Genomic DNA, 72089 nt, shown 5'->3' with positions numbered 1-72089 from the left:
CTCATCTCAGCTGAAGGCTTTGCCTCATTTTTCAAGGAGAAGATTGATAACATCAGAGACAGTCTTGGTCAACAACCACCAGTGCCCTTCCTCCCAACTGCCCTGCCCTCCTCCAAAATCAACTTCTCTACCATTACAGAAGATCGACTCTCCACTCTACTTTCAAGATCACATCTCAATACCTGTGCGCTTGACCCGATCCCATCCCACTTCATCCCAAACCTCACCATAGTCTTCATCCCAACCCTAACCCACCTCTTCAACCTGTCACTAACAACTGGTGTTTTCCCCTCAAGCTTTAAACATGCATCAATCACACCTATCCTCAAAAAGCCCTCTCTTGACCCATCCATTGTATCTAGCTATCGCCCTATATCACTTCTCCCATATGCCTCAAAACTACTGGAACAACACGTCCATCTTGAACTGTCCTCCCACCTCTCTTCTTGCTCCCTCCTTGACCGATTACAATCTGGCCAAACCACTCCACTGAAACTGCCCTAACTAAGGTCACCAATGACCTACTGGCCGCCAAGGCCAAGCGACACTACTCTGTCCTCCTCCTCCTGGACCTGTCCTCTGCCTTTGACCATTCCCTATTACTACAGACCCTCTCAACTCTTGGTATCACAGACTTGACCCTAGCTTGGATTGCGTCATACCTAACAGATCGGACAAGGTTCAGTCCTAGGGCCTCTGCTCTTCTCCATTTACACCTTTGGCCTCGGACAGCTCATACAATCTCATGGCTTTCAGTATCACCTCTATGCTAGTGACACACAGATCTACATCTCTGGACCAGATATCACTTCCCTACTAAACAGAATCCCTCAATGTCTGTCTGCTATTTCATCCTTCTTCTCCGCTAGATTTCTAAAACTTAATATGGACAGAACAGAATTAATCATCTTTCGCCCATCTCAGTGACCCCCCCAACGGACCTATCCATTAAAGTAAATGGCTGCCCACTCTCTCCAGTCCCACAAGCTCGCTGCCTCGGGGTTATGCTTGACACTGATCTCTCATTCAAACCACATATCCAAGCCCTTTCCGCTTCCTGCCGACTTCAACTCAAAAATATTTAACGGATCCATACATTCCTCAACCAAGAATCTGCAAAAACCCTAGTCCATGCCCTCAACATCTCCCGCCTTGACTACTGCAACCACCTGCTCTGTGGCCTCCCCTCTAACACTCTTGCACCCCTCCAATCTATTCTAAACTCTGCTGCCCGACTAATCCACCTGTCCCCCGCTATTCCCTGGCCTCTCCCCTCTGTCAATCCCTGCACTGGCTCTCCATTACCTAAAGACTCCAGTTGAAAACCCTAACCATGACATACAAAGCCATCCACAACCTGAGTCCTCCATACATCTGTGACCTCATCTCCCGGTATTTACCTGCACAAAACCTCCGATCCTCACAAGATCTCCTTCTGTACCCCCCTCTTATCTCCTCTTCCCACAATCGCATACAAGATTTCTCCCGCGCATCCCCCCTACTCTGGAACTCTCTACCACAACATATCAGACTCTCACCTACCATGGAAACCTTCAAAAAGAACCTGAAGACCTATCTCTTCTGACAAGCCTACAACCCGCAGTAACCACCGATCCACCAAACTGCTGCACGACCAGCTCTACCCTTGCCTACTGTATCCTCATCCATCCCTTGTAGATTGTGAGCCCTCTGGGGCAGGGTCCTCTCTCATCCTGTACCAGTCATGACTTGTATTGCTTAAGATTACTGTACTTGTATGTATTATGTATACCCCTTCTCACATGTAAAGTGCCATGGAATAAATGGGACTATAATAATAAACAATAATAATATTTATAGTTATTTATATAGCACAAACATATTTACAGTTTAACAGTTTCAAACACAACAGTTCTAAGTAACAATGAGAACAATAATACAATAATTAAACCAAAATAAAACTACCCTGCTTGTGACAGCTTACAATCTACACTAAGTAATGACGATAACAATAATTTAACCCAAAAAAACAATCCTGCTTGTGACAACTTATAATCTACAATGAGGTGGGGAGATAAACACTACAGGGGTGTATTTACAATAATGTATTTACAATGATGTTTTTACGATGATATTACTGATGTTAGTCGAAAGTCATGGAGGCCTGTGGACAAGGAGGAGGAGGAGAGCATGGTCAGTCATCCTCTTCATGAGGACACAGAAATATTGACTGTTAGCAGTCTTGCATGCATGGCTGAGTTTATGTTACGCTGCCTTTCCCATCACCTTCACATTCTCAAAACTTTGGGTGATGGGCAAAACTGATTGGTGACACTTCTAGACCCACGCTACAAGGAGAACTCTATATCTCTTATTCCAGAGGCAGACAGGTGTACTAAAATGTTGGAGGACCAGAGGGCCCTTCTTGAAGAATTATTAAAAATATTCCCATATGAAAACGCTGGCAGCAGAGGTCACAGTTCATTGTCCAAGCAAGGAGTACAGATGAGAGAGACATAATTCCAATCCAACAGAGGCAGTGGAACACTGGCAAAGTTCAGGAGAGTTTTCTCAGACCCTCCCTTTGCCATGTCCCTGAGGCACAGGGGACTCTCACATGGAGTGCAATTTTTTGAAAATGCTGAGGGAGTACCTTGCTGACCGTACCAGCGTCCTCTGTCATTCTTCTGTACTTTCTAATTATTGGTTATCCATGCTGAACACATGGCATGAACTGGCTCTCTCTACTGTGTACGTACGCTGTGCTGACGGTCAAGGAGCAAATTGCGCCTCGCTCTATGGCAGTTACTGGCCAAACGGCGCCTTGGTAAATGCCAGTACCACTTTCAGTGGCGGGAGACATTGGGAACTGTCCTTTGCAGCACCACTGCTGTAAGGATGGAGCACACTATTCAGCCTCCTATGTACTGCTTGTCCACCCCAAAAATCTTTAATGTTTTGCCCCATTTATCTTAATCTGGCCCCATGCCTCTAGGTCACTGGGTCTGTCTGCTGCATTTTGCCACAGCATGGGAGCTTTGTGTGCAAAGTGCACTGCCTCCCTTCATCTCTTTTCAGCCTCCAGGTCAAAAAGGTAGCACATCAGTCAAAACGCCACAATGCTGAATAGTTGTTAACAGCTATGAAACAGCAGGTATATCAGTGGATGAGACCTGTGAACCCACAGTCAGGCATGTTTGTGTGTGACAATGGGTGGAACCTGGTGGCTGCTCTTTGGCGAGGAGAGCTCACACACGTGCCATGCATGGCTCATGCGCTTATCCAAATTGGTCAATGTTTTTTGAAAAGCGACACGGAGCTGGCAGATCTGCTGGTAAAAATACAACGCTCTAAATACCAATTTTAGAAAGTCAGCTACAGCTTCATCTGCCCTTGCCATGATTCAGCAGCTCTTGCTGCTTCCTGCTCACTGACTGGTGTTTGCACAAGAAGTGCAATGTTTGGGAAGATGCTGAGGGAGTACCTTGCAGATCATCCAAATGTCCTCTGGGATTCCTCTGTGCCTTTTAATTATTGGGTATCCAAGCTGGACATGTGTCATTAATGTGCTCTATATGCCTTGGAGGTCCTGGCCTGCCCTGCTGCTAGTGTTCTGTCAGAGCAATTTTTTAGTGCCGCTGGTGGAGTTATAACAGATAAGTGCATCCGCTTGTCAACTGACAATGCTGACAGGCTGACTTTTATAAAAATGAACATGGGCTGGATTGAGAAATACTTCTATACAGCACTGAATGAAAACAGCAAAACCTAACCTCAAATGCATTGTCTTTTTTTGGGGAGGTGTACTCTCATGCACCTCTTCACAACCACACATGGGTATCTGCTTCATGATTTGGTCTGTTTGGTGTTATCCTCCTCCTTATCCTCATCCTCATCATCCACAACCAGTAGAACACCAGGGTGAATGTATTCCATGATGTAAAAGTCACTCAATTTTTGTGCAAGAGAGTTTTTATGATGACAGTTACTAATTTGAAACTAAAATAAATGTTAGTCCCCCAGGGGAAACTGTCATAAAAATGAGATGTAATGTACCTATATTCTTTCCATTTACTCTTATATTTTCCTGTTTTACTATCTCTGGACCATCCTGTTAGGATCTAGAGTATACCTCTGCAATAGAAAAAGCTTGAAATACTATTATATTATATTTTCATTTAGTTGGACACATTCTGGCTTCATATCTATGAACCTGTGTTCACTCCACCCTTTTTTTTTCTTTTATAGGTGGATTCACATTTTTTTTATTGATTTGTTTGATTTCAGTATGATTTATCATTATGTCTCCTCATTGTCCACCACTAAATCACCAGGGTTAACGTGTTCTGTGCTGCTACAGGCAGTCCAATTTTTGACAAGGGTGTCTATGAAGCCCATAGTATGTTTTTTAAAAAATTACTACCCATGGGGAAATGTTTGTCAGCCCAGTCACTGTGTGTATATAACGAGAGGGACAGACTGCCCAAAAAAAGGGAATTTAGGCCTACAATACCTCAATTTCTGGAACACAGATGTATGAGGTGTGTCAGAGATAGACCCCACTGTTAAATGTGGCCTGTTTTTTAACATAATGCAATATAGTGATGTATATAAATTGAGTACCAGACAGGAAATCACTGGCATATGAGGCTTGACACAGACATACCACACTGTTAAATATGCTTCTTTGTTTTTTGGTGTATGCAAAAGGCTGCTGGATATAACGTGAGTGACAGACTGCACAAAAAAGGGAATTTAGGCCTAAAATGCCTCAATTTTTGGCACACGGATCTATGAGGCGTGTCACAGATAGACCCCACTGTAAAATGTGGCCTGCTTTTTTAAATAATGCAATATAGTGCTGTATATAAGTACAGTTTCATCCAGGAAAAATAAGGAAAAGCGCCGTAAAATGGCCAAACTTGGAGCACACACACAAATATGAGCTGACACGGAGATACCACTACGACAAATGTGTGCCATTTTTTTTTATTTTTGGCCTAACTAGTGCTGTGTATAAGTACAGTTTCACCCAGGAAAAATAATGAAAAGCGCCGTAAACTGGCAAAACTTTGAGCACACACAGATATGAGCTGCCATGGAGATACCACTACAATAAATGTGTGGCCTGTATTTTTTTGGGGGGGGGCTAAATACTGCTGTATTTAACCAAAAGTGACAGCCAGCCCAAAAAAATGAAACAGCTGTAAACTGGCCAAAGTTTGAGCACGCACAGATATGAGCTGGCACCGAGATACCACTACGACAAATGTGTGGCCTGTATTCCAATTGCACCTGGGGCTAGCTATATACGGCTAATATATCCCACAGGTAGCAGCAGCACCAGAACACAGGAAGGGAATGGACCCTCTTGATGTATGCAATGCTCTATATACACACATACAGTGCCTGCAGGCCTTGCACTGATGTGTATACAGCGACGTACACTACCCTGCCTAACACTGGAACCTATATACTCCAGAATTAGTCCTTAGAAGGCCTGTTGGTTTAGCTGAATGTGAGTATTTAGGATGGCAGACCCCACACTACCTAATAAATCGCCAATTCTAACCCTATCAAGGCAGCTGCTGTCCCTACACTCTCTCAATCAGGAGCTGAATGCGCTGAGCAGGGTGGCGTCCGGTCTCTTATACCCCTGATCACTAACTGCACAACCACAGCAAAGATGGCTGCAGCATTTCATAGCTTGGCAGACAATCCCTGCAGCATGATTTGATCCCTAATGCCTGTCAAAAAAGCTGGGTGGAGACCCGATTTCCCACCGAGTAATCCCAGAAATGCTCGGTGCTTTCCGAGTACACCGAGTACGGTGATACTTGGGTGAGTACCGACGAGCATGTTCACTCATCACTAGTTGTTAGCTGCTTGTTGGGATCTTCCTACAGCACGGAATAGATGTCATGCCTTATCTGCCTCTGTGGTCCCCCATTCGGGTCCGGCTGCTCGGATTGCTGCTCAGTACAGATGTCAGTCCAAGCACCTCTTCAGCTCTGAAGTCTAAGTCCAGAGATCACTTTACTGAGCATGTCCATGATGTAGCATCTTCTCATTGGTGGCCGGACTTCATCTGCTCAGGTGTTGTGGCAGCTCTGGATTAGCCTGCGAGCGATGTCACGGCCGGCTGGGCGTGAGTGTTTGGGGTGGAGCCTGTTGTATAAAAGGCTCTCTGAGGTGCATGCCGGGGCACTAGTATCATTTTGTGATGATGTTCGTGAGTGGAAACGCTACCACTCTGTTTGCACGAGTGAGTGTTCTGCACTGTTACCAGTGACTGTGTGTCTGGCAGGTATTGTAGGGTTGGAAAATCCCGCTTTGCTTAGCATCTGTTTCTGTCGTGTGTGCGGATAGCACAGCTAAGTTACAGAACAAGTCTAACCATTAGTCTAGACTTCCCTGCGAGAGCTATACGGTTCCACACCTGGTGTCCTATTTTCTTCACCCCTGTGACGTTTAACAGGGTTTAGTACTTTGCTTTCTGTCTGCTGTTCCACTTGGTGAAGTAACTGAGCTGAGAACTCTGAGTACAGTTTTCACTGTGTGGCATTTTACAAAGTGCGTTTAAAGCGATCACTCGACGCTTTGTTCCGCCATTATACACTGGCAGTAGTTTTCCATCTCTGCATGGTGGACCCCAGGTTGTGGTTGCACTTTATCATTTATTTTTTTCAGTGCAATCCGAAAACCGATGGTTTGAAATTTTTAATTAGCTTGTTCCAGGCAACCACTTTTTTTGGTACAAAAATTGATTATCATCCATACAGTTTAACTTTCTTTACTTGAAATGATGGTGGTTTGACATTTTGAAAAGTCATCTTGCTTTCCAGGTGACCCAATTATTTTGTTCCAAAAATTAATAATGTCATCCATACACTTTATTGTGCTTTGTGCGAAATTATGGTGATTTGAACTTTTTAAAAACTGCTTGGTCTGCTGGAGGTGAGCCAATTTTTTTTTTCCAAAAATTGACTATTTTCATGATAAAATTTAACATGCTTTGTCTGAAATTACAATGGTTTGAAATTTTTAAAAACCGCTTTGCCTACTCCAGGTGACTAAAGATTTTTGTTCCAAAAATTGATTATTGTCATCCATACAGTTTAACATGCTTTCTGTGAAAATACAGTGGTTTGAAATTGTTAAAAACCACTTTGCCTGCTACAGGTAACAATTTTTTTTTGTTCAAAAAATTGCCTTTTATGATCCATACAGCTTTTTGTAAAATCATGGTGGACTGAAATTTTTAAAAAATGTTTTACCCGCTGCAGGTGACTCAATTATTTTGTGCCAGAAATTGACTTTTGTCATCCATACAGTTACAAATTCTTTTGTAAAATTACGGTGGTTTAAAATTTGTAAAAACTTCTTGGCCTGCTACGAGTGACCACACTTTTTTTTTTAATTGAAAAAAATTAGTTTCAGTTAATTAAGGAAACTTGCAATTACAAAATGCATAAGACGTGCGGTAAGGGCAGGAAACAGGAAGTCCTGATGATGGTGTATGCAGACTGTGAGGATGCAGCACAATCAACACTCCAATTCACAAATTCACAACACATAAATTCCTGTCCCACGTTGCAGGAAGACATGGGACAGCGCTTCTGAAGCCATAGGAATGCAACAGGTGGTCGATTGGATAGCAGATAATGCTTCCAGCATGCTTGTCAGCAACCTCCAAGTCTTCCACATGGTCCAGTCTCCCCACCCAAGAATCTGGATTACTTAATACTCATCCTGATCCTCCTTCCGCCCACCATGCAGTCATAGAGTCATAGAATGATAGAGTTGGAAAGGACGTCAAGAGTCATCGTGTCCAAACCCATGCTCAATGCAATATTCACTAAACCATCTCAGACAGATGTCTGTCCAGCCTCTGTTTCAGGACTTCCATTGAAGGAGAACTCACCACCTCTCATGGCAGCCTGTTCCACTCATTGATCACCTTTACTGTCAAAAAAGTATTTTCTAATATCCAATCTGTATCTTCTCCCTTTCAGTTTCATTCCATTGCTTCTCGTGTTTCCATGTGTAAATGAGAATAAGGATGATCCCTCTACCTTGTGACTTCCCTTCGGATATTTATAGACAGCTATTAAGTCTCCTCTCAGTCTTCTTTTTTGTAAGCTAAACATTCCCAGATCCTTTAACCTTTCCTCATAGGACATCATTTGCATCCTGGTAGCTCTTTTCTGAACTTGCTTCAGTTTTTCAATGGCTTTTTTAAAATGTGGTGCCCATAACTGAACTGAACACAGTATGCCATATGAGGCCTGACTAAGGAGGAGTAGAGGTGGATAATTACTTTACGTGATCTAGACTTTATGCTTCTCTTTATACACCTTAGAACTATGCCTTTTTTGCTGCTACAGCACACTGTTGACTCATGTGCAGTCTGTGATCTACTGTATTAGTGTACCCAAGTCTTTTTCACATGTGCTGTTACTTTGTCTATTCCTCCCATTCTATAGATGTAATTTTCTTTTTCTTGCCCAGATGTAGAATCTTAAATTTCTCCCTGTTAAATACCATTCTATTAGTCGCTGCCCATTGTTCTAGCATATCTAGATTCTTCTGAATCGTTTCTCTGTTTTCTCTAGTGTAATATATCCCTCCTAGCTTTGCACCGTCTGCAAATTTGATTTATTTACCTTCGGTTCCCTTATCTAGATCATTTATAAAAATGTTGAACACTGGGGCCAGGACAAAGCCTTGTGGTACACCACTTGAAACATTTTTCCAATTGGATGTGCAACCATTTATTACCACTCTTTGAGTACAATCACTGAGAATTTTATGAATCCACCTAACTGTAGCCTTGTCAATCGCATACTTGTTCATTTTTTCAGTAAGGATAGTATGAGACACTTTATCAAATGCTTTTCTGAAGTTGAGATATACTATATCTACTGCATTTCCCTGATCCACCAAGTCAGTGATTCCATCATAGAAGGAAATTAGATTAGTCTAGAATGACTTGTTTGCTAAAAACCCATGCTGGCTCTGGTTAATTACTGTATTCTTATCCAAGTACTTACATACATGCTGTTTAATAATTTGTTCAAAGATCTATTTCTGGTATAAAAAAATTTTCTGACTAGTGTTTGCTTATATTTAGTGTTAGGGACTCACAATATCTGGGGACCCTTGACGTTGGGTTGTGAGCTTATCTGCTTTGGCCAAAATAGTAACCAATACACCATATCTATTTATCTTTTTTGCACTTTTTAGCAGGATACAGCTAGAAGCCTCTATATTTGGCTTGGTTCTTTGTGTGTTGCATGTATCTATAGTGCAGAGCAGTCCGCCTGCTAATACTATGGGCGTGATCAATAGGCTGCTCAGACACTTTTGCATCACATTTATCAGTGTGACTTATGCCTTGTGCAAGCCTCATCTGTGTGCATTTCCACTGGGCAGCCGGACCACAGATGGTTACTGGCTGTCCTGATCAGTGGAGTGCACCTGTGCTGCCTAAACCTTTATCTATGGGGTTCTGCTGCGTCCTGCCAGTGCATAGTAACCAATACCCCATATCTATTTATCTTTTTTGCACTTTTCAGCAGGACGCAGCCAGAGCCCTTTATATTTGGCTTGGTTCCTTGTGTGATGCATGTATTTATAGTGCAGAGCGGCCCGCCTGCTAATACTATGGGCGTGATCAATAGGCTGCTCAGACACTTTTGCATCACATTTATCAGTGTGACTTATGCCTTATGCAAGCCTCATCTGTGTGCATTTCCACTGGGCAGCCGGACCACAAATGGTTACTGGCTGTCCTGATCAGTGGAATGCACCTGTGCTGCCTAAACCTTTATCAATGGGGTTCTGCTGCGTCCTGCCAGTGCATCAGTCAGGGTTTGGTGAGTTACCTTTCAAATGATTTTTTATAAAAGTAAGGCTCACAAGTCTGTAATTTCCTGGCTCCATCTTCTTTCCTTTTCTGAAGATAGGGACAACATTTGCCCTTCTCCAATCTTCTGGTACTTATCCTGTTTCCCATGATTTTTTAAAGATTCTGGCTAGTGGTTCTGCAATTTTTTCTGCTAACTCTTTCAATACCCTACGATATAATTCATCTTGACCATTAGATTTCAATTCATTTAAATTAGCTAAGTGTTCCTTGACCATCTCTCTTTTCATGAATATTGTGGATTCTTGTATTCCTTCGATGGCACCGTGAAGATCAATTGATGTGTTTGCTTTCTTAGAGAACACAAATGCAAAATGGGAAATTAAAAGTTCGGCCTTTTCAACATCATTTTTGACCACTTTGCCCTTTTCATCCTGTGAAAATCTTGTAGCATCTTTGACTTTTCTTTTGATTTTGACATACCCCGAAAATCCTTTTTTGCTACTTTTGGTCTCCCTTGCAATCTTCCCTTTATTAGTGGCTTTAGCTCTTCTAACTTTTACCCTGCAATCCCTGCAAATAGTATTATATTTTTCTTTAGGTGTGGTGCCCTCTTTCCATTTGATATACATTTATTTTTTCCTTTTAACAAGTGATTAAGTTCTGTGTTCATCTACACTGGTCTCTTTAAATGCTTCCAATTCTTCCTTTTCAGAATTGTTACAGATTGTGTGGTGAGAATATCATTTAGCAAAATATCCCATCCTTCTTGGACATTTCTGTCCTTTAGAACATCCAGCCATTGGACCTTTTAGGGTATGTGCACACGCTGCGGATTCTGCTGCGTTTCCGCAGCGTTTTTGGCTCTGCAGAAACGCAGCAGATTCTGCTGCGTTGTACAGTACCTTTATTTCCTATGGAAATTAAAAAAAGCTGTGCACATGCTGCGTTTTTTTCCGCGCGGTTTTGCTGCGGTTTACAATCCGCAGCATGTCAATTGTTTGGTGCAGAAACGCTGCGGTTTTACACCTCATCCATTATGAGGTGTAAAACCGCAGGGCAAAACCGCAGAAAAAACGCAGATAATCCGCAGATAAACCGCAGAAAAACCGCAGCACTTTGTCCTGCAGATTTCCTGTGGTTTTCTCTACAAAATCCGCAGAGACTAAAAACTACGTGTGCACATACCCTTATACCCTCTTTCTGAGTCCATTGAAGTCTGCCTTTTTGAAGTCTAAGTTTAAAGTCTGAGTCCTCACTGGTTTTCTTCCTCTTGTAATCCAAATATCGAAGATAGCATGATCGCTGCCTTGTAAATTCCCAGCCACCTTTACTTCCTCAACCATTTCCTCCCTGTTGGTAAGAACTAGGTCCAAGATTGCAGATCCTCTTGTTTTGTCTTCCACCTTTTGAAAGATAAAGTTGTCAGCAAGGAGAGAGCTCCCAGGAGACCAGTGATCGCACACTAGGAAACTGCGAGGAGCTCTTTACAACATAATTTTTTGATTGTTGCCTGTCATCCTGCATGCTTCAAGAAGGACAGGGGGACATACTGTTTAGTGATGCACAAAACTTAGAGCAGTCACGGTCACAAAAAGATGATGGTGGGAAATCCCAAATTTTTTTCTCAGGAAGTTGATGAATATTTGACACAGTTGACGAAAAAAACAGGTTATTGTTAAGTCTGCAAGTCACTAGGCCGAGGATGGGGAGGTGGAAAACAAGGTGGTGGATGACAAAGTCACTGAATCAACCTGGGAAGCTGGTATGCAGAGGAAGGCCAGGAGAGCTGAAGGGGAGGGATCAACAGCACTAAAACAGTCAGATAGATGCAGTGGGGTGACCAGGGGAGAGATCGGGCAACTGTTCCTCATAGAACTGACACTCATGAATTTCTCTGTCAAAGAATTAGGTATTCCCCAGTCTGGGACTTTTTTAAAGACAGGTCTGAGACAAAAAATTGGTCATTTGCAACATGTGCCATGCCAGGATCAGTAGGGACCTGACCACTAAGAGCTCAACCATCAACCAGCATAATCAGGCACATGTCATCTATGCAGTAGACTTTGTGAGCCCAATGCCTCTGGCCACAATTGGTTCCAGCGTTTGACACTACTGCATATTCCCCCTGCATTAGGTGTTTGCCAATCCCTTGTCCATGTCACTAGCACAGATGCATCCCACCATGCACCAGTCCTTGCACATTCTGAGTTAACAACACCAGGCACTTCCAAATCCTTTTCCTTCACAGCATTCAGCTGTCCTTACTTCATGCCTTAGAATGAAAAAGAAAGTTCCAAGCTTCCCACCAACAGGCCCAAACGCTAAACGGGCACATTTCCAGGCTGCTTGTGGTGAAAATGTTGCTGTTTAGATTTGTGTAGATGGAGGATTGTTGCAGTACTCTGTCCCCAGCCGCTACTATTTCTTCCGGTGTGTCATCTCCGCCTTGTACTAGAACTTGTCCAGGAACATCACCCGTGCCCTTACCAATGCAGTTTCTAGGATTGTGCACTTAACTATCGACATGTGGACAAGCTTTTGTGGTCAGGGATGCTACATTTCTATGAAGGCAAACTGGGTGAACTTTGTGGACTCCATGGCTGTGTCCCACCCTAGCACAGAACATGTGCTACCGAGGCTGAGGGTTGCTGGCACTCCTATTAGGGTTTCCTACACCTCCCACACCAGTTCCTGCACCCCCTCATGCTCTTTCTCATCCTCCATCTCCGATTTGGTATCGCAGAGCATGTCATCCACATTAGCCAGAATCTGGAAGCTGTGCAGCACTCAGCAAAGAGGCAACAGGCTCTGCTGAAGCTAGTTATCTGGGACAAACCATACACCACTGCATAGTTATTGAAAGGAATAACAGGCCAATGAAATCTGTGTCTCTCATCACTGAACTTTCAACCAGGCATAGTCATGTGTGATAATGACAATAACATGGTGGCTGTGAAACTTGCAAGCTCCCACATGTAACAGGTCTGGCCCACTTGCTTAACTTGGCAGTGCATACAAGTGCCAGCTCACCTACTATTCTGTGCAGCATCACCACTGCACATGATGGCAAGGCTTTGTAAGCTGCAGAGGCCAGTTGTTTAATACCAGCTCCAACACACCTCTCAGCATTCAGGGCAGTCTCCACATATAAAATATGAAGAGGGAGCGTGGATATCTGACATTTGTGCGATTCTCCAAGACTTTGAGGAATCCAGAAAGGTTGTGAGTGGCGTAATCGAAGCAACGATCCTGCGTCTGTGCCGACTTTAACAGTCACTGTTCAGAATTAAGCAAACAGGTGGAGACGAAGGAAGACATGAGACAGGGAGATACTACCCAGCCCATCCTCATCTCATCTACTCAGTGCAGATTGGGTAACAATCAGGAGATACATGAGACAAGGAGATACTACCCAGCCCATCCTCATCTCATCTACTCAGTGCAGATTGGGTAACAATCAGGAGATACATGAGACAAGGAGATACTACCCAGCCCATCCTCATCTCATCTACTCAGTGCAGATTGGGTAACAATCAGGAGATACATGAGACAAGGAGATACTACCCAGCCCATCCTCATCTCATCTACTCAGTGCAGATTGGGTAACAATCAGGAGATACATGAGACAAGGAGATACTACCCAGCCCATCCTCATCTCATCTACTCAGTGCAGATTGGGTAACAATCAGGAGATACATGAGACAAGGAGATACTACCCAGCCCATCCTCATCTCATCTACTCAGTGCAGATTGGGTAACAATCAGGAGATACATGAGACAAGGAGATACTACCCAGCCCATCCTCATCTCATCTACTCAGTGCAGATTGGGTAACAATCAGGAGATACATGAGACAAGGAGATGCTACCCAGCCCATCCTCATCTCATCTACTCAGTGCAGATTGGGTAACAATCAGGAGATACATGAGACAAGGAGATACTACCCAGCCCATCCTCATCTCATCTACTCAGTGCAGATTGGGTAACAATCAGGAGATACATGAGACAAGGAGATACTACCCAGCCCATCCTCATCTCATCTACTCAGTGCAGATTGGGTAACAATCAGGAGATAGAGACTCCTTCAGGGCTGAGGAGGGGAATGAGGAGGAAGAGATGAAGGAGGTGGAGATGGAGTGTAGTCATTATGGTGAAGACAGGGAAGTGTTCTCGCTAGGGAGCTTGGCATATATGGCTATATGGCTGACTATATGTACCGCTGTCTTTCCATGACCTTTGACTTACATTCACCTTGGCCAAAAAAGAGTACTGGTTGTTCACCCTTTAGACCCACATGACAAGGAGAACCTTGCATCTCTTCTTCCTGATATGGAGAGGTCTACTAAAATGGTGCTAAACCATAAGGCAATTGTGGAAAATATGTTGAAAATATTCCCGTCAGACAACCCTAGCAGCAGGGAGCAAGCTTCTTTTCCCAGCCAAGTAGGAAAGATGAAGGAGTCACACATCAGGTACAGCAGATGCCTGTGTACACTGTCAAAGGCCTAGGCCAATTAAATGACACCCTCACAGTGTCCATGCTCTGATAATCAGATATTTTTGACAATGAGGGAAAAGTTCCTCTGTGAACTTAAGATATTAGGTCTCAAAGCTGGACATCTGGCATGAGCTATCCCTCTGTACCTTGGAGTTGTTGTGCTGCTCTGGTGCTAGAGTTTTGTGTGAGCAGGTTTTTAGTGCTGCTGGGGGAGGTTCATATCAGACAGGTGCTTTCACCTGTCAACAGAAAATGCTGAAAGGCTCACTCTTATAAAAATGTACAAAGCCTGGATTGCTTTCAACACCACCAGATGATAAGAGCACATAAAGTATTTTTGATCTTCAATATTTGAATGAGTCCCTACATTTGTTGCCTTCAAGGGTCTTCAGAAGACTGCATGACTCAACTTATACTTTTATCCTTTCTTTGCACTTTGTGAAGAGCCTTTATTAGTGTCATAGTAAATGAACAACATTTTCTTAATATTTTAATGAAGCCCTCCTGTTGTTTCCTGCAAAGGTCTATGGGTGTCAGGATGACCCTCTTTATATTTTTTCCTGGCCTTGCACTTTATGAAAAATCTTTATGAGTGTGTTTGTACATCTACTACACTTTCTTAATATTTTAATGAGGCTCTCAGTTGTTGCCTTCAAGTGTCTATGGATGACCCTACTTAAATGTTTTTCCTGGCTTTGCACTTTGTGAAGAGCCTTTATGTCAGGATTTGAACCCAGCAGCTCTTGGGCACTAGGCGGCAGCTCTTCGCTCTGAAATATTCAGCTCGCTGGACAGTTCATTGCTAAATAAGTCACTAGTACCTGTGTTGTAAAATTACCACTGGGTAAATCTGACATGGAGAAGGATTTGGGGATCCTAGTTAATAATAAACTTACCTGGAGCAGCCAGTGCCAGTCAGCAGCTGCCAATGCCAGGCAGCAGCTGCCAAGACAAACAAGATCATGGGGTGCATTAAAAGAGGTCTGGATACACATGATGAGAGCATTATACTGCCTCTGTACAAATCCCTGGTTAGACCTCACATGGAGTACTGTTATGAATGGGTCACCAAGGAGGAAAACAAGACCAAGTCAAGTCACAGAAAACCAGAGAGGTTGGTAACTATGCAGATTGCAGACCCCTGATCCTAACCACACAACTAACAGCAGCCGTGGAGCGTACCTACGATGATTCTAAACGCCTCGTCACAGCCGGAGGACTAAATAAGCCTAAAGCAAGAAAAGGGGAAATCTAAAACTGCCCCAGAGCAGACCCCAAAGGAATAGACAGCCCCCACACATGTATTGACGGTGAGACAAGATGAAAACACGAACACAGGTCGGAAAATAGGCTGAGCAAACGATGGGGCCCACACTAGCTAGAAAGGACAGGAAAGGAAAGATACTGTCTGCAATCACGCCAAAAAACCCTGCAAAAATGTCCAACACTTCTGATAGCAAAAAATACCCTGAAGTCACTAGACTTCTCCCACTATATCAGCACTCTGGCATATTCTGAGAACAGAGCAAAAAGAGGCCAATCTAATAAGGTACAAAAAGCAAACTGGCACATACAGTGACATAAGAGTGGAAATTCAGCACAGCCCTAGCTGGGGCTGGCTGACCACACAAAAAACTGAATAGACCAAACCAAATCAAATGTGAACATTAGCAAAGACAACTTAGCTTGAGAAGGCAGGAACTGAGCTGGAAACTAAGACCTCAGGAGGCAGGAAAAAAATCACAGGCATGGGAATAGGGAGTCGGCTGTATTAAATCCAGTCTGAGACTCCAGATGTCCAATCCTCTTCCTCATTATCAGGTGGCAGGTCTCTGTTAATCAGATCAGCTTCACTACCTCCTGCCACCACCAGAGGGTGCCCGGAAAGAGAACTCACAACTCCTCTGTCAGCACAACCAGCTCCCTCACCAGAAACCAGAGGCAGACCAGAAAATGAGTTCACAACAGAGTACTGTGTACAGTTTTGGGCACCAGAGCTCAGATAGGAAATAATGGAATTAGGGCAAGTACAAAGAAGGACAATATAATTAATAAAGGGGATGGGGGAACTACAATACCCAGAGAGATTAGCAAAGTTAGGATTATTTAGTTTAGAAAAAAGATGACTGAGGGGCGAACTGATGACCATGTATAAGTATATAAGGTGACAATACAAATTTCTCTCCGAGAATCTGTTTATACCAAAGAAGGTGACAGTTACAAGGGGGCATTCTCTGCGTCTGGAGGAGAGAAGGTTTTTCCAACAATATAGAAGAGGATTCTTTACTGTTAGGGCAGTGAGAATCTGGAATTCCTTGCCTGAGGAGGTGGTGATGGCAAACTCAGTTGAGGGGTTCAAGAGAGGCCTGGATGTCTTCCTGGAGCGTAACAAAATTATATCTTACACTTATTAGGTTCTTCAGAAGGACATAGATCTGAGGATTTATTCTGACGGAATAGGCTGAACAAATGTCTTTTTTTGGCATTGCTAACTATGTTGCTCCTTATGTCTCCAACCTGAGTTTCTGATGTCTTCACCCCAATTTTCTGATTGGCTCAACCTGTGATCTCCTGATTGAGCAACCTACTTGAACCTGGCACTGCACTTCCTTCATTGTGAGATTATTGAACTCCCAGCCTTTTGTCTAGCTTATTCCTGTTAGGCGTCGGATTCCTGGCACTGCACAGCGGGAATCCAGAGCCAGACATCCTGCGGTCTCCCATTCTCCTCCGACCGCTCAGACTCCTGCTCAGCAATCACGGCGAGCCAGGCTTGCTGCTCAGACTCACTCTGACAGCCTGGATGTTGCTGCCACCTCTGGTGCAGCAATAGCAGCGCAACCTGCTCTGCAGGGAACTGCTCCTGAGGCTAAGTCCTCATGCCGTGCTACTGGACATGCCCGCAACTTGACCTCTCACTGGAGAGCAGGGGTCACATGCTCAGGTCCTATGTCGGATCTGATTGGTCCTTCCCAAGCTAATGGAAGGTCCCGGAAGCGCATCGCTATAAAAAGCCCGCATGGCGGCTCGGCGATGCGCTAGTGTAGCATATTATTCTGTGTGTGTATGGTGATGGATGTATGGACTGGTGTCGGACTCATTTGAAACCCCTACCCTCTGATATTACGAGTGGTGACCAAGTGTGAATAGTCAGCTCCAGGGTTGTGGCAAGCTACACGCCACTTGCTCCACACCTACACTAGCGTCCGCCGGCGCCCGGTCCTCGGCGCCGACGCTTGCGGCTTTTCTCTGCCGCTGTGCTGTAGCAACAGCAACTATTGGTGCTCGCGGCTGCGACGCCACACGCAGGTCTCTGTGACGCTAACAGGGCCTGTGCCTTTGCTTTAGCATTTGGGTGACGTTAACCCGAGCGCAGTCCTGCACCTATTAGGTGCATCTGCCATTGTTCAGCAGCGGTCTTGTCATCTACCACACGGTGGACCCCGGGCGGCGAACGCACCTACTATTATTTATATTTGGTGCGTTCCGCCGACCCTAACAATTCCCACCTGCTGCTAATCCTTAATATCCTACTGCTGCTCCGTGTACCTCTGGCTATAGTCTGACTACGTTACCTGCTTATCCTCCCAACTATACTGCTGCTCCTTGTACTGACCTCTGGCTATATCCTGATTACGATTTCCACATATCCTCAAGATCCTACTGCTGCTCTGTGTACCGACCTCTGGCTATGTCCTGACTATGATTCCTTCTTATCCTTCCAAATACACTGATGCTATTTGTACTGACCTCTGGGTATATCCTGATGACGCTACCTGCAGGCGCTGCCTCTAGAGGTTGCAATATCGCTATTACAACTCAGGTTGGTATTTAAAACTTTGAGTGAAAGAATATATCAACAATGCTTTCTTGAAATTTTAATGAGGTTGTTGCTTTCAGGTTTTCTATGGATGACTGGATGGCCCTCTTTATAATTTTTTCCTGGCTTTGCACTTTGTGCACAGCTTTTATGAGTGTAGGAGTACCACAACTACACTTTGTTCACATTATTTGTATTAGGTACCACAGTTAATGCCTTTCATGGGTGTATGGATGATCCTGCTTGTAGCCTTTAGCAAGCTTAGCACTGTGTGCAGAACTTTTATGAGTGTAGGAGTACCACAAATACACTTTGTTCACAATATTTGAATGAGGAACTAGAGTTGGTGCCTTCATTGGTGTGTGGATAACCCTGCTTGTAATTTTTGGCAGACTTTGCACTGATTGCATAGCATTTCTGAGTCCAGGAGTTTCACTACATGACAAGTAGAAAAGACTGTGTAGGAGGCCCTCCTTTATGTCTAATACAGGGTGTATCTGAGTCCCTCTTACATCAAATTTTTGGCAATTCTTGCTTCCTTCATAAACAACACTGAAATTTCCAATTATTTTATACAAATTTCCTCTAAACTCCAATTTCTTGTTGACTTTGAATGTTGTATTGTCAGTCCTTAGAATGGAGAAAAAGTGTGACACCATTGTTCTCAGCAACGATCTGGGAGTAAGAGATTCTTCCAAGGGTCTTCCAGAGCATTTCTCATTCTACCCAGAGCTATTTCCATCCATTTCAACATTTTCACTGTCCACCCGACCTCCTTGTATAGTCTGCTGGAAATATTCTTGGATTTCCCATTGATTCCCATTATACTTGTTACTCGAAATGATCATCCGTGCATTAGAAGTTGCTTGATTCAAGTAACGAGCAGCCAACCATTTAGTGCTCACTCATCCCTAATGTTGACATTTATTATTTGCTACCATTTTTTTTAATTTATTCAGTTTAAAACATTTGAAAAAAAAAGTATTTCAAAACTCCTCTTTTAAGATTTAATATCTGTCCTTTTTCATGATATTAACTTTGGAGTTTAAATTTGGTCTGAACAATATGATAAAACATTTGGGTAGAAACATGCAGATCACCAACGCCCAACTAGAGGCCAAAATGGCAAAGGTTTCCATAGCAACTGTGTACTTGCCCTGTGCACTGAGTGAGGCTGGGATATAAGATATCCAGACACTGAGGAAAGATAACATGCTGAATGTGATGTATTGTGCTTCATTGAAGCTATCAGGAAGTCTTCGAGACATGAAGGCAACAATGAAGCTGATGGTGGCAAGAAGGAAGAGATAACCCAACATGGTCCAGAAGGCGATGGAAGAACCTTCATTGCACTCAGCTATGATAACCATAGATTGAGTATGGGTGCTGTACTGTGGGAATGGAGGTGCAAGGAGCAACCAAGATAGACACATTACAAACTGTAACAGGAATCCGAAAGAAACTATCATGTAGGAAACTTGAGGTGTTGCCCACTTCCGTAGACTGCTATCTGGTTTGGTGGCCATAAATGCAAAAACAACCATAACTGTTTTAGCTAAGATGCAGGAGATACAAAAGGCAAAGACCATACCAAATGTGGATTGACGGAGCAAGCATTTTTCTGGTTGGGGATAACCGATGAAAGCCAATGAAGAGAGAAAACAGAAGGACAAGGATATTAAAAGTAGACAACTAAGAGAATAATTGTTGGCTTTAACCACTGGACTCGATTTATGTTGAAAAAATAGTCTCAAAATAAAATCTGGGGCAAGAGAAGATAACACACTGATAGCAGTTAAAGATGTTCCAAGTGGATCTTCAAAAGAGAGGTATTCTATAGACTTGGGAAGGCAGGCGGATTTTTCATTATTCGGCCATTGATCAATCGGACACTTAATGCAATCAATGGAATCTGTAAGGTAAGATAATCAACAATATCTGTAAGTGATATGAAAATATTATCTAATTTGATAAAACAACTGTAGCTTGTGTTAATAATATTAATTAATAGTAGTAGACAATGTGGTTAGTGAAATTAGTATTTTCTATGAAGATATGGAAAAAACAATTTATGCTAGATTCATTTTTATAGACTGCTCTCCACTGGGCCGTATATTGGGGTTTCTGCTGCAATCATTGAAAAGATTAATTTTGGACGGGAATCCCGAAAGAGCTCCAATGTAACCAGACAGTGTGGCCAGACAGTGACTTTGTCAGCTTCTTTCGATGGCTCCAATCCAAATTTGAGGGATTATGTCAGAAACCACAATGTAGTACTCTAAGGAAAACACTGTATTAGTGTGAACGGAGCCTTACCAAGTGTAAGACTTTCAGTGAATTTGAGACATTTTCATTTTGGCCAACCAATTTGTCAAGATTCTGTAATATAGTTGTTTTTTGCCTAGACCAGGAGAACAATGTAGCTAATTACTTACCTGTTTTATTAGTGATTGCTCCATGAGGGCAAGGGACACACTCAAAGCAGCATGCAGGTTCTCCACTTCTAGCTGCTTTCCAAAACCCGTAGGGACAGCTCTGGCTACATACTGATGAAGGGGCCTAGAAAATACATAGAGATACAAAGATAAATAGATAGTATAGATGGATCCTGAACTAACTATCATTTCTCTTACCTGATGATCCTCAGTCGCCCACTGCAACAAACTTGTGTTAATGGTGAAAAACCGATTAGTGGATGCTGCAGTGTCATAGCTTCCAACCTTGACCTGTTGTATGGAGCCTTCTGGACTCAGCTGCCAGTTCACAATGTCATAGACAGCAGGAGGATCTCCATTCTCATCAAAATATAGTTCTCTTCCACCACTTAGTTTGACCCTCACCTTCTTCATATAGTAAAGGAGCTTCAATAGGCAGAAAAAAAGGAAAATTTTCAATACTGTAAGATAGATATTGCGGTACTTACATAGCTACATAATTATATAGTTACCAGTATCAAGAGTAAATCTATATGGATGCAGAGGTTGCTGGTTCTCATGATACCTGGTCTGAGGAGGCCCATAGGTCATTTTTTCATATAAGATAACAGAAGTATTATAAATGATGATTGATGAAGGGAAGAAATTAGCAAATCTGCAAAAATTGTAATTCAGCAGAATGCTCAAAATTGACAGGGAAATTTGATCTGCATCAAAATTATTTAATGGAAATTGAATGTTCCTTATTATGTTCTAAGGTTTCTCTACATGCTAGAGCATAATAATTATAGGATAAAAAAAATATTCATTTTACGACTTACCAGCTGCCACCTTGATATCCTGTGTCTCATAGTCTCACATCTTCTTTGGCAATCTTGACTTGGCACAGAGTGGGTAGGCCTCAAATGTACTGATGACATGACCTCATGACTTTATGAAATGTGTCACGCTAGGTCTGGTAAGTACCTTGCACAACACGTGTCATGACAAGTGAGGCATGCTTTAATCACCAAGTTAAAATAATAGAAGACATGGGAGCATTGGGTGGCAGGTTACAGTGGAACAAGACATGAGGTGAGTACTTTTTCCCCAATATTTTACTTTCTACAGCACAATTAACATAAACTCAAAAGGACTGAGTTACAAAAAATAATTCTGGAGAATTTGTTTTTTTGTAACATTCTGTCATGATCCAGGACGGGGTTTCGCTTTGGCCCGTCCTGATCTGACTAGGGGTTAATTGTGCTGCCTCTCTCTGGCAGAGGGCAGCTATTTAATGCTCACTGGACCTAGGTCCGGTGTCAGTTATACTCCTGCCCTCGGCTGAGTTAGTTGACCTTGTGCGTACGTGTGCCTTGTGCCTGATATCTTGCTTGCTTGTTCGGTTTTGATTCGGTTCTGTCCCTGTTATGAGTTCTGCCTGTCCCTCTTGTACTGCACTACCTCTCTTTTTGCTAAATGTCTCATTTTTGAATACAGATTGAAACCTATGTGTGTTTTCACACTTCTTGTATTACGTTCTGACCACAAGCAGCGCTGGCTTCTCCCCCTCTTTTTTCTTGATATTGGTTTTGTGGCTGACCACCACTGTAGCCGTGCGCGCTGGGTCATGTACGCCATTCTTTCTGTTTTCTCAGTGATTGATCTAGGCTGCTGTTCACATTAAACGGCAGCCCTGCCCTGCCCTAGGCTTTATTTGATTACGCACCTGTATCTGGGCCTGGATCGTCCTTTATCATGTGGTGCTGGACAGGCAGTGTGGAGGTTGGACCTGAAATGTCTGCATGGACCTGGCTAATCTTTATCTGCGCTTGTCCTCTCTGGTGCCATAGGAGCGATTCTGAAATGCTTGAGGTACAGTGTGCATGTAATGAGGTCTTGCTTTTATACATTTAGGAGGCCGTAATGGCACAGCGAATATAAAAAACGTAGAGTAGGACTCCCCATACGAGACTGCCTTGACGTGGCGGGGTAGCTCAAACAATTGATCAATTTTTTGCTAAATGTCTCATTTTTGAATACAGATTGAAACCTATGTGTGTTTTCACACTTCTTGTATTACGTTCTGACCACAAGCAGCGCTGGCTTCTCCCCCTCTTTTTTCTTGCACTACCTCTCGTGTATGACCCTCTGCTTGTGACCCGACTTCTCTCTGTTTGTCCCCTTGGTACCACGTCGCCCTCTTGTGTATGACCTTTGGCTTTGTCTGACCACCCGTCTGTTTGTCCCTCTCCTGTGCCTCGTTTGCCCGGACTGTTTGTGTCCTCCGTTTTGCTGACTCTGAGTTGTGGTATGGTGTCCTGTCAACTCTGTAAGCAGGATGCTAAGCCCCGCCCCTTGCAGTCACATGACCATAGGTCCTGTGCCAGCTTGCTAACTTCAGCACTCTCAGGTCCTGTGGATCTTTACTTTCCGGCGCTGACAGTATCCTGACACCGATAGTCTGAAGCACGCATTGTCACCTCTGCAGCCCTGCTCCACAGGTATCTTTTAGCACAGTTTCTGTACTCAGGACAGGCGCACTGGCTCAGTGAGCGAGTGTAGTGCGGTGTTCCTGACACATTCAAGGTGAGTTAAATTTACTTCAAACAAATTTGCTCATGTCCGGTGGAGGTGAGTTTCAATATTTTCACTGTTTCCCAAGAGCATCAAGTTACACCTCTAGCCAGAACAGAAGGTCAACAAGGCTTGGAGATGTGTACACTATGAGAATTACCTGCCAAGGGTGCAGTAGATGAATATCTGGACATATGTGTTGTGACAGTGGACCTTGCATCAGTCCACAGTTATTCAGATCTTCCAATGCTTTTGCAACAACATGGACTGCTGTGTAGACATTGTATGTTGTTCGTAAGTTGGAGACATCAGTAAAGCTACTCTTGATGTTTTGCAGGTTCTCTTGACCTGTGCAATCATTTAAAATGGTGTTGGAAACATTAGTCATGGTCCTTCCAAGCGGAAACTTGCAATTAAAAGATTGTTCCCAAAATATTTTTATCCAATCTTTTTCCAAAGATGAGTTTGGGTGAACTGATTTCAGGAACCTGCCAAGTCCAGGAATACTTCCACTGTAAAAAGCTAGGCCAATGGTGCCAGACAGGAGCCTTGAAAATTTCTCAATAGAGTGAAAGCTAGAAGTAGACCAAGCTTCACTGGCTACAAAGGTTTTGTTTGTGACGTTATGTCTCAGCATTTCTTCTAGAACTGGAACTAGATCTACATCTGTGGAGAAGATAATGATTACTTTGACATTAGACTCCTTTATCACTTTCACAATGCGAGGAGCATTGCGGTCTGGCTTATTCAACATAATGTTCTCTGCAAAAGCCACGCATGCACCACCTTTTATTATCTCCTGTCTCACCATCTGAATTCCTTGTTGGCCATAATCATTATCCATAGCCAATAGACCAACCCAAGTCCAACCAAAATGCAAGAACAGTTTAGCTAGTCCCAAAGATTGGAACGCATCACTTGGAACAGTCCTAAAGAAAGAAGGAAACTTTTTATGATCACTCAGTTGATGACTTGTTGAGTAGTGACTGATCTGTTTAAAAAAAACAAACAAAGATGAAAAAGGTTGTGTACTGTAACTATAACTACTATAACACTGCCCCCTATGTACAAGAATATAACTACTATAATACTGCCTCCTATGTACAATAATATAATTACTATAATACTGCCCCTATGTACGAGAATATAACTACTATAATACTGCCCTATGTACAAGAATATAACTACTGTAATACTGCCCCTATGTACAAGAATATAACTACTATAATACTGTCCCTATGTACAAGAATATAACTACTATAATACTGCCTCCTATGTACAATAATATAACTACTGTAATACTGCCCCCTATGTGCAAGAATATAACTACTATAATACTGCCTCCTATGTACAAGAATATAACTACTATAACACTGCCCCCTATGTACAAGAATATAACTACTATAATACTGCTCATATGTACAAGAATATAACTACTGTAATACTGCCCCTATGTACAAGAATATAACTACTATAATACTGCCTCCTATGTACAATAATATAATTACTATAATACTGCCCCTATGTACGAGAATATAACTACTATAATACTGTCCCTATGTACAAGAATATAACTACTATAATACTGCCTCCTATGTACAATAATATAACTACTGTAATACTGCCCCCTATGTGCAAGAATATAACTACTGTAATACTGCCCCCTATGTGCAAGAATATAACTACTATAATACTGCCTCCTATGTACAAGAATAAAACTACTATAATACTGCCCCCTATGTACAAGAATATAACTACTATAATACTGCCCCCTATGTGCAAGAATATAACTACTATAATACTTCCCCTATGTACAGGAATATAACTACTATAATACTGCCCCCTATGTACAAGAATATAACTACTATAATACTGCCCCCTATGTACAAGAATATGACTACTATAATACTTCCCCTATGTACAAGAATAAAACTACTATAATACTGCTCCTACGTACAAGAATATAACTACTATAATTCTGCCCCCTATGTACAAGAATATAACTACTATAATACTGCCCCCTATGTACAAGAATATAACTACTATAATACTGCCCATATGTGCAAGAATATAACTACTATAATAATGCCCCCTATGTACAAGAATATAACTACTATAATACTGCCCCCTATGTGCAAGAATATAACTACTATAATACTGCCCCCTATGTGCAAGAATATAACTACTATAATACTGCCCCCTATGTATAAGAATATAACTACTATAATACTGCTCCTATGTACAAGAATATAACTACTATAATACTGCCTCCTATGTACAAGACTATAACTGCTATAATACTGCCCCTATGTACAAGAATATAACTACTATAATACTGCTCCTATGTACAAGAATATAACTACTATAATACTGCATCTATGTACAAGTATATAAGTAATATAATACTGCTCCTATGTACAAGAATATAACTACTATATTACTGCCCCTATGTACAAGAATATAACTACTATAATACTGCTCCTATGTACAAGAATATAACTACTATAATACTGCATCTATGTACAAGTACATAAGTAATATAATACTGCTCCTATGTACAAGAATATAACTACTATATTACTGCCCCTATGTACAAGAATATAACTACTATAATACTGCCCCCTATGTACAAGAATATAACTACTATAATACTGCTCCTATGTACAAGAATATAACTACTATAATACTGCTCCTATGCACAAGAATATAACTACTATAATACTGCCCCCTATGTGCAAGAATATAACTACTATAATACTTCCCCTATGTACAAGAATATAACTACTATAATACTGCCCCTATGTACAAGGATATAACTACTATAATACTTCCCCTATGTACAATAATAATATAATAATAATAATCTTTATTTATATAGCGCCAACATATTCCGCAGCGCTTTACAGTTGAACAGTTTCAAACACAACAGTCATAAGTAACAACGTTAACAATACAATAATTAAAGCGAAATAAGACGACCCTGCTTGTGGAGCTTACAATCTACAATGAGGTGGGGGAGATACAGAGTACAGGTTTGTATTTACAATGATGTATTTACAATGACGGTCCAGCCATCTTCAGGGGGTGGGGGTTAGATGGAGATAGTGAATGGGCTACACACACACACACAAACATAACATGACTTTGATTACTGAATGTGATAGGCCGCTCTGAACAAATGCGTTTTGAGCGAGCGCCTAAAACTATGCAAATTGTGGATGATCCTAATATCTTGGGGTAGAGCATTCCAGAGGATTGGCGCAGCACGGGAGAAGTCTTGGAGTCGGGAGTGGGAGGTACGGATTAGGGCAGAGGTTAGTCGAAAGTCATTTGCAGAGCGCAGCGGTCGGTTAGGCCGATAGACAGAAATGAGGGAGGAGATGTAAGGGGGTGCCGCACTGTGGAGAGCTTTGTGGGTGAGAACAAGTACTTTGAATTGTACCCTGTAATGAATTGGCAGCCAGTGTAACGACTGGCGAAGAGCGGATGCGTCTGAGTAACGATTAGCCAGATGGACAACCCTGGCTGCTGCATTAAGGATAGACTGGAGAGGGGAGAGTCGAGTGAGAGGGAGGCCAATTAATAGAGCATTACAGTAGTCCAGGCGGGAGTGGATCAGGGCGACAGTGAGAGTTTTTGTTGTTTCCATGGTGCGAAAAGGGCGGATTCTAGAGATGTTCTTTAGGTGTAAGCGGCATGAGCGGGCAAGAGATTGTATATGGGAGGTGAAGGAGAGATCGGAGTCGAACATAACACCCAGACAGCGTGCCTGCTGTCGGGGTGTTATTATGGTGCCACCCACAGAGAGGGAAATGTCAGATTTAGGGAGGTTAGTAGATGGTGGGAGCAGAAGAAGTTCAGTTTTGGAGAGGTTGAGTTTCAGATAGAGAGCAGACATGATGTTGGAGACTGCAGACAGACAGTCAGTGGCGTTCTGTAGTACAGCGGAGGTAAGGTCAGGGGATGATGTGTACAGTTGTGTGTCCTCAGCATAAAGATGGTACTGAAAGCCAAATCTGCTGATGGTCTGTCCAATTGGGGCCGTATAGAGAGAGAAGAGAAGGGGGCCAAGGACTGAGCCCTGAGGTACCCCAACAGTGAGAGGAAGAGGAGATGAAGTGGAGCCAGAAAACAGAACACTGAAGGAGCGGTTGGAAAGATAGGAGGAGAACCAGGAAAGAGCAGTGTCCTTAATGCCTAGTGACTGGAGCCTAGAGAGTAGGAGAGGATGGTCCACAGTGTCGAAAGCTGCAGAAAGGTCGAGAAGAATGAGCAGAGAGTGGTCACCATTATGTTTTGCTGTCAGAAGGTCATTGGTCACTTTGATGAGTGTAGTTTCTGTCGAATGTAGGGGGCGGAAACCGGACTGTGAAGGGTCTAGGAGGGAGTGAGTGGAGAGGTAACAGGTAAGGCGTGAGTATATCAGGCGCTCCAAGAGTTTAGAGATGAAGGGGAGATTGGAGACTGGTCTGTAGTTGTTTGTGCAGGATGGGTCGAGGGTGGGTTTCTTTAGTAATGGAGTAATGATAGAGTGTTTGAAGGAGGAGGGGAAAATGCCAGAGGAGAGGGAGAGATTAAAGATTGTAGTTAGGTGAGTTGTGACGACTGGGGAGAGAGACTGGAGGAGATGTGAGGGAATGGGGTCGGTTGTGCATGTAGTCGGACGAGAAGAGGAGAGGAGCCTGGAGACTTCTTCTTCTGTGATGGGATCGAATGTGGAGAGTGAGCCAGGGGGAATGCAGGGAGGGATGGGAGTCACTGAATTTGGTGATTGGGAGCGGATTTCCTGATGGATATTGTCTATTTTCTCTATAAAGTGGGAGGCAAGGTCATCAGCGCAAATGTCTGTGATAGGGGCTTGTGCTTTTGGCCTGAGGAGGGAGTGAAAGGTGTCAAAAAGTTTCTTGGGGTTGTTGGATAGTGAGGAGATCAGGGTGGTGAAGTAGGTCTGTTTGGCGAGGTGAAGGGCAGAGTTATATGTCCTTAACATAAATTTGAAGTGTATGAAGTCTTCTGGTGTGCGTGTTTTCCTCCATAAGCGTTCAGCACACCTAGAGCATCGCTGGAGAAATCGGGTTTGCGATGTGAGCCAGGGATGTTTCACTCTGTTTTTGGAGGTTCTGAGGGTGAGGGGAGCTACTTGGTCAAGGGTGCTTCTAAGAGTGTCATTGAAGTGATGTACAGCCAGATCAGGACAGGACAAAGAAGAGATTGGGGACAGTGATGAGTGTAGGGAGTCTGAAAGTGTATGAGGGTTAATGGCTTGTAGATTTCTGACTGAATGGTAGGTAGGAGGGTGCTGGGGTGAGCGAGGATTTGTGAGTGTAAAGGAGAGAATGTTGTGGTCAGAGAGGGGAAGCGGTGAGTTATCTATGTAGGAGATTGAGCAGAGCCGGGCGAAAACCAGGTCCAGGGTGTTACCGTCTTTGTGTGTTTCAGAGGTTGAGAGCTGAGAGAGGCCTAGAGAAGTGGTTAGTGATAGAAGCTGGGATGCAGATGTGGAAGTGGGGCTGTTAATGGGGATGTTGAAGTCTCCCAGGATAAGGGTTGGTAGTTCTGAGGACATGAAGTGCGGCAGCCAGGCAGAGAAATGGTCCAGGAAGTGGGTGGGTGAGCCTGGGGGCCGGTATATGACCGCTACTCTGACAAGAATATAACTACTATAATACTGCTCCTATGTACAAGAATATAACTACTGTAATACTGCCCCCTATGCACAAGAATATAACTACTATAATACTGCTCCTATGTACTAGAATATAACTACTATAATACTGCTCCTATGTACAAGAATATAACTACTGTAATACTGTCCCCTATGTACAAGAATATAACTACTATAATACTGCTCCTATGTACAAGAATATAACTACTATAATACTGCCCCTATGTACAAGAATATAACTACTGTAATACTGCCCCCTATGTACAAGAATATAACTACTATAATACTGCTCCTATGTAAAAGAATATAGCTACTATAATATTGCCCCTATTTGCAAGAATATAACTACTATAATAATGCCCCTATGTACAAGAATATATTTCTACTATAATACTGCCCCTATGTACAAGAATATAACTACTATAATACTGCCCCCTGTGTACAAGAATATAGCTACTATAATACTGCCCCTATGTACAAGAATATAACTACTATAATACTGCTCCTATGTACAAGAATATAACTACTGTAATACTGTCCCCTATGTACAAGAATATAACTACTATAATACTGCTCCTATGTACAAGAATATAACTACTATAATACTGCCCCTATGTACAAGAATATAACTACTGTAATACTGCCCCCTATGTACAAGAATATAACTACTATAATACTGCTCCTATGTAAAAGAATATAGCTACTATAATATTGCCCCTATTTGCAAGAATATAACTACTATAATAATGCCCCTATGTACAAGAATATATTTCTACTATAATACTGCCCCTATGTACAAGAATATAACTACTATAATACTGCCCCCTGTGTACAAGAATATAGCTACTATAATACTGCCCCCTATGTATAAGAATATAACTACTATAATACTGTCCCCTATGTACAAGAATATAACTACTATAATACTGCCCCTATGTACAAGAATATGACTACTATAATACTGCTCCTATGTACAAGAATATAACTACTATAATACTGCCCCTATGTACAAGAATATAACTACTATAATACTGCCCCTATGTACAAGAATATGACTACTATAATACTGCTCCTATGTACAAGAATATAACTACTATAATACTGCCCCCTATGTATAAGAATATAACTACTATAATACTGTCCCCTATGTACAAGAATATAACTACTATAATACTTCCCCTATGTACAAGAATATAACTACTATAATACTGCTCCTATGTACAAGAATATAACTACTGTAATACTGCCCCCTATGCACAAGAATATAACTACTATAATACTGCTCCTATGTACTAGAATATAGCTACTATAATATTGCCCCTATGTACAAGAATATAACTACTATAATACTGCCCCCTATGTACAAGAATATATTTCTACTATAATACTGCCCCTATGTACAAGAATATAACTACTGTAATACTGTCCCCTATGTACAAGAATATAACTACTATAATACTGCTCCTATGTACAAGAATATAACTACTATAATACTGCCCCTATGTACAAGAATATAACTACTGTAATACTGCCCCCTATGTACAAGAATATAACTACTATAATACTGCTCCTATGTACAAGAATATAGCTACTATAATATTGCCCCTATTTACAAGAATATAACTACTGTAATAATGCCCCTATGTACAAGAATATATTTCTACTATAATACTGCCCCTGTGTACAAGAATATAGCTACTATAATACTGCCCCTATGTATAAGAATATAACTACTATAATACTGTCCCCTATGTACAAGAATATAACTACTATAATACTGCCCCTATGTACAAGAATATGACTACTATAATACTGCTCCTATGTACAAGAATATAACTACTATAATACTGCCCCTATGTACAAGAATATAACTACTATAATACTGCCCCTATGTACAAGAATATGACTACTATAATACTGCTCCTATGTACAAGAATATAACTACTATAATACTGCCCCCTATGTATAAGAATATAACTACTATAATACTGTCCCCTATGTACAAGAATATAACTACTATAATACTTCCCCTATGTACAAGAATATAACTACTATAATACTGCTCCTATGTACAAGAATATAACTACTGTAATACTGCCCCCTATGCACAAGAATATAACTACTATAATACTGCTCCTATGTACTAGAATATAGCTACTATAATATTGCCCCTATGTACAAGAATATAACTACTATAATAATGCCCCCTATGTACAAGAATATATTTCTACTATAATACTGCCCCTATGTACAAGAATATAACTACTGTAATACTGTCCCCTATGTACAAGAATATAACTACTATAATACTGCTCCTATGTACAAGAATATAACTACTATAATACTGCCCCTATGTACAAGAATATAACTACTGTAATACTGCCCCCTATGTACAAGAATATAACTACTATAATACTGCTCCTATGTACAAGAATATAGCTACTATAATATTGCCCCTATTTACAAGAATATAACTACTATAATAATGCCCCTATGTACAAGAATATATTTCTACTATAATACTGCCCCTGTGTACAAGAATATAACTACTATAATACTGCCCCCTATGCATAAGAATATAACTACTATAATACTGTCCCCTATGTACAAGAATATAACTACTATAATACTGCTCCTATGTACAAGAATATAACTACTATAATACTGCCCCCAATATAAAATAATATAACTATATTACTGCTCCTATGTACAAAAGTATACAGTTGAAACTAGAAGTTTACTGTCATGTCGGACGCTGTTCACACCACAGCATCCGGCAGGCAGAGGTAGTTCCACCTCAAGCCACTATAGCCTCAGTGGCGCTGGCTTGATCTTCAGGCTCTCGGGGGTTAATCCTGCTGGAGACCAGGTTGGAAGGTTAGTCACGCCCACGGTCTTTAAATAGTCAGGCTGGCATATGGGCGTCGCCGATTATAGCTTGTGTTTCATACCAAGTGGTTCCGGTCTGGAGTGGAGGTGCTGAAGAGAGAGAGATTCATATCTGGTGTCGTATGATCCGTCGTTATCCTTTCTCCTTCCCATATTTGTGTTTAGTTGTGCCCTGTTCACATTACTGTATATTCCTGTGTGTGTGCGGCGCAGTGCAGTTTAAGTTCTCCCTGTCTGTCTTAATTTGTGTGGGGGCTTTGGTGGTGTGACTCCTCACTGGGTGGAGGGTGGAGGGTTAAGTGCAGGGCTGAGCAGGAGACAAGGAAAGGGTGGAGGCTCAGGCATTTGCACCATCAGCAAAAACCCTGGGTTGAGGGTCAGACAGGGTTTCCCCTAGTTACAGGGACATCACAGGGGCCCCGGCAATTACAGCCTTAGTTGAACTAAGCCCCACGTGACATTTACATCCACTATATAAAGACACATCTGCATGTTGTTCTCAATATCTGACATGAAATCAGAATAAATCTTTCCCGCTTTAGGTGAATTAGGATTACCATAATTATTAATATTTGCCAAATGCCAGAATAATGAGAGAGAATGTTTTAAGGCATTTTTATTACTTACTGCAGAGTAAAAAGTTTGCATACACTTAGATTACTATGCCTTTAAACAATTCTGGACTGCCCATATGATGATGTCATGTGTTTGGAAGCTTCTGGCAACATTTGAGTTAATTAGAGACACACCTGTGAATGTATTTTAACCCCTTAGTGACTGAGCCAATTTAGCACTTAATGACCAAGAATTTTTTACAATTCTGATCACTGTCACCTTTTGAGGTTATAGCTCTAGAACGCTTCACCAGATCCCACTGATTCTGAGAATATTTTTTAGTGACATATAGTACTTCATGATATTGGTAAAATTTCTTCAATATAACGTGTTTATTTATGAAAAAAATGGAAATTTAGCAAAAATTTTGAAAATTTAGCAATTTTCAAAATTTTATTTTTGTACCCTTAAATTTGAGAGTGGGGCCACACAAAATAGAAAATAGTTAATAAATAACATTTCTCACATGTTAGCTTTACATAAGCACCATTTTGAAACATAATTTTTATTTGTTAGGACATTATAAGGGTTAAAGGTTGACCAGTTCTCATTTTTCCAACAAAATTTACAAAACCATTTCTTTAGAGACCACCTCACATTTGAAGTCACTTTGAGGGGTCTATATGACAGACAATGCCCAAAAATTTCACCATTCTAAAAACTGTACCCCTCAAGGTGCGTAAAACCATATTCAAGAAGTTTTTTAACCCTTCAGGTGTTTCTCGAGAACTAAAGCAATGTGGACGGACAAAAAATAGCATTTTACTTTTTTCACAAAAAATTTACTTTGGAGCCAACTTTTTTTATTTTCACAAGGGTATCAGGAGAAAATGGACCACAAAATTTGTTGCGCAATTTCTCCTCAGTATGCCAATACCCCGTATATCAGGCAAAGACACTGGGTGCATGGCAGGGCTCAGAAGGGAGCAAAATTGACTGGAATCAATGGTAGTGCCATGTTTGGAGACCCCGTGATGTACCTAAACAGTGGAACTGTACCAATTCTTACTCCAACCCTAACCCCAACACATCCCTAATTGTAATCCCAACCCTAACCATAACCCTAACCACAAACCTAACCCCAACACACCTCTACCCCTAATTCCAACCTTAATCGTAATCCCAACCATAACCACAAACCTAACCCTAGTCCAAACCTAAATTTAGCCCAACTCTAACCCTAGACTCAACCCTAACCCTATTCCCAACCCTAACCCTGACTTTAGCCTAACCCTAACTTTAGCCCAACTCTAACCCTAACTTTAGCCCAACTTTAACTCTAATGGAAAAATTGAAATAAATACTTTTTTTATTTTACTATTTTTACCTAATTAAGGGAGTGATAAAGGGATGTTTGATTTACTATTTTTTTTTACTTTGATCACTATGATAGGGTCTATAACAGTGATCAAAATGAGCCAATAGAAAAAAATTTCATATTGTTGTTGGGTGTCAGCCGGCAGATCTGCAGATCTCGGCAACGCACTATGCATGTGCCCACCATTTTCTTCCTGGAAGAAAGCGCCAGTGGCAGGGGGGCTGGCGGGGGATGCAGGGAAAATGAAGGTACTGGGGGGAATCGGGGGAACAAATTTCTCTCTTCTCTGATGTGTGATCTCATCAGAAGAGAGAGAGAAATTAAATGGGAAATCTGACTTTTTTCTTTTGCTGTCGCTGTTATTCCATGAATAACGGTGATTGCAACACCGGGGTAGGTAAAAAATGACCTGAATCATGTTCTCTAGGGTTTCGGCTACCCCCAGAAGCTGAGACCCCAGAGAAATTCTAACTCTGGGAGGCACTATACACTTATATCTCAGCGCCATTAAAAAGTGGCAATGAAGAATAAGTACCCTTAAATGCCACTGTTAAAAGGCGTATCGGAGGTCGTTAAGGGGTTTATGGACACCTGAAACACACTGATTCTTTGTGTAGTATCATGGGAAAGTCTAAAGAAATCAGCCAAGATATCAGGAAGAGAATAGTGGATTTGCACAAGTCTGGCTCATCCTTGGGTACAATTTAAAGATACCCGAAGGTGCCTCGCTCATCTGTACAAACAATTATACACAAGTACAAACAAGCTTTGAATGTCCAGCCATCAAACCACTCAGGAAGGAGACGAGTTCTGTGTCCCAGAGATGAACGTGCTTTGGTCCGACAAGTGCAGATCAACTCAAGGACAAAAGCAAAAGACCTTGTGAAGATGATGGTGGGAGCTGGTAAGATTGTGTCAATATCAACAGCGAAATGAGTACTGTATCAACATGGGCTGAAAGGCCACTCTGCCAGGAAGAAGCCATTACTCCAAAAGAAACATAAAAAGCCAGATTAATGTTTGCAAATGCACACATGAACACAGACCTTCATTTTTGAAGACAGGTCCTGTGGTCTGATGAAACTAATATTGAGCTTTTTGGGCATAATGATCATCGTTAGGTTTGGAGCAAAAAGGGGGGAGCTTGGATGCCTAAAAACACCATCCCAACTGTGAAATATGGGGGGTGACGGCATCATATTGTGGGGTTGAAAAACTGGTGCACTTTACAAAATAGAAGACATCATGAGAAAAGAAGATTATGTTGCAATACTGAAGCAACATCTCAAGACATCAGCTAAGTGGTTAAAGCTTGGTTGGAAATGAGTCTTCCAAATTGACAATGAGCCAAAGCATACTGCTAAATTGATAAGAAAGTGGCTTCAGGATAACAAAGTCAGTGTTTTGGAGTGGCCATCACAAAACCCTGATCTCAATCCTATTGAAAATTTATGGACAAAGCTGAAAAGGCCAGTGGGAGCAAGGCCTACAAACCAGGATCAGTCACAGTAGTTTTGTCAGGAGGAATGGGCCCAAATTCCAATCAACTATGGTGAGAAGCTTGTGGAAAGAGATCCCAAGTGTCTTACCCAAGTCATTCAGTTTATAGGCAATGGTACTAAATACTAATGAAATGTATGGAAACTTTGCAGTAAGTAATACAAATTCCTTAAAAAATTCTCTCTCTCTCATTATTCTGGCATTTGGCAAATACCCTGCGTGCAGAATTATTAGGCAAGTTGTATTTGAGAGGATTCTTTTTAATATTGAACAAGAACTATGTTCTCAATCAACCCAAAAGACTCATAAATAGCAAAGCTAAATATTTTTGGAAGTTGGAGTGTTTTTTTTTTTAGATTTGGCTATCTTAGGAGGATATCTGTTTGTGCAGGTAACTATTACTGTGCAGAATTATTAGGCAACTTAATAAAAACCAAACATATTCCCATCTCACTTGTTTATTTTCACCAGGTAAACCAATAGAACAACACAAAATTTAGAAATAAACATTTCTGACATTCAAAAACAAAAAAATCAGTGACCAATATAGCCATCTTTCTTTATGATGACACTCAAAAGCCTTCCATCCATAGATTCTGTCAGTTGCTTGATCTGTTTATGACCAACATTGCGTGCAGCAGCCACCACAGCCTCCCTGACACTGTTCGGAGAGGTGTACTGTTTTCCATCCTTGTAGATCTCACATTTTATGAGTGACCACAGGTTCTCTATGGGGTTCAGATCAGGTGAACAAGGGGGCCATGTCATTATTTTTTCTTCTTTTAGACCTTTACTGGGCAGCCACGCTGTGGAGTATTTGGATGCATATGATGGAGCATTGTCCTGCATGAAAATCATGTTTTTCTTGAATGATACCGACTTCTTCCTGTTCCACTGTTTGAAGAAGGTGTCTTCCAGAAACTGGCAGTAGGTCTGGGAGTTATAATAATAATAATAATAATAATTTTTATTTATATAGCGCCAACATATTCCGCAGCACTTTACAATTAAGCGGGGACATGTACAGACAATAAATTCAATACAAGTTAAGACAATTCAAACAGTGACATTAGGAGTGAGGTCCCTGCTCGCAAGCTTACAATCTACAAGGAAATGGGGGACACAGTAGGTGAGAAGTGCTTGTTAATTCAGGTCTGGCAATTATAATAAATAGGGATTTTCATATAAAGCTGCATGATCCGGTCATCAGCCAGTGTGTTTAAGTGCAATAGACAAGTATCAAGTGCAGTTATCATGTGCATGGAGGGTGTGGAGACAGATGAATAGTGGGGTGCAGATTCAGAATAATATTTGGAAGGAGGGAACAGGGCAAAGTTAGTTTGCTGAGTAGTTGATGTGGTAGGCTTGTTTGAAGAGATGGGTTTTCAAAGCACGCTTGAATAGGTCAGGGCTAGGTATCAGTCTGATCGTCTGGGGAAGTGCATTCCAGAGAGCTGGCGCAGCACGAGAGAAGTCTTGGAGACGGAGGTGCGAGGTTCGGATTACGGGGGATGTTAGTCTTAGGTCATTTGTAGAACGGAGGGCACGTGTAGGGCAATAGACAGAGATGAGAGAGGAGATATAAGGCGGTGCAGAACAGTGGAGAGCTTTGTGGGTGAGAGAGATGAGTTTATACTGGACCCTGTAGCGAATAGGTAGCCAGTGTAGTGACTGGCACAAGATGGAGGCATCGGTGAAGCGGCTGGACAGAAATATGACCCTGGCTGCCGCGTTCAAGATGGATTGGAGAGGAGAAAGTTTGGTAAGAGGGAGACCGATCAGAAGAGAGTTGCAGTAGTCCAGACGAGAATGAATAAGAGCGACAGTAAGAGTCTTAGCAGTTTCAAAGGTGAGAAAAGGTCGGATTCTGGAGATGTTTTTAAGATGCAGGTGACAAGAGTGAGTGAGTGATCGGATATAGGGAGTAAAGGAAAGTTCAGTGTCGAATATGACCCCAAGACAGCGGGCATGCTGCTTGGGAGTTATGGGTGAACCCTCCAGGGTTATTTCGATGTTAGGTAGAGTGAGGTTAGTAGAGGGGAGAAACACAAGAAGTTCAGTTTTGGAGAGATTTAGTTTCAGATAGAGGGAGGACATGATGCTAGAGACAGCAGATAGACAATTCTTGGTATTTTGAATTAGGGTAGGGGTGATGTCAGGGGAAGAAGTGTATAATTGGGTGTCATCGGCATAGAGATGATACTGGAACCCAAATCTGCTGATTGTTTGTCCAATAGGGGTAGAGTATAAAGAGAAGAGGAGGGGGCCTAGGACTGAGCCCTGCGGGACCCCGATAGTAAGGGGACGAGGAGAGGAAGAGGAGCCGGAAAAAGATACAGTGAAGGAGCGGTCAGAGAGGTAGGAGGAGAACCAGGAGAGGGCTGTGTCCTTGAGGCCTATAGAGCAGAGCATAGTGAGGAGGAGCTGGTGATCCACAGTGTCAAATGCGGCAGAGAGATCCAGGAGAATCAGCAGGGAGCAATGACCTTTCGATTTAGCTGTTATTAGATCATTAGAGACTTTAGTGATGGCAGTTTCAGTAGAGTGTAAAGAGCGGAAACCAGATTGTAAGGGGTCGAGAAGAGAGTTATCCGAGAGATAGCGGATTAGACGGGAGTGGACCAAGCGTTCCAGGAGTTTAGAGATGAAGGAAAGGTTAGAGACAGGTCTGTAGTTAGCAGTGCAGTTCTGGTCCAGGGATGGCTTTTTAAGTAAAGGGGTTATGATGGCATGTTTAAATGAGGAGGGAAATATACCTGAAGAAAGAGAGAGGTTAAATATTTTAGTCAGGTGAGTGGTGACCACTGGTGAGAGAGATTGCAGGAGCTGTGAAGGAATGGGGTCACTGTTGCAGGTTGTTGGCCGAGCAGAAGCGAGAAGCTTGGAAACTTCTTCTGAAACAGGCTCAAAGATGTCTAGTGAGCTTGAGGTGCGGCAGGGAAGGGGATCCAGGCACTGAGGAGATTGGGCTGAGATATCCTGATGGATGTGGTTGATTTTTTCTAGGAAATAAGTGGGCAGATCCTCACCGCTGAGGTTGGTGATGGGGGCCTGTACTTTAGGTTTCAGGAGGGAGTTTAAGGTTTCAAAAAGTCGTCTTGGGTTGTTGGATAGTGAGGTGATGAGGGTGGTGAAGTAGGATTGTTTGGCCAGATGAAGGGCAGAGTTATAGGTTTTGAGCATGAACTTATAGTGGGTGAAGCCTTCTGCTAAGAGAGATTTTCTCCACTGCTGCTCTGCACACCTTGAGCAGCGCTGAAGAAAGCGTGTTTGCGTTGTGTGCCAGGGCTGCCGTTGTCTGTGTCGGGTCTTTCTGCGTATAGAAGGTGCTGCTTCATCTAGGGCATTCTTCAGTGTATTATTGAAGTGTGACAATGCTATGTCTGGACAGGAGAGGGTGGAGATGGGGGCTAAAGATGTGTGGAGATTGTCCATAAGCTGTTGGGTAATAATGGTACGTGTATTCCGATAAGTGTGGTAAGTGGGGGTGTCCCGGGTGAGGAGACAATTCTTGACTGAGAAGGAAAGAAGGTTATGGTCCGAGAGCGGGAGAGGTGAGTTAGTAAAGTCGTGCAGTGAGCCGGGACGGGAGAAAACCAGGTCCAGAGTATTCCCGTCCTCATGTGTAGGAGAATTAGTAAACTGTGAGAGGCCGAATGAAGAAGTTAGAGAAAGAAGATGAGAGGCAGACTGGGAGAGCGGATCATTGATGGGGATGTTAAAGTCTCCCATGATGAGGGTGGGGATGTCACAGGATAGGAAGTGAGTAAGCCAGGTGGCGAAGTGGTCTAGAAACTGGCGGGAGGAGCCTGGAGGGCGATAAACAACCGCCACACGTAAGGAGAAGGGCTTAAAGAGTCTGACGGCATGGACTTCAAAGGAAGGAAATGTAAGTGAGGGAACCGGGGGGATGACCTGGAAGGCACATTGTGATGAAAGGAGCAAACCAACACCTCCACCCTGTCTGTTCTCAGGTCAGGTGGTATGTGAAAATTTCAGCCCACCAAACGAGAGAGCAGCAGCAGCGGTGGTGTCTGAATGCTGGATCCAGGTTTCTGTAATAGCCAGAAGGTTAAGGGAATTAGAGATAAAAAGATTGTGAATGTAAGTCAGTTTGCTACACACAGACCGTGCATTCCAGAGAGCACATTGGAAAGTGAGAGGAGAAGGCATGCACTGAATGTTAATAAGATTAGCAGGGTTTCTATATGCAGCTGGAGGAGAGTAACGTATGCTGGTGGAGGGAGGCCCAGGGTTGGGGGAGATGTCACCTGCAACTAATAAAAGGAGAAAAAACAGAAAAAGCAGGTGGTGGGATGATTTGTATGAACGTTTTGAGTGCTGCATGGAGGTTTTGGATGGTTTGGTGTGGGCAAGAAATGTCAATAGAGCCTCAGTTATACATGTGAGAGGGGAAAAGGGAGGGGTGGATATGCAGAGAGTGCACAGAATGTGTAAAAGGGCAGGCGAGTTGTTAAAAAGCAGAAGTGAAGACAAATAAGCAGCAGGTTGATATAATCAATGCATATGTAGTACGACTGACCAAGAAGCATGCGTGCATGAAAAACTTATGCACCTTACCTGTCTCCTGCCCTGTCCAACTGCATTGTCTAACTGCAAAACACTTGATCCTGTTGCACTTAATATCTGTTGCACGCGTGAGCCCGCACGCGTGCTATCCCAGCCAGAGCTAAATATATATGAAATGAAATGTCTGCTAGCTTTAGCCACCAAAAGGCCACAATCAGTAATTAACCAGTTAGCACAAGGCCAGAGCAGGCATTACTATGCAGGGTAAATAACTTAACGCTGGACAAGGCCATCAAACAGAGAAAGGGAAAAAAAAAAAAAAAACCTTTCTACACTTCAAAGCAGAAACCAAAAAGGAAAAAAAAAAAAAATGCTTCACTCCATCCTCAACCCGAAAAGGTCCCACAAGTTCATCTTTGATGATACCAGCCCATACCAGTACCCCACCTCCACCTTACTGGTGTCTGAGTCGGAGTGGAGCTCTCTGGCTTTACTGGTCCAGCCTCGGGCCCATCAATCTGGCCCATCAAGAGTCACTCATTTCATCTTTCCATAAAACCTTAGAAAAATCAGTCTTAAGATATTGCTTGGCCCAGTCTTGATGTTTTATCTTATGTTTCTTGTTCAAAGGTGGTCATTTTTCAGCCTTCCTTACCTTGGCCATGTCCCTGAGTATGGCACACCTTGTGCTTTTTGATACTCCAGTAATGTTGCAGCTCTGAAATATGGCAAAACTGATGGCAAATGGCATCTTGGCAGCTTGAAGCTTGATTTTCCTCAATTCATGGGCGGTTATGTTGCGCCTTTTTTTTTATCAACACGCTTCTTGAGACCCTGTTGGCTATTTGCCATGAAACGCTTGATTGTTCGGTGATCACGCTTCAAAAGTTTGGCAATTTCAAGACTGCTACATCCCTGTGCAAGACATCTCACAATTTTTGACTTTTCACAGTCTGTCAAATCTCTCTTCTGACCCATTTTGCCAAAGGAAAGGAAGTTGCCTAAGGCCTCTTTCACACTTCAGTTTTTTAGCATCAGTTCAAATCCGCCAAAAAGTCAGACAAGCGGATCTGTTCTGAACTGATGCGAACGGATGGTGCAGGATCCGTTTTCAGACGGATCCTGAAAATGAGGAAATATAAAGGAACTGCTGGCCGGGAAGGGGGGAGAGAGAGAGAGAGAGAGAGAGAGTTGTCTCCGGCACCCAGAAAGAATTTCGGGTTAAATAAGTGTCTGGAGGATCCGCCACAGAAAAAAACGTTGCAAGCTCCGTTTTGAAATCTTTGAGGATGGTGACGGACAGCAACTTTTGGCGGATCCTCACAAAAAACGGATGCAACGGACGGCAATCCGTCACAATCCGCCATTAATGCAAGTCAATGGGGAAAAAACGGATCCTCAAAAGAAAATTGCGGATCCGTTTTTTTCAAAACCTGGCGGATTGTGACTGATTGTAAAAAACTGAAGTGTGAAAGAGGCCTAATAATTAAGCACACCTTATATAGGGTGTTGATGTCATTAGACCAGACCCCTCCTCATTACAGAGATGTAAATCACCTGATCTACATAATTGGTAGTTGGCTTTCAAGCCTATACAGCTTGGAGTAGGACAACATGTATAAAAAGGATGATGTGATCAAAATACTCATTTGCCTAATAATTCTGCACACAGTGTATTAATAATTATGGTAATTCTAATTGACCTAAAACATGAAAGGTTTATTCTGATTTCATGTCAGATATTGAGAACAATATGCAGATGTGTCTTTTTATATAGTTTATGAAAACTTCTAGTTAAAACTGTATCTACTATAATACTGCCCCTATGTACAAGAATATAACTACTATAATACTGCTCCTATGTACAAGAATATAACTACTATAATACTGCTCCTATGTACAAGAATACAACTACTATAATACTGCCCCTATGTACAAGAATATAATTACTACAATACGGCTCCATATGTAGAAGAATATCCCTACTATAATACTGCCCCCTATGTACAAAAATATAACTCCAATAATACTGCTCCTATACACAAGAATATAACTATAATACTACTGTCCCATATAAAAAGAATACAACTAATATAATAATGCCCCATGTAGAAGAATATAACTACTGTAAAACTGCCCCTGTGTACAAAAATATTACTATTATAATACTGATCCTATGTACATGAATATAACTTATATATAATACCGCCTTCTATGTACTAGAATAGAATAACTATAATACTGCTCCTATGTAAAAGAATATATGGTAATTACTATAATACTGCCCCTATGTACAAGAATATAACTACTATAATACTGCCCCTATGTACAAGAATATAACTACTATAATACTGCCCCTATGTACAAGAATATAACTACTATAATACTGCCCCCTATGTACAAGAATACAACTACTATAATACTGCTCCTATTTACAAGAATATAACTGCTATAATACAGCCCCTATGTACAAGAATATAACTACTATAATGTAATGATGCTCTTATGTACAAGAATATAACTACTAAATTATTGCTCCTATGTACAAGAATATAACTTATATATAATACCGCCTTCTATGTACTAGAATGTAACTACTATAATACTGCTACTATGTAAAATAATATATGGTAATTACTATAATACTGCCTCCTATGTACAATAATATATCTACTATAACATTGCCCCTATGTACAAGAATATAACTGCTATAATACTGCTACTATATACAAGAATATATCCACTATAATACTGCCCCCTATGTACAAGAATACAACTACTATAATACTGCTCCTATTTACAAGAATATAACTGCTATAATACTGCCCCTATGTAAAAGAATATAGCTACTATAATAATGCCCCTATGTATAAGACTATAGCTACTATAATACTGCCCCCTATGTACATGAACATAACTACTATAATACTGCCGCTATGTACAAGAATATAACTACTATAATGCTCCTCCTATGTACAAGAATATAACTATTACAATACTGCCCCTATGTACAAGAATATAACTGCTGTAATACTGCTCCTATGTGCAACAATATAGCTACTATAATACTGCTCATATGTACAAGAATATAACTATTAAAATACTGCTCCTTTGTACAAGAATATAACTAATATATAATACCGCCTTTTATGTACTAGAATATAGCTACTCTAGTACTGCCTCCTATGTACAAGACTATAACTACTATAATACTGCCTCCTATGTGCAAGAATATAATTACTATTATACTGCTCCTATGTACAAGAATATAACTGCTATAATACTACCCCTATGGCTATTGTGAGGTAGCGCTGTCATTCAGGGTTGGGGGACACTCGCATGGTAGCGAATAAGTCACATCCAGCACGGGTTTTCATAAAGCAGTATAGTCCATGCGGTTTATTTCAGCTTCATAAACCGTCACAGCAACAGAAAACAGCATACAGTCAGCATTGCATCCATTACAGAGTTCAGCTGTTATCCTTGCATCACAGAAATTATGCACTGTTCAATGCGCAGGCTTTCTAGTCACCAAGTTATCTCACCCACGTCAGGGTTGCCTCGTGCTGTTTCACCATGCTGCACGTTTATTCCCTCCAGGGAACTAACAGGCACACATCGCCATTACACACAGTGTCCACATGTGCTGTCAGGCAGGAAGCCCTATGTCAGCGGGACCTTCCTCTCTGGACCAATCGGGTCCCTGCATTCACCCACATGTGACCAGACCTCAGGTACCTTATATGGTCCATAACCACACCCACAGGTGATCACATGGCTATGACCTCACCCAAGGTCCTATTGCAGACAACCACACACAGGCTTCCCTGACACATTGTATCAGAACATACTAGTCAGCAGTACCTCTGCTGATCATTATGATCTTTCAGTATCCTACACCTATCAGGGCAATGGAAATGTTTATATGGCTGTCCTGGGACACCCACACAGCGCCCCCTAGCGGACACAGCACCACATACCTCCCCCCTATGTTCAAACCTGTGGGGTTGAACACACAGCATAACCCCCAGCTCTCGAGACTGGGCACTCACTACACCTTGCCCACCAGGTCGAGAGAACCGTCTCCATTTGTCATACGGCCTCATCTCTACGTTAGGCCTCCCCCGCTCCCAGCGGTCATAATACCGGTCATTGTCTTTGACCCTCCAGTCACGGTTTGTCTGCGTCATCAGACACTCTCTAGTCTCCACCTGTCTGCAGTACGCTTCGTCACCTGATCTTTCTCTCACTGACCATCTCTTTCGGTTGGTGCGGGCATAAGTCTTAGTAGAGCCTGCTGTCTGGTCTGAGTCTGACTCAGTCAGCGTCTCACAGGAACTATGGTCTTTCAACGTCATCCTGCCAGTCGAACTACCCCTTGCTGACACTCTTCTGCCATCTGCCCTGTCACTTCTTGGAGGAACCATTCGGGTCCTTACATCTTGGGTTGGAGGCGGCCGCCACCTGGTATTCTGTATTTCTTTTTTAATTCGCCGACAGTCCAGCCTCAACTGCTCAATTTCTTGCAGGTACTCCACTCCGAAATTCTCTCAGGCTTTCCACGGAGCCAACCACCATGATGGAAATCCTATCCACTTCCCTGGATACCTGGTCATCATCAGGAGGGATCCTCACCCTCACCACACCGGAGATATTCACAAGGTCTTGCATTACCTTCCCGGACCTTCCAATGATTCTCCCAATCAGAGTTTTGGGTACCGGAACCATATCTTTCCTCAAACCCAACCGATCCATAGCCTCTCTTGCTATCTCTAGGCGTCGAGCAGCCTTCATATTACTCTGCCTATCCAATTGTTTGACACGTAGACACTGCAAATGCATCTCTTTCAGGACAGCTACTCGGTTTGATGTATCTTCCCTGGCTGATACTATCACCAACTGCGGAGTCTCAGGTGCCCAGTGCACCTCACACGCTTTGACCGCCTCTTTGAAAGCCTCATGTACCCCTTCCTCCGCACAGGCTTCTTGCATGTTTTCGGGTACCTCGATCACAGATTTGAAGGTCGTGGTCTTGCTCTCTTCCTGGACAGAAGACTCTGGCTTTACCACGGACTCTACAGTTGACCCGACCAGGTGACTGTCTTCTTCGCCTCTTTGCTCACCAACTTCAGGAGATTTTATCTCTTCGTGAGGCCATTGCCAAGATAGGTACCTGCAGTTCCGTCTTGTTATCACTCGGACCTAGCTGCTGCACATCTCCGTCCAAGCTCTTCTCCCGCAGCAGACCTTCTACTACTCCTCTGAGTTCCTCAATCTCTTCCTTAAGGCTCTTGTTCACACTTTGCCAGGTGGACAGGTGACCTCTGAGCTCCAAGACTTCTTTCTCGAGCCCCTCCATCTTGTGCTCGGCCAATTGTCTCAAGATTCTCTCTTGTTTGACATTTTCTTCCACTGTCTCTTTTATTAGTTGTATCTCCTGATCTTGTACTCTTTTGGCCAGCACATGTCGCACCACTAATTCTTTAACTATATCGTCAAAGGGTACCACTGAGTCAGTCCTATCAGTCGAGTGAACCCCCCGGTTACCCTCTGACTGTGTTTCTATTCCCGTTATCCTCTTGATCAGGTTACCACCAGTCCTGTCATGAGTTTCAGTCAGCACAGCATTAGATTCTGTCCTAGTAGTGGCTACTGGCAATAACACGTCACAGTCACACCACACCGTACGGTGAACCCCCAAGACACTCTCTATCCGTGTGTCAGCTCCGCTCTTTTTGTTTACCACACCATTCTCATTCACACTGTGGAACGCTTCAGGTGACGTCAGGTCAGTAAATTCGTCTGATGCAATTCTTTCTCCGGTCGCCCTTACGTCTGGCCTGTCCATGTTAGGAGGCGTCAGCGTCTCAGTGTCTGCTAGCCCTACAGTAGAAATGTCTCTATCCTCCTGCCCCACATCTTTAAACATGACAAAGTCCCGGCGCCTCTCAAAGGTATGCACTAAGTTTGGTGGCATACTACCACCTTGGCACTCCCCCTTTGTCATCTCAATTAGGACTCTGTCCACCTTATAATTCACGATGACCCCGTGGAGGCAGCGAACTCTGACGTTTTTCTCGGTCAGAGCTAAAACGAGCGGCGTTCCTGTGAGAGTCACCTGACTCTTTGAGTCCAGCCTACCAGGGACTCCTTCCCGATGCAGCATCACGGTACACACCTGCGGCCCATCGTCACTATCCGGAAAGGATATCCCACCTTCTGACCAAGTCATACACACACTGCGGTACTCCAGACATACCCACTGAGTCATCTAGTGCTGTCATTTCTTCAAACTTGGCCCCTTTCTGGACCACCACCCCACTTTGGGTTGCCGCCCCCTCCCGTGACTCCACCCCTTTTTGGGTTACCGTGCCAATTTGGGACTCCACCCCCTTTTGTGCTACTACCCCGATTTGGGTCACCACCCCCTTTTGGGACTCCATCCCCTTTCGGGATCTCCCCATGTCTGTTATACTGGTCTTCTCAGACCACAGTTCACACCACACAGTTTGTGTCTCTTACGATACCACACAAGTCTTTGTTGGCACCACCATAGCTCCTACTGTCACCGATCACCGGCACCATCGGCTGCTGTTCACACACAGCTGCTGGTGTCACTGCAGCTCCTGCTGCGCCGTCTTCGTGGACCCGCCGATCCACCGGAAGCCGCTTGTCCCCTTCGTAACCCCGCCGGGTTACCGGAAGCCGCTTGTCACCCTTGAAGATAAAAGAAACCACAAAAGCGCGCCCATAGGGCCTTACCAGTGCAGGTATAATGGGTATAAAGAAATATACAGGGTACTCACCCTTAATAGTTGTGTAAAGCCACAACTACTCTATCCGCTTAGTCATATGCAGTAAAGCTGCAGCAGGATGGTGTAGACAGACAGCGTTTCCTACCAATGCTGAAAGAGGAGATCCCAAAAAAGGAAAAACACCAGGTCCCTGTGCTGCGAGATCTTCGTGACCCCACTGAGCCACAGCAAGCACCTTCAGGTTTTTCAGAGGAAAAAAACAAAAAACACATGCACGAAAAAACTCCAAAAACTCACGTATCCAGTCTGTGCGCTATTCAGGACATACCGTCTCCGCCTGAGACCGTCCAACACACAGGGCACACCGGGTGCTATTCGGGGAGCCGACCCTCCTCCCAGGGTCTCCCAACACACCGGCTTCACCAGATCCAAGGTCATATCACGTGTTCCAGGGATCTGATTCCTCTCCCAGAACCTCCCAACACTGACCCTCCAGGACCTTGCTCACTGACTATAACTACTATAATACTGCTCCTATGTACAAGAATATAACTACTATAATACTGCTCCCTATGTACAAGAATATAACTACTATAATACTGCTCCTATGTACAAGAATATAACTACTATAATACTGCCCCATATGTACAAGAATATAACTACTATAATATTGCCCCTATGTACAAGAATATAACTGCTATAATACTGCCCCTATGTACAAGAATATAACTACTATAATACTGCCTCCTAGCTGTGAAGTTGTGTTTTGTGGATCTCCTTATGTCTGGAGCAAGCCTGGGGAGGGGCCACCCTGGGCGGGGAAGCTTCCCAGACAAGGCCCAGGCTTCCCGGCCTACACTGCGACAAGCCTCCCAGGCTTCTACCAATGGGAATGTTAATCCCAAAGCCACTGTCAGATCAGTGAATGCAGCGAGCCAAGGATGCAGCAGTTCTATGAAGGAGGAAAAAGCTGTGAGTAAAGTTTTGGGAGGAAAACCTTCTCCAGCTCCAGCAAAGAAGCCAGAAGGAAAAGTGTCAGTGAGTGATGGAATCCAGCTGAATGTGAAGTCTTGTAGCTCCCCAGTCGGTAAGCAGCTGCCAGGTGCACAGGTGAGATCAGCCCCAGTTGTGCAGATCACTTCTCCTGCTCCCAGGCAGAGACAGACGTCTTTGGAAAGGCAGACAATGCAGGAAAACCTACAGCAGCATGGCAGTATGGCGTGCTCAGGACACACACGGTCCCAATCAGGTGGCTGCAATAAACCTGCTGCGGAGCCTGCATCCAGCCAAGGAGCCACAAAACCATCCGTGGTGGAATGGCACAAGACTGTGTTCAAAACCCCTGTACCTGTGGTCAAGACTAAACCTGTGGGGCCGGCGCGTGCACCCGAGCTGCAGCTAGTGGATGAGATACCGGGACTTGTACGAAAACTGGGTGAGTTACAGCAGCAAAAAAAAGCACTGCAAATGGTGGTAGACTTCATCTATAGTCTAAAGACAAATAATCCTGCCAGTAATGATGCGTATGACCCGAGACTGAACACACTGGGTGTACAGCTGGCGAGTGTTGTGCAGGACACTGAATCTGTGCTGGAGAGCATGGGGCTCCTGGCAGAGACCTACAGGAACCGGGAGCGGTTCGCCTCCTATAAGCAGGACTGTGCTGTAGAGGCCAGGACCCCTGATGTTCAGGACGGGACCCCCCAGCAGCGGACACGGCCAGTGTTACAGGCTGCCCGCTTCTGCTTCCAGGAGGGAAAACAGCTGCAGCAGCAGGCAGCTCAGTGTGAACAGGAGCATACACTTCAGACTCCAGCAGTGGCACCACAGGTCCCAGAGTGCCCCACACAGGAGCAGGACAGTATACGTGAGACTGTTTGTGCTACCTCAGTGATAAGATGGGCCACCCTCACAAGGACTGTCCAGATGCCTGGCACAACATCTGCAGAGTCTTCCCTGATGAGTTAGTGATGGCAGGGGCAGAGGCTCAGGAGGATGAGGATGTGATGGTAGGGACACATGGGGAGGAGGATTTAATGTCAGGAGATATGCTGACCAGCTCAGATGCCCACCAAGAGTCCACTCAGGCAGCACCAGAGAAGCAGGGTGCAGAGGGGAACATGGAGGTCGTCCATCAGGTCCAGCAGCCTCAGATAGCCCCCCCTTCAGCATCACTGTCTGTGTCTGATGACTGAAGCATTAATCAAAATATAAGGAAGAAAAAGAACACATCCTCCCGTAAACCTGAGGCAGAATATGACACTGGTCAGAGTGCTAGTAAGAAGGTTCAGAATTCTGCAGGAGTGATGGTTGTGACCAACAAGTATGGAGTTTTATCTGACTCCAATGGAGACGATTATGAGGAAGAGTTGAGGAAAGTTGATGCTGAGTGTGACAGGGACATAGAGGACCATCCCCCGCCAAAGCAGAAGCCCTTATCTATAGACCCTCAGGTAGAGTCTGACATGGACACCGGTGGTGGACAGAACATCTCTGACTCATGATGATGGCTGTTACTCTGCTCCTTCTATATTGTGTTGTGATGGCGGGGTTCTTATTGACAGTGACCTCGAGTAATGTGAATAGCATTAAGCTGAGAAGGACGAGACGCGCGGTGTATGAACATCTCACATATCTGGGCACAGATGTCATCTTCCTGCAGGAGACACGACTGACATCTCTGGGGCTTATGAGAGAGGCTGAGAGGGAATGGCGGTCCGGTCCTTCTTTCTGGTCACTGACTGTGGAGCCTTACGCCGGGGTTGCTGTCCTGTTTAACACCAATGTTGTGACTGTGCATAGGATGACGGAGGTGGTCATGTGAAGATGTCTGGTTCTGGAAGTCACTATCCATGATAGGCGACTCCGGCTAATTAACATCTATGGGCCACAGACGGTGACTGACAGGATCCAGCTGTTTAATGACGTCAAGCCTTACCTCTTCACTTCTCTTCCAGTGGTGATGGCGGGGGACTTTAATGCCATACTGACATCAAGTGACAGCTCCTCAGGCAGGACAGTAACCAGGGACGGTAAGGTCCTACATAACGTCATAATGCAGGCAGGACTGACTGACGGTTTCACACAGGGTGATCGACAGCCAAAATTCACGTATTCATGTTCCAACAGGAGCAGTAGGATAGGTTTTGCTTTTGTCAGTCCTACTGAGGCTGTCGGCGTCCTGGGTGAGAAGGTCGTCCCTTACTCTGATCACCTTACATTGTGCTTCTCTTTGGGGACCTCTAACTGTCCGGACATTGGTAGAGGGTTGTGGAAGCTGAATTCCAGTCTCCTGGATGATGCCTATGTTCAGAGACGTGTTCACTCCCTTATCCTGCTTCATCTAGACAGGGTTGATTTCTATGACAACATGACCAACTGGTGGGAGGACGTCAAGGAGGATATCAGATCCCTCTTAAAGAGACTGTCAATTAATAAAGGGAGGAATAAGTACAGCCAGTACCTAAAGCTGCGCAAAGAATTGGAGTCACTGTATTAGGCGGGCAGGGATGACAAAGTGAAGATCGACCGGCTGAAATCTGAGATAAAGCAGTATCAGTATAGCAGGTATACCTCCCTGGTTCTTGAACGGAATTATGGGTCCTTAGGGGCCCCTGATCCCTTTGAGAATTGCAGGGAGAGGGTGGCCAAAAAAATGGTCACTGGTCTCATTGACTCCCAGGGTGTATTGCAGGATTGACAGGAGAGTATCCTGGAGGAGGTGAGATCTTACTATACTGACTTGTTTCAGAGGAAAGTTTTGGATAAAGATAAGATGGCGCAATTCTTGGAGGCAACTCCAGTGCCTGATACTAATGATCTGGTCTTTTCTCCTTTGACAGCAGAATTAACGGTGGAGGAAGTTAAGGAGGCCATTGATAAGTTGCATCTGAAGAAGGCACCAGGTCCAGATGGCATAACAGCAGAATTTTATAAGAAATTGAGAGACCTCCTGGCTCCAATTCTCGTGGATGTGTACAGAAATTGTCTAGAAAATCACCTGATGCCTCCATCTATGAGAGTGTCCTCATTAATTCTGCTGTATAAAGGTAAAGAGCCGAGTGACATCAAGAACTGGAGGCCGATTGCCCTCTTGAATGTGGACAGGAAGATTCTAGCAAAGATCCTATTTTCTAGATTAGTCTGTTTGTCCCCGGCACTGTTGGCAGGCTCTCAGTTTGGCATAGTAAAAGGGCGGAACATCTCTGGAACAGTCATCTCGATACGAGAGATGTTTGAGAGATGTAAAGCTCTGCGGTGTGGGAGATATGTTGTTAGCCTGGAACAGGCTAAAGCCTTTGACAGGGTTGATCTTGACTATCTGTGGGCCACTTTGTCAAAGTACAGTATTCCGGGACAATTTGTGGATTGGCTGAAGACGTTGTACAGAGAGGCGGTGAGCTTTCCTCTGATTAATGGTTGGCAGGGTGACACTTTTAGAGTTGAGGCGGGGGTGAGACAGGGCTGCCCAATGAGTCCACCCCCTTTATGTTTTTGCCCTAGACCCGTTTCTGAGGTCACTGCAGGAGTGCGATTTTCAGGGGGTGCCGGTCCCCCACTGCCCGCCTCTGAATGTTGTTGCCTATGCGGATGATGTGATGCTAGTGATCTCCAATCCTCGTGAGGTGCAGATGTTATCTGCGTCCATCAGAAGCTACTCAGAGGCCTCCGGGTCTCTGGTCAACCTTGAAAAGAGTCAAGCTCTGTGGACATTAGATAGTGAGCCCAGCTTTGATCTGTCGCAGTTTTCCAAAGCCTCCACCCATATTAAGATCCTAGGGGTTAAATTTGGGAGGGATGATAATGCCACACTAAATTGGGAGGAGAAATTGGAAACCAGAAATGCAAAGGTTCAGCGTTGGAAGAACTGGAGGCTGACCTACAGAGAAAGGGTCACAATGTTGAAGACCTACTTGGTCCCCGTTTAATTGTATGTCTCTGTCATTTTCCCTTTGCCAGAATCTTTCTCAGCGAGGCTCTTCAGCCTGTTCTTCCAGCTCTTGTGGGGGAATAGGTTGAACCTAATAAAGAGGGGAATAACGTACCTACGGCGGAGAGAGGGTGGGCTGGATATGTTGAATCCAAGGGTTTTCTTTGACTCCTTGTTTCTAAAGGTGAATTTTGGGAACATGGACTCAAACAGTAGCTCCCTGTGGGTAAATAGTATCAGGTACTGGATATTGCCTTTTGCAGAATCATGGGTGCGAGGCGGCAGTCTCAAGAGGAGGAGATGGACAGGTGACCACCTCCCCCAGTATCTGGACTATGGTCTGAACTGTGTTAGGAGGTGGGAACTGGAGAAGTCTTACATTGAGAACAGTACGAGAAGAGACCTGTATGCTCGTATATGTAGGACTTTCTTCTACTCTCCACTGGCCCTGAGAGATTGTGTCACCACCACCCTGCAGGAAAGCCTTAGGTTCCTAAATGGGAGACTACTTCCTTCTAAACTGTTTGATGTCACTTGGCTTTCACTGCATAGTCGGCTCTTTGTCAGAGGGAACCTGAAACATCTGTGTGTATCTGATCGGAAGTGTCCCCTTGGTTGTCAGCAGGAGGAAACTATGGAACACTTTATATGTGATTGCTGGGGAGGGAGGAAGATCTGGGAGGAAGTGTCAGATAATCTAAAAATCCCCAGACTGCGGACCCTAAAGTATCCCGACATAATCTGTGGTGTCCCCTCCACTGTTAGCATCATCAACAGAGAGACGATGTACATTATAATCAGTGTCATCAAATACTCTCACTGGCACATGAGAACCCGGGTGTCACTGCACAATGAGCTGTTCGATCACACCGCTGCCGCCAATCAGGTTATCTCAGAACTCTGGTGGATAAAATCACTGGAAGTTGGAAGGAGTCCAAGAAACACAACGTTATGGAGAAACGTAAAATTCAGTTAGAAAAATATGATAGTTTTTTTTTTTTTTTTCTCTAATAGTGTTGAGCGATACCGTTCGATACCCAAAAATATCGTATCGGATGGTATCGCCCGATACGAAAAAAATATCGGGTATCGCCGATTCCGATACCGGAAGTCCCATTCAAGTCAATGGGACTTCCGGTATCGGAATTAAAAAAAGGCCTTTATTTCCTTGTTGGCTAATTCTACATAATTGAAAACAAATAAGAATCATGTAGAATGTATTGTGGGAGGTGGAGGAGACATTAAAGGCATGGTGGTTTATTCAAATCACATGGCATAGCATTAATTCCAATTTTTTTTTCAAGACGTTCGGAGTTAAAAAGATATTGACTATGTTAACTTTTTTATATTTAGTCAGATATGTATGTTTCACAACTTCCATGCTCTTCACCTTCTTTTGTACTTCTCCCACACTTTCTCCTTCATGATCCGCAGCAGTAGCATTTTTTTCATCAACTTTTTCTTCACATTATTCATCTTCTTCTTCTTCACCTTCTTCCCATTAATTTTTTTTTTCCATTCTTCATATTCTTCTTATTCAGCTATTATTAATTTTCACATGCTATTTCTTCATCTTCTTCCTATTCTTCTTTTTCTTCATTTTCTTATGGTAACAGGCATTCCTGTAGTACTTATCTATAAAAGTTATAAGATTACACCTTACGTTCTGCCTGTCACAAAAGATTTACAACAGGATTTGTCCGCGTTCAGTTTGGCCTGCAGCAGCAGGCATTTTCCAGGGGCACCACGAGGAGGAACGGACTCACCCCCATTTACTGCTTAGTCTTCTTCTGCTTAAAATTTTGACTTCTTCTATGCTGATTTTTTGTCTTATGCTTAATGTTCTTCTGCTTTCTGTTCTTCTGCTTTTGCTTCTTCTGCTTCTTGTTCTTCTGTCTTTTGTTCTGTATCTTGGTGGTTGTCTTCATGTTCTTTGTCCTCTTGGTCTTATTATTTAGGGTCATATTTCTGGTCTTCTTTGGTGTGGTCTTCAGGGTCGTCATCATCAGGGTCATCGTCATGGAGATCAATAAGGATTACCAAAGACAATTTCAAAAAGCTTGATCTTGGAAATGTAGCAGAAGGTACAAGAAGGCTGAGAAACTGGCGAGAACCAGCAGACAGTGCAGGCACCCGGATGGGTAGCAGAAGGAACAAGAGCCAATGGCACTACCGAGGACCAACTGACGGTGCTGGACCACGGTTACTAAGCAGAAGGTTGTGCTAAAAAGCACTACCAAGGACCAGCTGACGGTGCTGGACCTCGGATACCGAGATGGAGGCACCTAGGCCAAAGGCTGTGGCGAGAACCAGCAGACAGTGCTGGCACCCGGATGGGTAGCAGAAGGAACAAGAGCCAATGGCACTACCGAGGACCAACTGACGGTGCTGGACCACGGTTACTAAGCAGAAGGTACCTGTGCTAAAAAGCACTACCAAGGACCAGCTGACGGTGCTGGACCTCGGATACCGAGATGGAGGCACCTAGGCCAAAGGCTGTGGCGAGAAACAGCAGACAGTGCTGGCACCCGGATGGGTAGCAGAAGGAACAAGAGCCAATGGCACTACCGAAGACCAACTGACGGTGCTGGACCACGGTTACTAGGCAGGAGGTACCTGTGCTAGAAAACTACCAAGGACCAGCTGACGGTGCTGGACCTCGGATACCGAGATGGAGGCACCTAGGCCAAAGGCTCTGGCGAGAACCAGCAGACAGTGCTGGAACCCAGGTGGGTAGCAGAAGGTACCCATTGAAAGCAAAGTAGCCAGGCCGCAAGCCGGCCGCAGTTACCGAAACCCACAGTCCTACAGGGGGTCCATGTCCCATTGGCACTACGGATCCAGCCTTCAGTGCCAGTTCCCGCAGCCCACATAGGAGTCACCTAAACTGCAGGCACCGTAGAGTCGGCTAACCCGGCCGCAAGATGACAGGACAATGGATTGGTGGCATAGTGACCTTGACACTACCCGGAAACAGCAAGCATGCTGGAACCAGGCTGGGCAACAGGGAGTCCCCGTGCCAAAGACACTGCCGAGAACCAGCTGACGGTGCTGGAACCCAGATGGGTAGCAAAAGCTACAAGAGCCAATGGCACTACCGAGGAACAGCTGACGGTACTGGACCACGGTTACTAGGCAGGAGGTACTAGAGGTGCTAGAGGTGCTAGAAAGCACTACCAAGGACCAGCTGACGGTGCTGGACCTCGGATACCGAGATGGAGGCACCTAGACCAAAGGCTCTGGCGAGAACCAGCAGACAGTGCTGGAACCCGGGTGGGTAGCAGAAGGTACCCATTGAAAGCAAAGTAGCCAGGCCGCAAGCCGGCCACAGTTACCGAAACCCACAGTCCTACAGGGGGTCCATGTCCCATTGGCACTACGGATCCAGCCTTCAGTGCCAGTTCCCGCAGCCCACATAGGAGTCACCTAAACTGCAGGCACCGTAGAGTCGGCTAACCCGGCCGCAAGACGACAGGACAACGGATTGTGGCATAGTGACCTTGACACTACCCGGAAACAGCAGGCGTGCTGGAACCAGGCTGGGCAACAGTGAGTCCCCGTGCCAAAGACACTGCCGAGAACCAGCTGACGGTGCTGGAACCCAGATGGGTAGCAAAAGCTACAAGAGCCAATGGCACTACCGAGGAACAGCTGACGGTGCTGGACCACGGTTACTAGGCAGGAGGTACCTGTGCTAAAAAGCACTACCAAGGACCAGCTGACGGGGCTGGACCTCGGATACCAAGATGGAGGCACCTAGGCCAAAGGCTCTGGCGAGAACCAGCAGACAGTGCTGGAACCTGGGTGGGTAGCAGAAGGTACCCATTGAAAGCAAAGTAACCAGGCCGCAAGCCGGCCGCAGTTACCGAAACCCACAGTCCTACAGGGGGTCCATGTCCCTTTGGCACTACGGATCCAGCCTTCAGTGCCAGTTCCCGCAGCCCACATAGGAGTCACCTAAACTGCAGGCACCGTAGAGTCGGCTAACCCGGCCGCAAGACGACAGGACAACGGATTGGTGGCATAGTGACCTTGACACTACCCGGAAACAGCAGGCGTGCTGGAACCAGGCTGGGCAACAGGGAGTCCCCGTGCCAAAGACACTGCCGAGCACCAACTGGCGTTGTTGGAACCCAGGGACAATCATGGTGTAGGCCGAGGCCTACTTGGTGGTAGTTTTAGATTGTTTGTAGGCTACAACAGACTGTCAACGTGCTCCAATTAGGCATGTGTCTCCACTCTGTTTCCAGGATTTCACGTGACTACCAACACCGCCAGTTTATGCGTACAGTAGCCGTCTGCCCAATCCACACGTGTTCCTGTGTTACTGGGATTCTGTAATGTCAGCAGATCCCCTGATGTTTGTCTGCCAATGTCTCCTGCTCTGTCCACATTCCCACCACTTGCAGTGGGAAGGTGGACAGCGCAGGAGACAGTGCCGGACACACATTGGGGGATCAGCTCACGTTACAGAACACCAGGAACACAGGAACAAGTGTGGAATGCGTGGACGGCAACTGTGAGCAGGAACTGGCGGTGTTGGAGGTCAGGGGAAATACTAGAGACAGAGTGGAGACAGAGGACAAATCAGAGAATGTTTAAATCTGAAGTAGTTACAATTTGGAGGCAGCAGCAGTTTGCTCTCCACACAGCAGGGGATCAGCTGACGTTACCGAACCCCACTTTCACATGAACGAGTGTGTTTTTCTGTGTGGACAGCACTTCCGAGCACCAACTAGCGTTGTTGGAACCCAGGGACAATCATGGTGCAGGCCGAGGCCTACTAGGAGCCAGGTGTAAAGCTGAGGTATTTTGACTTTGGAGGGAGCAGGACACTTTGCCCTCCACACAGCAGGGGATCAGCTGATGTTACCGAACCCCACTTTCACATGAACGAGTGTGTTTTTCTGTGTGGACAGCACTTCCGAGCACCAACTAGCGTTGTTGGAACCCAGGGACAATCATGGTGCAGGCCGAGGCCTACTAGGAGCCAGGTGTAAAGCTGAGGTATTTTGACTTTGGAGAGAGCAGGACACTTTGCCCTCCACACAGCAGGGGATCAGCTGACGTTACTGACCCCCACTTTCACATGATCGAGTGTGTTTTTCTGTGTGGACAGCACTTCTGAGCACCAACTAGCGTTGTTGGAGCCCAGGGAGAACCAGGGTGCAGGCCGAGGCCTACTTGGTGGCAGTTTTAGATTTTTTGTAGGCTACAACAGACTGTCAACGTGCTCCAATTAGGCATCTGTCTCCACTCTGTTTCCAGGATTTCACGTGACTACCAACACCGCCAGTTTATGCGTACAGTAGCCGTCTGCCCAATCCACACATGTTCCTGTGTTATTGGTGTTCTGTAATGTCAGCAGATCCCCTGATGTTTGTCTGCCAATGTCTCCTGCTCTGTCCACATTCCCACCACTTGCAGTGGGAAGGTGGACAGCGCAGGAGACAGTGCCGGACACACATTGGGGGATCAGCTCACATTACAGAACACCAGGAACACAGGAACAAGTGTGGAATGCGTGGACGGCAACTGTGAGCAGGAACTGGCGGTGTTGGAGGTCAGGGGAAATACTAGCGACAGAGTGGAGACAGAGGCCAAATCAGAGAATGTTTAAATCTGAAGTAGTTACAATTTGGAGGCAGCAGCAGTTTGCCCTCCACACAGCAGGGGATCAGCTGACGTTACTGAACCCCACTTTCACATGAACGAGTGTGTTTTTCTGTGTGGACGGCACTTCCGAGCAACAACTGACGATGTTGGAGCCCAGGGATAGTCATTTTGTAGGCTGAGGCCTACTTGGATGCAGTTTAAGATAAGATGTTGTTTGAATTTGGAGGCAGCAGCAGTTTGCCCTCCACACAGCAGGGGATCAGCTGACATTACTGACCCCCACTTTCACATGAACAAGTGTCTTTTTCTGTGTGGACAGCACTTCCGAGCACCAACTAGCGTTGTTGGAGCCCAGGGAGAACCAGGGTGCAGGCCGAGGCCTCCTTGGTGGCAGTTTTAGATTGTTTGTAGGCTACAACAGGCTGTCAACGTGCTCCAATTAGGCATCTGTCTCCACTCTGTTTCCAGGATTTCACGTGACCACCAACACCACCAGTTTATGCGTACAGTAGCCGTCTGCCCAATCCACACATGTTCCTGTGTTACTGGTGTTCTGTAATGTCAGCAGATCCCCTGATGTGTGTCTGCCACTGTCTCCTGCTCTGTCCACCTTCCCACCGTTTGCAGTGGGAAGGTGGACAGCGCATGAGACAGTGCCGGACACATATTGGGGGATCTGCTGACGTAACAGAACCCCAGTAACACAGGAACACGTGTGGAATGCGTGGACGGCAACTGTGAGCAGGAACTGGCGGTGTTTGAGGTCAGGGGAAATACTAGAGACAGAGTGGAGACAGAGGCCAAATCAGAGAATGTTTAAATCTGAAGTAGCTAAAATTTGGAGGCAGCAGCAGTTTGCCGGCCACACAGCAGGGGATCAGCTGACGTTACCGAACCCCACTTACACATGAGCGAGTGTTTTGTCTGTGCGGACAGCACTTCCGAGCACCAACTGGCGTTGTCGGAGCCCAGGGAAAATGAGGTAGTAGGCCGAGGCCTACTTGGAGCCAGGTGTAAATCTGAGGTTGTTTGACTGTGGAGGGAGCAGGACACTTTGCCCTCCACACAGCAGGGGATCAGCTGACGTTACCGAACCCCACTTACACATGAGCGAGTGTTTTGTCTGTGCGGACAGCACTTCTGAGCACCAACTGGCGGTGTTGGAGCCCAGGGAAAATCAGGTAGTAGGCCGAGGCCTACTTGGTGGCAGTTTGCGATTGTTTCTAGACTACTACTAACTGTCAACGTACTCCAATTAGGCCTCTGTCTTCACTCTGTTTCGAGTATTTCCTCTGGCTTCCAACCATGCCAGTTGCTGCTCTGAAATGCCGTCTGCACAACCCACACTTGTTCCTGTGTTACTGGGGTTCTGTAACAGCAGCTTCTCCCTAGAGGTGAGTCAGGCAATGTCTCCTGCTCTGTCCACATTTCCACTACAAGTAGTGGGAATGTAGACAAAGCAGGAGACATTGCCGTGCTCAACTCTGGAGATGAGCAGATGTTACAGGACCCAGGTACCACAGGAACAAGTGTGGATTGTGCAGACGGCACTTGACAGCAGAAACAGGCGGTGTTGTAGGCCGGAGGAAATACTCAAAACAGAGTGGAGACAGAGGGCAAATCAGAGAACATATTAAATCAGAGGTAGTCAGAAGTTGTAGGCAGCAGGAGAGTTTGCCATACACACAGCAGGGGATCAGCTGACGTTACCGAACCCCACTTACACATGAGCGAGTGTTTTGTCTGTGCGGACAGCACTTCTGAGCAACAACGGGCGTTGCTGTAGCCCAGGGAAAATGAGGTAGTAGGCCGAGGCCTACTTGGAGCCAGGTGTAAATCTGAGGTTGTTTGACTGTGGAGGGAGCAGGACACTTTGCCATACACACAGCAGGGGATCAGCTGACGTTACCGAACCCCACTTACACATGAGCGAGTGTTTTGTCTGTGCGGACAGCACTTCTGAGCACCAACTGGCGGTGTCGGAGCCCAGGGAAAATCAGGTAGTAGGCCGAGGCCTACTTGGTGGCAGTTTGCCATTGTTTCTAGACTACTACTAACTGTCAACGTACTCCAATTAGGCCTCTGTCTTCACTCTGTTTCGAGTATTTCCTCTGGCTTCCAACCACGCCAGTTGCTGCTCTGAAATGCCGTCTACACAACCCACACTTATTCCTGTGTTACTGGGGTTCTGTAACAGCAGCTTCTCCCTAGAGTTGAGTCAGGCAATGTCTCCTGCTCTGTCCACATTTCCACTACAAGTAGTGGGAATGTAGACAAAGCAGGAGACATTGCCGTGCTCAACTCTGGAGATGAGCAGATGTTACAGGACCCAGGTACCACAGGAACAAGTGTGGATTGTGCAGACGGCACTTGACAGCAGAAACAGGCGGTGTTGTAGGCCGGAGGAAATACTCAAAACAGAGTGGAGACAGAGGGCAAATCAGAGAACATATTAAATCAGAGGTAGTCAGAAGTTGTAGGCAGCAGGAGAGTTTGCCGTACACACAGCAGGGGATCAGCTGACGTTACCAAACCCCACTTACACATGAGCGAGTGTTTTGTCTGTGTGGACAGCACTTCTGAGCAACAACGGGCGTTGCTGTAGCCCAGGAAATAAAGTTCAGGTCATAGAAACATGAACACAACAGGAGACCTGGATCCTGTTGCCAGCCAATTATTTATTCTGGAAGAGGACTGGCAAATTCAGGTGAGATCCAGGCCTTGTTCATTTTCACAAAAGTAAGCCGGTCAACATTATCGGCGGATAGTCGCGTGTGACGGTCTGTTACCACACCACCTGCAGCACTAAAGACACGTTCCGATAATACACTGGCAGCAGGGCAAGCCAGCACCTCCAATGCATACTGGCTAATCTCTGGCCATGTATCCAGCTTAGAGACCCAATACTTCAACGGGGAAGAGCCGTCTGGGAGAACACTAACAGGGCACGACAAGTAGTCTGTCACCATCTGACGGAAACGTTGCCTCCTGCTGACTGGAGCCGTCTGTGATGGTGTAGCCGTTTGTGGCTGTCCCACAAAACTTTTCCACATTTGGGCCATACTGGCCTTGCCTTGTCCTGCGGCACTGCCTCTGCTACCTCTTTGTGCAGAGCTTCCTCCACTGCCTCTACCCACATGGCTGCTTTGAAAAGCACTACCAGCAACACTTGTGGGGGGAATGGAGAACATGATGGCCTGCACAAGTGTTTCTTGGTACTCCCGCATTTTTCGCTCCCGGTTCAACTGTGGTATGAGGCTTTGTAAGTTGTCCCAGTAGCGAGGATCTAGGAGGGTGTACACCCAATAATCAGCCGTGTGGAGAATGTTGGCGATGCGGCAGTCATTTAACAAGCACTGCAGCATGAAATCAAACATGTGCTGCAGACTGCCAACTGGACCGGAAACGCTGTCCCCAGCTTGAGGCAGCATCTCTGCCTGCTCAGCATCACCCCACCCTCGCTGTACACACTGACTACTAGAGCCTTGTGTACCTCCCTCCTCTGGAGATATGTGTTCCTCCTCCTCCATTGACTCCTCGTCATCCTCCTCACTAAGTGTCCCCTGCCTGGGCCTTTGTGTGGAAGCACGTTGCGCAGACTTGCCAGAAGCAGATGGCATTTCTGACTGCTCATCCTCGACCTCTTCAAAAACCTCCTCACTTAGTGCTTGTAAGGTTTTTTGAAGCAGACAGATGAGGGGGAAAGTCATGCTGATTAGTGCATCATCTGCACTGGCCATCCGCGTGGAGTCATCGAAGGCACGCAAAACTTGGCAGATGTCCCTCATAGTGGGCCACTCAGTGGTGGTGAAGTGTGTCCTGCGCACAGTGCGACTTGTTTGCGCCTGATGCAGCTGGTACTCCATTACTGCTGCCTGCTGCTCACACAACCGCTCCAACATATGTAACGTTGAATTCCACCTGGTGGGGAGGTCACATATGATGCGATGTTCTGGCAGGCGGAATCGGCGTTGCAGAGATGCAATTCGCAATCTTGTCATGCTGGAACGCCGCAAGTGAGCACACTCTAGGCAAACCTTGTGCAGCAGTGCATCAAGATCCGGATAGTCCCTCAGAAAGCTCTGCACGACCAAATTGAGCACGTGTGCCAGACATGGTATGTGAGTGAGGTTGCCTAGGCCCAGAGCTGCCACTAGATTTCGGCCATTGTCACTCATTACCAAACCTGGCTGGAGATTCGCTGGCACAAACCACACATCGCTCTCCCGCTTGATGGCATTCCAGAGCTCCTGTGCTGTGTGGCTCCGATTCCCCAAAGAAATTAATTTAAGGACGGCCTGTTGACGTTTGGCCACACCTGTGCTCATATCTGGCCTAACAGGCTCACGCAGTGCTGATTCCGAGGATCTAGAGTAGGAGGAGGACTCAATATGTACAGACTGCATTCCTGCAATCCTTGGAGTTGGCAGAATACGTACAGAGCCACTCTCCAGATCTGTACCCGGCTCCACAACATTGACCCAATGGGCAGTGAGGGAAAGGTATCGTCCCTGTCCATGGCTACTGGTCCACGCATCGGTGGTCAGGTGGACCTTGCTACTGACGGCATTTAGTAGCGCATTTTTAATTTTTCCCTCCACATGCTTTTGCAGGGCAGGGACAGCTTGCCTGCTGAAATAAAAGCGGCTGGGCACATTGTATTGTGGAACTGCCAATGACATAAAGTTCCGGAAGGTGTCAGTCTCCACCAGCCTGAATGACAGCATCTCAAGGGCCAGTAGTTTGGCAATGCCAGCATTCAGAGCCAGTGCTCGGGGATGGTTTGCCGAGTATGGCCGCTTTTTCTCCCATGCCTGTGCTACTGATTGCTGGTGAGTGGCCTGGGAGTGTGCTGATGACTGCAAACATGGTTCAGTGGGTGGAATTTCACTGGGTCTCTGGACAACAGTGGCAGTGGTTCTTCCAGGGCGTTCCAGTGAGGAAGCCGAACCAGCTGTGTGTGAGCTGAAGGAAGAGGCCCCAACACCAGCTGAAGAGGTGGTAGGTGCTGCTGAAGGTTGGCCTACATCTTCAGTGTGTCTGTGTAACTCCACCTCGTGCATGGTACGCACATGTTTCCACATATTTATGGTATTGAGGTTGGTCACATTTTTCCCTCATTTCACTTTCTGATGACACAGCTTGCATTTGACAAAGCAAATGTCATCTGCAACTGTGTCAAAAAAAGACCACGCACTGCAAGTCCTGGGAGCGCCTGTTTTGTGTTTTGGAAGAGGATTGCTCCTCACGGGTGCCAAAGTGGAGGCTACAGGCAACCAAGTCTGCCCCCGCCCTCTCCCTCCTCTTTTGGCCATTCGGGGAATCTCTTCCTCAGAGCTGCTCCCACCACCTTCCTGTGGCTGACGCCATGATGGGTCAAGGACCTCATCATCTCCACTCCCCTCTTCAAGCACCGGCTGGTCCTGGGTTGTCTCGCCAGCACCGTACGCACCAGAAATTGGCAACTGAGTCTCATCATCATCTGATGCATACTGAGGTGTGCTGACCATAGGCACTGGCCCACCCACCTCTTCAGATTCAGAGGGACAAAGCAGTTGCGCATCACTGCATACTCCCTCTTCTTCACGCTCTAGAATGCTGCTTGGCTGGCCACCCCTTTCCAAGCCAACAGATTCTGAGAACAGAAGTAAAGATTGAGATGGCTCCTGTCCAGGGCTCTCAGACTGCCTGGGCAATTTGGCAGGTGGTGAAGAGACAGATGGTTGCTCTTCAGTGCTCTGGCCTTGGGAGGATGCGGAAGTCATTGAAGTGGATGCGTTAGCTGCCATCCATCCGACAACGGCTTCAATTTGTTCGTCACGCAGCAGTGGGGTACGGCGAGGTCCTACAAAGCTGTGCATGAAGGACTGTTGCCTGGTAAAAGTGGGGGATGCCGGGTCACTGGTGGCCGCAGCAGATACCGAATCCCCACGTCCTCTCCCTGCTGAATCCCCCCGTCCTCTCCCTGCTGAAACTCCACGGCCACGACCACGTGCCTTACTCCCTGCCTTCTTCATCTTGGTAGACTGATAAAGATAGGCAGAAAAGTAAAAAAGGGGGGCTTAGAGTTCTTATTCCTGAACACCTGCTAACCTGTATAAGAAACACTAATTTGGCTAAGAGTGTGTGTACTACACTTTAATATGATCTAATGTGGCCTACACAACTGTAAAGTGGAGTGTTTGGTGAACTTTATTTCCTTTTTTTTGGGTGGGGGGAAAGGAAAGGATGTGACCAAAGTTTGAAAGCTATAGTATCACAAACTTTTTGGAGCGATTACAATGCAGGAAGCTAACCTACAATGCAATTGATGAGGCTCCAAAAAATAGGGTGATACTAGCCTGGCTGGCCCTGAAGGGCACAAGCCAGCAAAAAGGCTCCTCTATCTAATCCTATATAGTGTTTGCAACCAACCAATGACAATGGATGCGGTTGAAAGCACACTAATATAGGAGCAAAAATCTGGCTAAATTAGCTGCAAAAAAAGGACTATGTATGAGGCAGTGACGCACGCTGAGCGGACTACAGCTAGCGGTGGCTGTAGAACACACTGCAACGTGAGCTGCACTCACACACAGAGAGACCTATCAGACAGCCAAAAACAGTGCAGAGAAATGGGCTATAGCACTGAAAGGCTGCTGAAAGGCTCCGCTGTCCACTCCTTTAGTGTTTGCAACCAACGTATATGGATACGTATGGAAGCACACTATACAGGAGAAAAAAAAAGCAGCAATAAAAGAAAAATGTGTATGAGGCAGAGACACACGCTGGGCGGCCTACAAGCAGATGTGCCTGCAGGACACACTATACAGCGTGGGTCTGCACTCACACAGCCCTTGCAGACAGCTGTGAAAACAGCACTGCTAGGGAAAAGCAAGCTACAGTGGTGGTTTATGTAGCCTGGGTTAAGCACTATATGTTTTGTGGAATCGCTATTTCTAACTGTCCCTCACAGTCTTCAACAGCAGCCTGTCCCTAACTGAATTCACAGCAGAGTGACCAGAAATGGCGGCTGCAGCGCTTTTTATAGTGCATCATGACATCATTTCAGCAGCCAATCACAGCCATGCCAGTAGTTAACATGCCTACATGCCTAACAGGATATGCCCACACTTCTGAGGATCCCCATTGGCTGAATCAAATTGAGCGGGCTCCTAGCATTATGGGAACTTCCGATTCCGGTATTCGATATGAAAAAAGTATCGGAACTAAGTATCGGAATTCCGATACAGCTAATATCGGCCGATACCCGATACTTGCGGTATCGGAATGCTCAACACTATTCTCTAACTTTCTTTTTCCATCGCCAGGTGTGGACACTTTAATTTATTTATGAATATGATCTGATTATGCAGTGCTGTGTATATATTACCTAAGTGGTTTGTGTTTTGTAATACTGGATGATTTTTGTTTTGTTATAATTGTATTTATGTTTGGTTTTTAATAAAAATTGCCCCCTATGTGCAAGAATATAACTACTATAATACTGCTCCTATGTACAAGAATATAACTACTATAATACTGCCCCTATGTACAAGAATATAACTACTATAATACTGCCCCTATGTACAAGAATATAACCACTATAATACTGCTCCTATGTACAAGAATATAACTACTAGAAATACTGCTCCTATGTGCAAGACTATAACTACTATAATACTGCCCCCTATGTACAAGAACATAACTACTATAATACTGTCCCTATGTACAAGAATATAACTACTATAATACTGCTCCTATGAACAAAATATAATTACTATAATACTGTCCCCTATGTACAAGAATATAACTACTATAATACTGCCCCTATGTACAAGATTATAACTACTATAATACTGTCCCCTATGTAAAAGAATATAACTACAATAATACTGCCCCATATGTGCAAGAATATAACTACTATAATACTGCCCCTATGTACAAGAATATAACTACTATAATACTGCCCCTATTTACAAGAATATAACTACTATAATACTGCCCCCTATGTACAAGAATATAACTACTATAATACTGCTCCTATGTACAAGAATATAGCTACTATAATACTGCCCCTATCTACAAGAATATAACTACTATAATACTGCCCCTATCTACAAGAAACTAACTACTATAATACTGCTCCTATGTACAAGAATATAACTACTATAATACTGCCCCCTATGTACAAGAATATAACTACTATAATACTGCCCCCTATGTACAAGAATATAACTACTATAATTCTGCCCCCTATGTACAAGAATATAACTACTATAATACTGCTCCTATGTACAAGAATACAACTACTATAATACTGCTCCTATGTACAAGAATATAACTACTATAATACTGCCCCCTATGTACAAGAATACAACTACAATAATACTGCTCCTATGTACAAGAATACAACTACTATAATACTGCTCCTATGTACAAGAATATAACTACTATAATACTGCTCCTATGTACAAGAATATAACTAGTATAATACTGCTCCCTATGTACAAGAATATAACTACTATAATACTGCCCCCTATGTACAAGAATATAACTACTATAAAACTGCTCCTATGTACAAGAATATAACTAATATAATACTGCCCCCTATGTACAAGAATATAACTACTATAATACTGCTCCTATGTACAAGAATATAACTACTATAATACTGCCCCCTATGTACAAGAATATAACTACTACAATACTGCTCCCTATGTACAAGAATATAACTACTATAATACTGCCCCCTATGTACAAGAATATAACTACTATAATACTGCTCCCTATGTACAAGAATATAACTACTATAATACTGCCCCTATGTACAAGAATATAACTACTATAATACTGCTCCTATGTACAAGAATATAACTACTATAATACTGCTCCCTATGTACAAGAATATAACTACTATAATACTGCCCCCTATGTACAAGAATATAACTACTATAATACTGCTCCTATGTACAAGAATATAACTACTATAATACTGCTCCTATGTACAAGAATATAACTACTATAATACTGCTCCCTATGTACAAGAATATAACTACTATAATACTGCCCCCTATGTACAAGAATATAACTACTATAATACTGATCCTATGTACAAGAATATAACTACTATAATACTGCTCCTATGTACAAGAATATAACTACTATAATACTGCTCCTATGTACAAGAATATAACTACTATAATACTGCTCCTATGTACATAAATATAACTGCTATAATACTGCCCCTATATACAAGAATATAACTACTAGAATACTGCCCCTATGTACATAAATATAACTGCTATAATACTGCTCCCTGTGTACAAGAATATAAGTACCATAATACTGCCCCCTATGTACAAGAATATAACTACCCATGCAAAGAGAAAAGGTCGCACTCATCGAGATCGAAGTTTCACTGATTTATTGAAATATCATGAACATGTCAATTCGGGGGAGTGACATAAGGAGTGCAATAAAGGCTGACAACGGCCGTTTCGCGCTGCTCGAGCGCTCCAACGGGTCCCGTTGAAGCGCTCGAGCAGCGTGGAACGGCCGTTGTCAGCCTTTCTTGCACTCCTTATGTCACTCCCCCGAATTGACATGTTCATGATATGTCAATAAATCAGTGAAACTTCGATCTCGATGAGTGCGACCTTTTCTCTTTGCATGGATTCCCAGGATTGACTGTTTCCAGGTCTGACACCCGAGATTCCCAGCTGCTGGGCTTCTGTATGCCGCACATCATTTGAAGTCACACGGTAACAGCGGTGCCGTCGGCTTTTTATCTTGAGTTTTGTGAAGAATATAACTACTATAATACTGCCCCCTATGTACAAGAATATAACTACTATAATACTGCTCCTATGTACAAGATATAATATAACTACTATAATACTGCCCCCTATGTACAAGAATATAACTACTATAATACTGCTCCTATGTACAAGAATATAACTACTATAATACTGCCCCCTATGTACAAGAATATAACTACTATAATACTGCTCCTATGTACAAGAATATAACTACTATAATACTGCCCCCTATGTACAAGAATATAACTACTATAATACTGCTCCTATGTACAAGAATATAACTACTATAATACTGCTCCTATGTACAAGAATATAACTACTATAATACTGCCCCCTATGTACAAGAATATAACTACTATAATACTGCTCCTATGTACAAGAATATAACTACTATAATACTGCTCCTATGTACAAGAATATAACTACTATAATACTGTTCCCTATGTACAAGAATATAACTACTATAATGCTTTAGTTTAGTTCAAATTAGCTAAAAAAGTTGTATCTCTATATTAGAAAACTTGATAAATTAAGGTGTTACCTGTGGATACCTATAGAGCCCCAGAATATGTGCGAGGAGAATCGAATGAGTTGAGACAGCTGGACCAATAACTGCAGTAAGAGGGATTTCTGGAGTACATCTGTAGTTGGGGATGGCTAATTTGGTTCCTGTTAACACTTGCAATGAGCTTCCTAAGTCCAGATGTAGGACATCACAGGAATCATAAGCTTGGAAGCCCAGTGTGACATTGTGCAGAGTATCCGGGTCTTTGTTAATCTCCTCTATGGCGAACATCATGGCCTGCAGCTGTTGATAACTCTCAAAATGGAACCTAAAATACAAGGTAACAATTAATTAATCATGTTGATACACCAGCTGCAAAATTCTTGGGTCAGCATAAGCCTTCACAAGGTGTATGGACCCAAAGCAGAAGGAAGATCTCAAAATTTCAAAAGATTGTGCAAAAACTGTGTGGTTGTCTCCAGAAGCCCCATTTGCTACTCCAAATCATTTGTGCTAAAACTGTGTTCCAGCGGCAAATCAGAAGGCTGATTCCACTTAAAAATCATTAGGCCTAATATTGGGGTGCAGCTACAAGGCCCATTTAGGTCTTTAAGACTACCTGGTAAATCGTTTGATTTGCGATGCCATGACGTAATGGAATTCCACTCTGCACATGTTGCAGCAACTGTGGCAGCAGCGACGAGCCCTGGTGCAATATGACCTTTTTCATTGCCTGTGCCAACACAGTATGAATGTGGTGCAAATCACGCTTGCAGAGTTGGAACAGAAGAAGGACCTCTGCACCCTTCTGCACAGTTTTGAAATAGCTACTTAGATGATTAGCGCTGATGATTGATGCCGTCATCAGCATCAGTATTCCAGTCATCGACATGCTGGAGCTCACTTTCAATAGTCTGCGTGAGGGGGGTGGTCCTAGAGGAAGAGGAGCAAGCATAGGAGGATGTGGAAGGGATGACAATATCTCACATTTCCGGACTGTTGTCGCACAGTAGAGTGCCATAAGAGGGTGGCTTACGGCAATCGAGGGGGGCTCGGGGTACTAGACAAATTGTTTATGAAGGTGCAGGAGCTGAGGAACAAATAGAGGAGGATGTGGTGATGGATGTGCAACAGTCAGGAGATGAAGAGGATAATGATCCACTCTTTGTTGTCCGTAGTTGGGGGAAGGAGACAGAGGAAGCAACCTTGTGTGTTACAATGGCACCAACACACCATTAAGCTAGATCTCGTGGATGTGCCCGACACATGAGCACCTTCTTGCTGCCCTATCTTCAACATGATGCCCGCATTCTTAGGCTTACAAATAGTACTGGAAAGGGATGGGCATAAGCTGGAGTATCGAAATGTTTGTGGACAATCTTAAGACTGGTTTTCCCCAAGAAAATAGAGAGGCACACAGTGTGCATCAAAGGCCTAGACATCCAACTCCGGGTACATCAAGGCGTCATCGCAATAACATTGGCAGCAGCAGCAGTGTAAGTGGAATAAGCAATTTCTGTTAGTCTTTTCACACATTTTTTGGACCAGTCCGTGCACCAGCAGAAGAGAGGACAAGTCTTAAATATTGTGAACAACTGGAGAGGATGGTGCAGGATTATCTGGAAGTCATTATTAATGTCATAGGGGGGTTGGACCCTTTAACATTTTGGTCTTCAAAAATAGAAGCGTGGCCTGATCTCGCCTTTCACGCCTTCGCGGTTTTGTCATGCCTGGCAGCCAGTGTTCTTTTAGAAGGTATCTGCTGCACTGCTTAGTAGCGTAGCTACTGGGGGGAGAGAGGGGGCGGTCGCCCCAAGCCCCGTGCTTTGAGGGGGCCAACCAAAGCTAGGCTACTGTAACTGTATCGGCGTGCACAGCATACAGCTAAACACATTGATGAGAGAGGGAACGTTACGCTCACTCTCTCATCATCCCCCTGTCAGCATTTGAAGTCCCTGATGCAGACACTGACAGTGGGCGCGATGACGTCACTACTCTGCATCCGCTGTCCATAGAAGTGCGGGAGCTCGGAGCAGGGCACTGTTTTCTAGGGCATTTGCACCCGGCATTACTATATTCTAGAGAGTTGCTTTAGAATTTAGAGGGTACAGAGAACCACACAGCAGGTGCAGTAATAGGGACACATAGGCAGCAGCGGCTCAGCATTGGGGTATCAGCAGGATGAGGAGATTGTGCAGGTTGTGAATAGTCCCATTGGGGAGATTGCTGAAAATGTGAGTCGTGAATTGTGTCTTTGTTGTAATTTCTGCAGCCGAGTCCTGGCTAGAGAAGTTGTCATGTCGGTCTGGGCCAGAGGGAAAAGACGTGAAAAGTGAACGACTCCATCAGAAAGAACGTCAGCTGTATGTCATTTTCTGTAGCTGTGCTGTGGTCTCTTATATGTTCCTTAGGACTGGTATCTACCACTGACCATATGGCGGTAATATCTGTTGGTCTTTATGTAGAGATTATTTTCAGTATCAGTGCAGTCATCTGTTGAGGTTCTCCTACATCCACTATTAGGGTGCATCACCCAGTTGTGTTTAAGGTTACCTGGTTAGGGGTCCACTCAGAAGTTTCACTCCACCTGAACCAAAACCCTAGTTACACCTCTGGTGCTGCTGGTGGTGTCCTGATGGATAACCGCATCCGGTTTTCCCCTGAAAGTGTAGATCACCTAACTTTCATTAAAATAAACAAGTCATGGATCTTTAATGACTTTTGCACCCCTGTTGTAGACTGGGCAGGCTAGGCTATAGAGTCGTTTTTAGTGTCATGGATTGCTCTCACATTAGTTCAGTACGTGCCATCTTTGTGGTGTCTTCTGTGCCTGCTGTTGCTACTGCTGCTAATGTTACAAACAATTTTTTGAAATGTGGAGACTCCAAGTTGGGTCTGCATCTGTTAGGTTTCCTGTAGTAGAAGGTGTGTCAGAGGCTTATTATACTGTTTCTACTCTGTAGAAATTTATACCACTTTAGTAGTGTGTGACAACTATTTTTTGAAATTTGGAGATTCCAAGTTTTGTCTCTATCTGATGGGCCAGCTCTGTAAGTATGGCTCCCAGACCAGCAGACCTGCACTTACTTTCAGTTAACTTCCTGTGTTACTTTCCTTACATTTTTCTGCCAATAGTATTCTATAAAACTAATTTTTCTGCCATCTGAGTGTGGCTGGAATAAAAAAAATTGGAGTTGTTGCATGAGATGTGAGGTCACACAGATAAGGATTACACTGCTTCCTTAACGACCAGATCCTCATTAAAACTTCAATTCCAAGCTGTAAATGATGGGCCAGGCTCCGATACCTCATACATGGCCCATGGCTCATGGCTGACTGACTAATTGTGTGCCATTATAACAGGTTCTACTGATGATCTGTGAGCAGGTTCCGGGATGCAGCAAAGGATAGGAGACAGAGCAAGGGTTAATGGTTTTACGTAACACAGCGATACTCCATGCAGGGAGGAAAACAGAAAAATGGGGGGGTAAAAGGCAATAACAAAGGATACTGTTATGGCAGTTCTTGTTGAATCAACTTAGCGTGTGAGTCATATCTCAGGCTGTAGAAATCTCAGAGCAGGCAATGGCGCCAACGACGGCTGGCACGGTGCTTGTCTGATGAGGGCTTGAGGTTAACGATGATCCGTATTCTGGTGGCAGCGGTCAGTGTCCGATGCTGATGTGGCTGAGAAGGAGCAAGCCTCAGCACTGTCTCAGCCCAACGTGGCCCAGCAGATATACACTGGGAGGTTGGGGTACAGATAACGGTCTCGCTCTCGGTCTCTCTTTGACGGCATACGCACGGTACTTGCAAACCAGGGGCGCTTGGCACCTTGGTTCATGGAGGCCAACGGGCACGCCATACGTCTCTCCTCGTGGCCTCGGCTGTCAGCGGCAGGGATGATCATGTGCGGGCCTGCGCTGCAATGAGACTTGAGGGACAGACCACACACTTCTCCTTTCTGCCCACTGTCTCTTCCCACCAAGTCTGACGACTTCTGTGCACGCTGTTGCTGCAAGCCTTTTTCCACACCCCTTGCTCCTGGATACCAAAATTAGTCCAATCCCTTAGACATTCCCCCGGACAACAGCGGAGACAGCCCTGACTGTTCCGGATCTGGCACAGAACAGGTACCCGCAGTCCGGTCCTTCTACTTACAGGTCAATTAATCAGTCAACGACCTGTGTTAATTTCCTTACATTTTTCTACCAATAATCGTCTATAAAACTGATGTTTGTGCATGAGGTATCAGGACTCCCAGCTAAGAACACTTACACGGCTCCCTTAACTACCAGGTCCTCATTGAAACTTCAATTCCAAGTAGTAAATGCTGGGCCAGGGCATGATACCTCATGCATGGTCCATGGTTGACTACTGCTGTGCCATTTGCATATTTCTACTGTAGGTCAATTGATGCCACTTTTCATAGTGTCTGCCCCTAATATTAGCTGTTTGAGATGCTTTTTGTGACCCCTTAAGGTGTTGTCTATGCATTTTGTTTTGCCTCCCATTGAATCTAATGGGATTTGGGTACGTTCGTTGAACCGTTTGGCGAATGGAGATCCATTTGGAGAATCCTAACCAAACCTTGAAAGGTTCACTCATCTCATCTCATCATTCATAACTACAAGTTTGATCCACTGAACACTTTATTTGAGGCAATCTGCACAAGGCAGAAGCAAAAACTATGCAGTCTATTTTTTTTGCATTTTTCCTTTATCGTTGGCTCAAGGGTTGATCTGAAAAAAATTATAAACACTTACACATTGAATGCCTTGCCATCCCACTATGTCACTGTTGGTTT

At 44.3% G+C, this 72089-nt stretch overlaps 1 protein-coding gene across 1 annotated transcript; it reads right to left on the bottom strand.

The window, feature by feature from the left end:
- Positions 1-19175: 19175 nt before the first annotated feature.
- On the bottom strand, positions 19176-71192 carry LOC141049878 (extracellular calcium-sensing receptor-like). The gene is made up of 6 exons (XM_073546718.1): positions 71026-71192; positions 67319-67610; positions 23320-24150; positions 20802-21029; positions 20604-20727; positions 19176-20080 (listed from the first exon to the last, which is right to left on the bottom strand). Exons 1-6 carry the CDS (start codon positions 71190-71192, stop codon positions 19176-19178), a joined length of 2547 nt encoding a protein of 848 aa, XP_073402819.1.
- Positions 71193-72089: the final 897 nt, after the last annotated feature.

The sequence above is a fragment of the Dendrobates tinctorius genome, unplaced genomic scaffold (genome assembly GCF_039654945.1).
Source record: "Dendrobates tinctorius isolate UK_male_01 unplaced genomic scaffold, ASM3965494v1 ptg000151l, whole genome shotgun sequence".
Taxonomy (NCBI): domain Eukaryota; kingdom Metazoa; phylum Chordata; class Amphibia; order Anura; family Dendrobatidae; genus Dendrobates; species Dendrobates tinctorius.
This window is presented reverse-complemented; position numbering and strand designations above follow the sequence as displayed.

What these genes read in the sequence shown, in the direction of transcription:
- LOC141049878 (XM_073546718.1), bottom strand. Translation starts at nt 71,192, where the DNA reads ATGATCATCCCTGCCGCTGACAGCCGAGGCCACGAGGAGAGACGTATG. An exon ending in GGCTCTATAGGTATCCACAG is followed by an intron (nt 24,151 to 67,318) that starts GTAACACCTTAA and finishes TTTTTTAAACAG; the next exon opens with ATCAGTCACTACTCAACAAG. An exon ending in GGGCGACTGAGGATCATCAG is followed by an intron (nt 20,728 to 20,801) that starts GTAAGAGAAATG and finishes TGTATTTTCTAG; the next exon opens with GCCCCTTCATCAGTATGTAG.